This window comes from Manihot esculenta, chromosome 10, assembly GCF_001659605.2.
Source record: "Manihot esculenta cultivar AM560-2 chromosome 10, M.esculenta_v8, whole genome shotgun sequence".
NCBI lineage: Eukaryota > Viridiplantae > Streptophyta > Magnoliopsida > Malpighiales > Euphorbiaceae > Manihot > Manihot esculenta.
Genome location: NC_035170.2, coordinates 26,417,848 through 26,488,702, shown reverse-complemented (window position 1 = coordinate 26,488,702; position 70,855 = coordinate 26,417,848). Strand labels below are relative to the sequence as shown.

The following is a 70,855-nucleotide window of genomic DNA, read 5'->3' as shown; positions in this document are numbered from 1 at the left end:
TAACTATTTTGTTGATAGAGAGAAAAAGATAAGGACGTTTTAATAAGTTTTTGAAAATACAAGGACCGACTTATTAATAATGACAATATTCAGGGACTAAATTATAAATATTTTTAAATTTAAAAAGGATGGGGTTTTTATTTATAAATTGGGCTATACATTTTTGTGTACATAGGACTTATTCTTCACCAATTAAGTCACGAAGTTTTGTGGAAAATGTCGTAGGTTGGGTCTTTGAATATCTAATGTAAAATGTTAAAATTTGATGAATTCATAGTGCGAAACAGCCTTAAATTAGTCTTTTGAATATTTAATATAAAATCCAAATGGACCGGAGAACAATAAGTAACCCAATCTAATGCTATTCTAAAAATTATTTAAAATATAATATCCCACAAATAATTTAAAAGGATAATAAGTGAGGTTGTTATATTTTATGTGCAACTAATTTTAACGTTGCAACATAATATTTTAAGTGTTAAGAATAGTATATTTTGAATATTGATCTTTAGATTTTGATTGTTTTCATATTGTAAAAAAGGTTAATTGCTTTTTGCCCATTAAATTTAAGAGGGTTGTGGACTTTGAACGATTCACTCATTAGGTGAGAGTCACCCCATTAATTCAATCATCAACCAAGGATCGAGTTATAGCCATATAATTAAAGAGTGCTAATCAAACTTGGTCAAAAGAAGTCCATTGAACAGGCGAGGCATGAGTTATATATCTTTTTAAAATAAAATGTATATTTTATGCCGACCATTTCTTTCCTAATTTTCGGCTTCTTGCTAAATATTTAATTGGCAATGAAAGGCCAATACTTTATAAAAAAAGGATTAATTAGATTCTGTCAAAAATTTTAATCAATATCATTTGGTTAATAGAATAGATCGAATGACTCTTTTTGAAATTTTTTAAAAATTGAAAAGTGAGTTTTTAATAGTTAAATAAGGTTATTTATAATAGAAATAAAATATTAGTATGTAAAATTATAAAAATATTTAAAATATATAAAAAATTAATTAAAGTGTAAAACTAAAAATATTTAAAATATATAAAAAAAATAATTAAAATATAAAATTTACTCTATACGAAAAATTTTTATATCAAATTTTGTCAGAAAAGTTACTCGGATCTCTGTAGGATCAGAGGTATGCCGTGGAGTTTCCATGTCACTTTTATTTAAGTAGTTGGCAGCCAGCAGGTATCGACCAAACATTGTAATCAACATTAATTTTCATTTTGTTTCCCTCCATTGCGTTTGAGCTCTGCAACACTTACCTCTCGGCTCACCTGCTATAGAGTCTAAGAGAGGCTGCTTGCTTCTCCATTTATCCCTTAAATGCTACCTAACACCAAACCTGTTGCCAATTCCTCAAGTGAAAGAAGCCATAGAAGTCAGAAGATCTCTCATCCAGAGTCCATGGCGTGGCCGTTTGGTGAGGCTGAACCCATCCAATTATTCGTCAAAATGATGAATTCGGAAGCTCGACAAATAGAAATCAATGCGGATGCTAATGATACTATAAAGATTATCCACGAGAAAGTTTTAGTGAGCTGGCAAATTCCAGTTACGGAACAGAAATTATTTTATGAAACAAAGCAGCTAGAGCACAGGGTCACGCTTAAAGAGTGCTCAATTCAAAACAAAGCTTGCCTTGAGTTGATGGTTAGATGGGACGACAAGGACGACCCTTCGGCACTTCCCCAAATGATTCACCAAATGTGTTCAAACATTTGTCGCATGTGCCAAGGTGAATCTGATTCCAAGTACGAAGACTGCTGTAGTATCATTAGCCAAGCGTTGGATTGCATGACTGAAGAGAATTCGGAGATTCTCTCTTTGTATTCTGTCCCTGCGACTTTAGTTATGCTTTATGGCTCACCAATTGAAGGTAACAAATTCGATGGTAATAATTTGATAAGGCTTTCCATGGAACTCATATTGATGACCGAGAATCAGCTTTCTGATGATGAAATAGCTTCTTTGGGATTAGAATTTTGTAATTTGCTCAGGGAAGTATCTTCTGAAGATCCTCTGTATAATTCATGCCGGACTATGCTAGCTGAGTACTTAGAAGACAATTATGAGATCTATTACCATTGTTATCCAAGGACAGTGATCCAAATTCTACTATTTTCTGTCAAGTTATCACAAGATTTGTCCAATGGATTGGCTAATCTCTCCTATCGAAGAGAACACATTGAGCCACTGAGCATTCAAGTTCGTGATTTGGGGAAATTTTTATGCGTATCGCATGAAGCAATCAATGTTCTGATAAATGAGGATGAGGATGATGAGCAGAATAGGATGGTCAAATTTATAGTTGATGTGATTGGAGTTCTTTTTCATCTTCACTTGAAAGATATGGAGCAGAATCTTACTCGCCTTGCGGATATGAAACAAATATTTGAAAAACTTGATACGGTGCGTCCTGTTTCACTTCTGTATTTGGCCATTCTGAAGGAATTGAATAGAATGTCTCAACTTGTGGAGGGTGCTGTAGATGAGTTTCGGCGTGTATTAGAGGGCCAGAAGAATTCACTGCATATAATGATTGAAAAAATTATTCGGAGTGATGATTATGATTGGCTTCTTGAGCACAGTGCTGTGCTTCATTCTGAATCAAGGATGCATTTACTCATGATGAAGATGATCCCTGAGAAAAAACTACACGACCCAGTGCTCTATAAGCCTCTTATTCGCTGGTCTAAAAATCTGGACGAAAAGCTGTATGAGAAGTTCGGAAAGAAGGATCTTACAGATTCTCAAGTATTGCAGGATTGGTTATGCAAGTTGTGCCAAATTCTATTCAAACCACACAATCTTCTTTTCCTGGCTTGCCCAAATGATCCCACAAAATTCTATCCTAATCCTGGTAAGATCTCAACTCTTTTTTAATATTTTCCCTGAATTACCATCCATAATTAAATTACAAAGAAGTGTTAGAGTATAATTTTTTTTTTTCATTTAACATATGTGCAGAATTGAAACGACAACCGTTACACTTGGATAGTTTTGAAATTTGTGGTATGGTGATTGCACTGGCATTGATGCATGAAATACACATAGGCATTGCCTTTCATAATTTGTTTCTTTTGCAACTGGCTGGAAATGATATTTCTATAGAAGAAATAAGGGAAGCATGTCCATCTTTTTACAATAAGAAGGCCAAGGATCCTTCTCATGGTGATGATCGAATTCAGAATGAATTCATGGAGTCGGTCTCTGAAAAGATACACTTTTTCAGACAAGGCTTTCATAGAGTATTTGGAAAATCAGTCCAGCAACTGCTATCCCATAGGGGAATAGAGCTTGAAGATCTTAACCAGGTGCTAAAAGGAAACTTAAACCTTGAATTTAATTTTGGGAAAAAGAGAAAATATGAAGACGATGAAAGTGATCCCCCGACGTCCCAGAATAATGAAAGTGATCCTCTGATGTACCAGTTCTTAAAGGTATGTGCTTCTAGGATTTCCTTTGTGTTACTTAGCATAATTATGGTTTACATTTTCTATTAGCATAATTATGGTTTACATTTCCTTTGTGTTACTTAACAATTTAGAGCAATTTATGGACATTCACAGATCTCTTCAAATAAGTTTTCTACGATTTAAAGACATGTCAGTCTTTGATTTCTTTAGTTTTCTATAGTTTAGGGATTTGCTTGTCTAAAACATTAATTTAGTTTGTAGACATGATGGTTTAAAATATGAGTTTCATGAAGGTATTCTTTAACAAATGCTATTTTGTATATATCAGTTCCCTCATATAAATTTTTGAGAAAACCTCTAATAAAGAAGATAAAAACTTAATCTTTCACAACTTCTCAATTTAGAAAGTGGATGAAAATGGAAGAAAACAATAAGTTTGATAAACATACTTCACTTGAATAAAAAAAAATATAAATGTTTTGAAATAATTCTCTCAAAGATCATTTGGGCTCTGACGTCATTATTAGATTTAAAATGGAAAAATAGCTTTGTAAAAGCTGAAAATAGCTAACTAAAAGCAAAAAATAGATACATGAAAATAGAACAGGAATAGAGATTTAAGAACGGCAAAAAGATGCGAAAAATTCTCCAGAAAAATACGAAATATATGCAACAACAAAAACAAAAAAAGAAAAGCTGGATTTTTAGCTTTTACAAACATATCCTAAAACATAAAATTTAACATGTTTAAAAAAAAAAAAAAAAGAGAACAGAGAGAAGAACAACTCAAATTTCACTGGTAAAAACAGAGGATGTACAAATACTTCTTTTTCTTCTTTATCTTTTGAGGTCTCCAACTCTCTTTAAGCTAAGCAGCAATTCCACCTTTTTATAGGAAAAGAAAAGTCTTTTACAGGTTACCTATTGACACTTTCATTTAATGTTACTAGACTAGGTGTTGAAAATGTTTTAGAAAAAATCCTACTGTGATCTGGTTTCATTAGCATAATCATGATTTGTATTGCTATTCCTATTAGATCATAAGATGAAATTAACTATGTTGAGTACTTGGCAGGTTAATAGACGAGGAGTTAGTTTTACAGGATGGCAAAAGGGTATGCGTTTGGGAAAGGGGGGTTTTGGAGAAGTGTACGAAGGATATGCTCCCAGTGGTTTCTTTTTTGCCTTCAAGGAAATAGAAATTAAAAATGAGGGGATGATTGAGGAAATTAATCATGAGATTGATTTATTATGTCAATTGAGACATCCAAACATAGTAAGTTATTATGGCATGGAGAGGCGTGAATCAAAGATTTATATTTTTCTTGAAATTGTGAGACCAGGTTCCCTCAAAGAAATATGCAAAAATTTCAAACTGAAAGATTCCCAAGTGTTCCACTACACGAAACAAATACTTGAAGGTCTGAATTATCTCCATGGGCGAAGTGTGGCCCACAGAGATATCAAATGCTCAAATATATTGGTGAATGATAAAGGATGTGTCAAAATTGCAGATTTTGGATTGGCAAAAGTGCCCGAATTAAATGCTCTTATGAAGTCTTGTTGCGGCACAACACCCTGGATGGCTCCTGAGGTTATTAAAGGGGACAATAAATATGGATTTGAAGCTGATATTTGGAGTCTTGGTTGCACAGTCTTGCAGATGTTAACCGGGAAGAGTCCATACTCAGATTTGGACTGTGGGACTAGAACTCTAGAAAACGAGATTGTTAGAGGAAAATTGCCAACTTTGCCTGATTTTCTGTCTGAGCTTTCACGAGATTTTATCCTGAAGTGTCTGCAAGATAATCCACATGATCGTCCAACTGCTGCTAAGCTTTTGCAGCATCCTTTTGTGAAAGGTTCTGGCTTTTAGCATTTTCAATTTTCAGTCAACTCTCTTACAATATTCCTTTAGCTTGAACTATATGAATATTTCAATGAGTGCTCATTAATTGGCATTTCTTCTTGTTGCGTCCTTTTTTTTTAAAAAAAATAAAAACCTCCAACAGCTTTTTCTGGACTATATTTGGACATTGATTTATCTTCTTTAGCAATTTTATAATGTCAGTTAAACTTTCACTTCCACTGATTGCTCTATCCACTATATTGGAGTGATTTATATTTAGCCAATATCGAATGACTGTCACATATTTTGAATTTTGTAAATTTCTCTATAATTAAATTCATATTGTGTGGTAAAGAATTTCAATTTTTAGTATAATTTTTCTTAAATAAGTGATTTTTTTTTAAGAGAAAATAGGTGAAGTTATTAAAAATTTCAATCTCCAACCTTGTTATTATTTGAAAATTAAATATTGCACACGATCTATACATTGAGATAATATCATACTTATCTTATCAAAATAGAATTAGAATTTTAAATGTAATCTTATCAGCATAGAGTTTATCTCGTAAACGTTGTATTTGTATATATTATTGTATTCTAATCAATAAAAATCACATAAAATACTTTTTCATATACGTTCTCATGGTATTAAAGCCTTTAAGGTTTCAATAGGTTAAGTTCTGAGATTTTTTTTTTCCGTTTCACTTTTTTTCCGTTTTGCTATTCTTTTTCGTTTTCTACTCAAAATGTCAACCACTTTTGCTTCTTGATAGCAGTTGTCGAAACCGTCAAAAATAAATATATTATCAATCAATAAAATAACTTATAGACAGTGGCAATAGAGTTGAACCACTGGGATTTGACACCAAGGATCTTCCTAATAATGATTTGGGCAAATAAATAACAAAAGTAAAATAAAAAGAGGGGGTTTTGATTTGATGATAGTGAACTAAAATTAAAACTAAGTAGTAAGAGAAAGCAGTAATTAAAAAAATGAGTAAATCAATGGGAGAAGGAATCTAGTTGAAGCATGGATCTATTTCAGTTTTAGAATTGATCATTGATTCTTTTATATTCCTATTTATTTCAATAAATTAGTTTAGGGTGTGGAAAACGCTTCTCACAATCAAATTCCTCCTTAGTTTTAATTCTATTAAGAAACATTCGCTAATCAAACACTAGTTAACAAGTTGCCAAGGAATGTCCTTGGGGTTTTTTACTTTTTAACGGTTAACTGCATTAAGACTTAGAGAAATCTAATTCTAACCTTGCCAACAGCGTGGTCAAGTTTAGATCATGCAACCAATTGTACTTGTGTTCAAATAATCTAAGCAATTACGGACCCAAATGATTCAAACTAACAATATATTATTTATACAATTAAAAGCAACATGCCTTAATTGATTCTAATAGCAAAGCAATAATAGCATGAAAAACAAGTTGCATAAATATTGAAAAATAGAAGTTTAACAATGGAGTTTTAAATCTCCCAATTCATCACAAACTGAAAATTCTCCAATTTCAACTAGATAAAAAGATATTTAGTTACTCATGGTGGAAAAAAGAACAGAAAAAGAAAGAAGAAAAGTAGAGAGAAGTTGCTGCCGAAAATCTGAATAAAATCTGATGATATTTTGCTGGTTGGTTGCTGTCCCTTTTTATAGATGAGGAGTCCTAATCCTTCTCGGAATTGGAATCCTATTTTGACTTGGTCTCTTGATGGTCTTTTAATTCCTTATTTGTCTTTGTATTTTATCATGAATAAAACTCCTTTGGTGAATGATTTTCTTTGGTGTGGCTTTTGGAGTTGTCATAGGATTGGTCTTGTGGTGTTTGAAGTAGGGTAGGACTCCAACACTTTTAAAATTTTGAATTTCCTTCTTTTCCCGCACTGCTGTAATTTGCTGGAGACAGTCGATTGGATCAGTTGATTTGGGCAAATCGCTTGCCCAAATAATTTCTGGAAGTCAATTCCAGTTTTCAACTTCAGCTTTCTGCAAGTGATTTGGCCAAATCACTTCAGCCAAATCGATTTTCCATCTTTTTTTGTAATTTTTCTCCAAGTTTCCATTTTCTTTCTTTTCTGCAAAAATATCATAAAAATATAAATTAAACTAGAAAAATGCGTATTTAAACAGTAATAAAAATAATAAAAATGTGGCTAAATTATGCTCAATCACTTCTTCTGTGTTTGATATCCAAAACTCATCTAACCAAGTTTTTCATCCTTCCTTTAGTGTCTCCAACATTCGCAACTATGTTAGCGAAACTCTATTATTCACTAATTTTCTGCTTTGGCATTCTCTCATTGTCCCTGTTCTTCAAGGCTATGATGTTTATAGCCATGTTGATGGTTCCGTAGATCCTCCAGCCGAGACTATAACTATAATCTAAGGAGCATCTATCCCAAATCCTGATTTTCTTGTTTGGAAACAAGTTGATTCTCTTGTTTTGTCATGGATCCAAGCCACTGTCAATTCTGATGTTCTTTGTAGTCTTATCAAACCAAATGTCTCTCTTACTGCTAAATAAGCTTGGGAAGCCATACAAACTCTTTTCACAGATCAAGCCCATGCTAAAGTTCTCTAACTCAAAGCTGAATTTTACAGTATCACAAAAGATACCCTTTTTATTGATGAGTATCTTCAAAAACTCAAAACTATCTATGACTCCCTTTGTACCGTTGGTCATGAGATTAGTGAAGATAATCTTGTTATGCAAATTCTAGAGGGTTTGCCATTTGAGTGTGAGAATGTTGTTATAAACTTGAGTAGCCACAAACCCCTCCCTTTCTTTGTCGAAACTCGTACTACCCTTTATTTACAAGAATTTCGAATGCAAAATCATTCAAAACGGTAGCCTTCTTCATCTGTTCCTAACTCTAGTTCTCAGATTGTCCTTGTTGCTTTTGAACGTCCTAATATTGGTTCCTATCGTGGTCGAGGGGGTCCTGGCCAAAACCACAATTCCACTCCTGAGTATTATTTTCATAATAATAACTCTTCCTATCGTGGTCATGGTCAGCGTGGATGTAGTGGTGGTGGTTATTACCAATCTCGACAACAATACAATTCTTCATTTAATCTTGGACTTCTTAGTCCACGACTAGCCATTGCTTCTGCTTATCAACCTCAGCAATCTGTTCAACGTCAAGTCTGTTTTGATTTTACTCACTCCACTCATCATTGTCCTCTATTCCTGCGTCAAAATCCATCACCCACACTAGATGCTTTGAATAGGTCTTTTGTTGCACTGCATCTTTAAAAACCAGGACCGTTGTCTTGGCTTCTAGACACTGAAGCCTCTTCTCATATGACTAATAATCCAGGTATTCTTTCAAAAAGTGATCCCTATCATGATTCTAATTCTGTTATATTTGGTAATGGATTGTCTCTTCCCATTTCTCATATAGGTCAGTCTAGTTTGCTTCTTTCAAATGAATGGTTTTTGTTGCGTAATGTTCTTGTTGTTCCGTTTTTAACAAATAATCTTATTTCCGTAAAAAAATTTACTTGTGAAAATTCTTGTTCTATTGAATTTGATCCTTATGGTTTTTCTGTGAAGGACCTTCAGACACGGAAGCCACTTCTCAGTTGTAATAGTCCAGGAGACCTTTATGAGTTCCCTTCTGCATTTTTATCCTCTCTAATTGGTTCTAGAAGTCTCAAAGCCATGGATAGTTCGCCTCTGCTATGGCATCATCGTTTGGGTCATTCAAATTCCGCTATTCTTTCAAAAGTTTTTCGTTTAAGTCCTATTTCTGTTAATTTCAATAAATTGTCTTGTATTGCTTGTCCTTTAGTTAAGCATTCTTATTTGTCTTTTTCGGCAAGTCATGTACAAGCTACTGCCCCTTTTAATTTAAAACATTTTGATATTTGGGCTTCACCTGTTGCTTTCTTTAGTGGCTTCAAATACTATATGATTTTTATGGAGGACTATTCTCGTTTTGTGTGGTTGTTTCCACTTAAATAAAAGAATGAGGTTTATTATAATTTTAAGAGATTTTATAATTTTGTTACCAATCAGTTTAATTGCTCAATTAAAACTTTGTAATGTGATGGTGGTGGTGAGTATACAAGTAAAGATTTTCAAAATTTTACTTACAAGAAAGGTATTAAGTTACAGTACTCTTATCCCTATACTCCGCAACGAAACAGAGCTACTGGAAGATTGCACAATACCCTTATTAATATGGTTCACACTTTATTGGTTCAATCAAAGTTGTCTTATGAGTTTTGGATTGAGGCCATTCATACTTTTGTGCATATCTACAACATTTTGTACGCTCCAACATTATCTTCAGTTTGCCTTCATGAAATATTGACAAAACAGCCTCTTTTGTACTCTCACCTCTGTGTTTTTTGTTGTTCATATTTTCTAAATTTATCGGCTCAAACCTCACACAAACTTGCTCCTCGTTCAATTCACTACATTTTCTTAAGTTATCTAACGAATTACAAGAGTTATCGTTACTATGATCCTATTATAAAAAAGGTTTACAAAAAAGGTTTATATTTCCAGACATGTTGTGTTAATGAATTTGAGTTCCCTTATACTTCTTTATTTGTTTCACAAGACTTCAACTCTAAGCTAAATTCGTTCACTACACTCCCTCATTTTCCTCAACACGTTACTAATCTTCAAAACCGAAGCCCACTCCCTAATTCTTCCGCTTTTAATTCTCCCCTAAACGTTATTGCCTTATCTCCTACAACCGTATCTCCTCTAACTCTCTCTCCTATAATCGATTCTTAGTCCAATACTTTAGACCCTATTCATCTTCAAATCATTTCAGATCCTCAAAATGTCGATAATACTTCTTCTCATCCTATTCCTAATACCCATCCTATGCTTACTCGTTCTAAAACATGTCATAGTAAACCCAAATACCTTCTTTTCTTGTCTGCGATTCATACCTCTGCTTCTTCAATATTATTCGAACCATGTTCTTTTAAGGAAGCTAAAAAACATATTGAATGGCACCAAGCCATGTCTTAGGGGTATGATACACTTATAGCCAATGAAACTTGGAAATTGGTACCAAGTCCAGTTGACAAAAATGTAATTGGTTCGAGATGGATTTACAAAGTGAAATTAAGGTCTGATGGTACTTTAGAGCGGTATAAGGCTCGTCTAGTTGCCCAAGGCTTTGCTCAAGCTGTTGGAATTGACTATGATGATACATACAGTCCGGTTGTCAAGCCAACTATAGTTCGAACTGTGCTCTCTTTGGCTACTTCAAATGATTGGCACATTTGTAACATCCTCAAACCCATAGCTAGAGTAGTGCCATCATTAGGTATGAGTTAGACTATTTTATTACTAGAGTAAGTGGCATTAGGGGAGGTGCTAGCTTAACTCTAGGCTGCTAATAATTGAATGATAGAAAACTTAAATAAAGAAACAGACATATCCAGAAATGAAGTAGACAATGTGATTAGCAAGTCGAGAACAAGTCACTTTCGGAAGGTGCTTAGGGTTTCCCGACGTGCTTGCTTGAGGTGCTTGTTTAAATTCGTCATGCTTACCTAAGTAAAAAGGACTTCTAAAGGCTAAATGTATAGTTTAGTAGGTCAATCTATGAATATTGAAAGTTTGAAAATTAAATTGAAACATGGTAAAGAGTTTAGTAGGTTAAAGTGTGAATATGGAAAGTTAAAACACAAAATTCAGATTTACTTTCCATGTGTCACCTATCTAAGGAAAGAAGAAATGACCAAGCAAATTGAAAAAGGGATTGTCATCTTCTCCATCACACAATTGTCGTAGCTCACACCATAGAAGACCAAAGATTTGTTTTGTCTTCCTCCCACCAAAGCCAAGCCAAAACCTCACCAAATCAATTTCTTCCTTTAACCAAAATTCATCCTAAGATCAAGACCTAAAGGAAAAGCCATATATTGAAGGGATTGAAGAAGAAAAGTTTAGGGTTCCATATACATCAAGTTTGAAAAGCAAAGGTAAGCTTAGAAATGTGTAGGAAATAACATCTTCTCATTTCTTCATGCATGGATTTGAATTATAAAGCTTTAATTTATAGTTTATTCAATCCTTTCCTAAGACATAAATTGACCTAGGTGAAGGAACATCAAAGGGAAAGGAGATAGCTAGAGAATAGAAGAGGAAAAGAAAGAGGAATTCAAGAAAGGTTTGGTGTTTGAATGATTTTCTGTTTTCCTTTGATTCTACCATGAATAAGTGAAATTAGGGGTTGATTTTACTTGCTGGAAATGTTGCTTTGATTGTATAAATATGTTATATGAATGTTAAAATGATGTTTGAAAGGCTTAGAGTAAAGAAATTTATCATGAGAGCTAAAAGTGCAAACCTGGCAGAATAGGTTGTAACAGGGCAGTTTGTGTTGACATCCTTATAACTTATTTTGTGTTTATTGAAATTAGGCCTAAGATATATCAAATGAAAGCTGAGACAAAGATCTAAATTTTTTATGAATTGACCAAATTCTGAATCTATAGGGAAAATGATGAAAATTTCAAGTGAACCTAAACTGGACACAGAGTTAGTGCATCCGGAACAGTGTATATTGATTATATCATAACTAATTATGTATGCAGTGAAATTTGTTAAGACCAGTGCCAAATGAATCTTAAGAAGTGTACCTAAAACTTTGTAGAAGACACTTAAGCTTGAATATGTATGAAAATGCATGAATTTGATATGTTTTATGATACTATAAACAAGTACCAATACTGGACTGATTAAGATCTTATTGAGCAGCTTGTAAAGAAAAATTCATAACTTAAGATAGGGTGATCAGAATTGCATGAATTATACCTTGTTGGAAAGATAAGACAAGATGTACAATTGTTATGAAGAAACTGAAGTCAAATTATAACTCTAAATAGCTTGAAAAGTGTATGCAATATATGGCAGAATGCATTTTACTCATATTGGAATGCTAAGTCAATAAAGTTTTGCACTATTTGCCATGAGTTTTCCATATTGTAAACCTTGACATATGATATATGTACTTTGGAAAATGAATTCAAATAGTTTCAAATGACATGCATTTACACTGAATTAATGATACTTGGCCCTGGTAAACGTAATAGGAGTCGAGGTTAGCTTAAGGGTATGACATGCCATATGAACATACAGAGTTCGCAGTACTGCTACCGATACATGATTTTTATTTGAGGTTACATATCAGGTACCTCATAAGCACGGTCATAGAGCCCTGCTATCACAGTTTTGGCCTCTGAGCCTACCGTTCGGCACTCTGTGCCTACCGTTATAACTCCTTATCTACCTAGTCGATCCTACTATGTGTTTATAAGGGCTAAGATCTTAATTAAGATTGATACTTGATTTTGTGAACTTATTGGTGAATGTTAACATGTTTGCATCTAGTAGCTTATAATTGTTTACTTAATTATCTATATATGTGAACTTGTTTGTTTTATTATGTTATTTGTTGCTATCACCCACTGAGCATTAGCTCAGCGTGTTGATTTTTACCTCATGCAGGTTGTAGATAAAGTAGGCACGTGAAGTTCATCAAAGGTCTACATCAGATATCAAGGTCATTATCATAGCTAGTTGTTTTGAGTCTCTGAGTCATAGTGCAGTTATATTTTGGCATGTACATATTTAATAAAGTGAGTTGTAAAGGTTATGTAATCAAAGAATAGTAAGATATCAAATAACAGTTGTTAGTGTAATTATAAGTGTGATTTTTATATGTATTATAGGTTAAAGTGCTAATGAAACAGAGGAAACTCTGCCGAAAATTTTGGTTTAAAAATCTCACATTTATTTTAATTGCTTGATAAAATTTACATGCATTACCTAAAAGCTTGGTAATTACAGATAAAGGAAATTGTTTAGTCTTGATATATCTGAATAGGTATAGTTTGTGACATTCCTTGCTCTGTCTACTCTTTGATAGGGTAAGGGGTGTTACAACATTCATCAATTACACGTTAATAATGCATTTTTGTATGGTTCTTAAAGTAAGATGTTTGCATGACTCAATGATAGCAGTTGTCGAAGCCATAAAAAATAAACCTATTATCAATCAACAAAATAATTTGTAGATAGTGGCAATAGGGTCAAACCACAGGGATTTGACACTACGGATTTTTCTAATAATGACTTGGACAAGTAAATAACAAATAAATAAAAGAGAAGGTTTGATTTGATGATAATAAATTAAAACTAAATAGCAAGAGAAAACAATAATTTAAATAGTTGAGAATTTCAATGGGAGAAGAATTCTAGTTGAAGTATGGAACTAATTCAGTTGTTTAGAATTGATCATTGATTTTTTTTTTATACCCCTATTTAATTCAATAAATTAGTTTAGGTTGTGGAAGACGCTTCTCACAACCAAATTCCTCCTTAGTTTTAGTTTGATTAGGAGACGTTCACTAATCAAACACTAGTTAATAAGTTGCCAAGGAACGTCTTTGGGATTTTTTACTTTTCAACTGTTAACTGCATTAAGACTTAGAGAAACCTAATTCTAACCTTGCCAACCGCGTGGTCAAGTTTAGATTATGCAATCAAGTATGCTTGTGTTCAAACAATCTAAGTAATTACGGACCTAAATCATTTAAACTAACAATTTATTACTTATGCAATTAAAAGTAACAGGCCTTAATTGATTCTAATAACAGAGTAATAAAAGCATGAAGATCAAGTTGCATAAATATTGAAAAATAGGAGTTTAACAATTGAGTTTTAAATCTTCCAATTCATCACAATTGAATTTTTCCAACTTCAACTAGAAAAGAAGATATTTAGCCACTCATGGTGGACAAAAATACACAAAAAGAAAGAAGAAAAGAAGAAGGAGAAGGCTGTCGAAAATCTGGAGATATTCTGCAGTGAATTCTGATGCCCCCCTACTGGTTTTGGTGATGTCCCTTTTATAGGTGAAGAATCCTAATCCAATTAGGATTTGTAATCCTAATTTGAATTGGTTTTTTTGTAGTCTTTTATTCCTTCTTTGCTTTTGTATTTAATCATGAATGAATCTTCTCTTTAAGAAAGTATTTCTTGGGAGTGACTCTTGGAGATGTCATAGGATTGATCTTGAAGTGTTTGAAGTAGGATAGGACTTTGATGCTTTTGAAATTTGAAATTTGCCTTTTTCCCGCGCTGCTATCCTTGCCTGTGTCAGTTTGATTTGGACAGTTGATTTGCCCAAATCACTTCGACCCAATCACTTTTCCAGCTTTTTCTGCACTTTTTCTCCAACTTTCCATTTTCTTCCTTTTCTGCAAAAACATGATGAAAACATAAGTTAAGCTGAAAAAATGTATAATTAAACAGTAATAAAGTGATATGGAGCAGTTAGCCTTGGACTTTACGGCAGACTTGGACCGGACCTAACTTTTGCTGCCGACATCCGATAGAGACCCACGATAGCTTTTCGGAAAGGGAATTTCGAGACGCACGACTTTCAAAAGTGTGACGAGGGCCATAGGCTTGGTCACAAAGTTCGACATGGAAATTCCATCGTTTAGGGGGTCAATTTTGCAGTTTAATTATTTTTTTAGATATTTTAGGTATTTTCATAATTTTGCATATTAGGGTTTTATTTCTATTATAAATAGCCTCCCTTGGCTATTAGAAACCTACTTTCAATCTTTGAGGAATTTCAATAAGACTTTTAGTCTCTTATCCTATTTTTTCTCTTATTTCGTCTTAGCCAAACGATATTGGTTGAAACTCCTGACGGAGTCTAACTAGTCCTTTATCATAAAGATAACAAAAATGTGGCTAAATTATGTTTGATCACTCAACCAAAGGGCTTTGTTCATCCAAGTTACTCGAATTACGTTTGTAAATTGACCAATGCACTATATGGTTTAAAACAGGCTCCAAGGGCTTGGTTCATGAGGTTTATTGCTTTTTTAAAGGTAATGGGTTTCGGTGTGGTAGAGCTAATTCATCAATGTTTGTTTTGCACCAAGATTCTAATATTGCTATCTTGTTATTGTACGTTGATGACATAATTTTGACCGCTTCTTTTGTTTGTTTTCAAAAATTATGTCTCAACTGAAGTCTGAATTTGCAATGAGTGATTTGAGTTGCCTACACTAGTTTCTTAGAATTTACGTGGTAAAGAACAAGAGTGGATTATTTTTGCATCAAGCAAAATATGCTGCGGATTTGCTTGTGCGTGCAGGTTTGGAATTTACAAAACCTATGCTTACTCCATTATTATGAACCTTTAGCTGCATCTAAGGATAATCCATTGATTGATGATCCAAAGCTTTATCGGAGTTTAATTGATGCTCTTTAATACTTAACCTTCACACGGCTAAACAATGCTTTCGCAGTAAATCAAAATTTTCAATTTGTGCATTCTCCTCGCAAGATTCATCTTAAGGCAGTTAAGCAGATACTCCGCTATATAAAAACTATTGTTTCTTATGGGTTACAGTTATTTAAATTGTCTACGCCATCTCTCCTAGCTTATTCAGATGTTGATTGGACTGGTTGTCGTTGCTCAGCAACTGGTATTTGTGTGTTTTTGGGAAATAATTTAATTTCATAGTCTGCAAAGAAATAAGCTACGGTTTCATGTTCAAGTCCCGAAGCGAAATACCAAGCAGCTGCAAGCGTTGTTATTGAGTTGTATTGGATTCAAAATTTACTTCAAGAATTGTCTGTGCTGTTGCAATCCTCCTTTGGTTTTATATGATAATGTCAGCATAACGTATATGGCAGCAAACCCAATTCAGCATGCTAGAACCAAGCATATTGAATTGGATATTCACTTTGTTAGAGAAAAAGTTATGGTAGGAGAACTTTTGATTAGTCATGTTTCAATTTGTGATCAAACTGCTGATATCTTTATTAAGGGATTTTGTGCATCACAATTTTAGTTGCATCGAAACAATCTCTATATTCACTCACACACAGATTGAGGAAGGATATTGAGATAATATCACACTTATCTTATCAAAATAGAATTACAATTTTAAATGTAATCTTATTAGTATAGAGCTTATCTCTTAAGTTTTATATTTATGTATATAATTGTATTCTAATCGATACAAATTCCAGAGAATATTTTTCCATAAACATTTTCACTATACAATTAAACTTTCACAACACTCACCTAATATCATACATATTGCCTTTTGGATATAAGAAGTACTTAATTAGGAAAAATTATTGAAATGTAAATCTGTAACCTTTTATATAATGGAAAATGGCTAAAAAAATTTAAACAAAAGCCAATTAATTTAAATAAATCAAACGTTTTGGTTTATATATTGAATTTTTAATTTTGAATAATTAAATCAAACCTTTAAGATTTATCAATTTTATTTATGAATCTAAATTAATTTTCACTAGAATCTGAGATTGTCATCTTGTCATTCTACTTGGAATTTTTATTATTTTTTTAATTTATATTTTTTACTTATTGGCTAAAATAATCTAAACATTTTTATGAATCTATATTTATATCCCAACCTTTTTAGTTTATTGTATAAAATAGTCCAAACTTTTTAAAAAACTCACATTTATATCTTAATTTTTTAATAATAAACAGTTACGAAAATAATTATCAAGATATCCAAGAGATCAATAGTTTCATCTTTAACTAAGGCACTGGTGGAAAAAAAAAAACCAAATTGGTAAGTGATTTTTTTTGTAATTTTGACGGTAATCAAGATGATAGAATTTAAACGAATGGTAATAAAAATATAAATAATAGATAAGGGAGGCTAGTTTGGAGAATAAGACCGTTAGAAAGAGATAAATAATTGTTTTATTCTCAAATTAATTTCTCTTATTATTTTTTTTATTACCACTCTATTTATTTAAATTATATTATCTCTCTTACAATTAGACCTGCAAAGAAAGTTATTGACTAATTTAATTTTTTTTCTATACCGATGCTTTGGTCAAGAACGCATGTCTTTAGTGATTTTTTGTGTATGTTGATAATTATAATTTCCACTCTTTAAGATTTAAATATTAAGATATAAATATAAATTTGTAAAAGGATTTAGTATATTTTTTTAATAGATAAAAATATTGAGATATAAATGTGAAAGGTAAAAAAAAAAAATTAGATTATTTTATTTAAAAAAATATAATTAATTAAAAAATAATAGAAAAAAAACCCATATAACAATATGTGTGTATTTTTAAATTTTGATCAAAACTAATTTAAATTCACAGATAAAATCATAAAAATTTATGGGCTTGCTTCTCTTTCGATGCCGCTTCATCCATTGGAGAATCAGAAAATGTAGAATGAGGTTAAGAAAATGCATTAACTTTTTAATTATTAGTTATGCATGAAAATGGATGAATATTTTTTTTATTTTAAATTCACCATCTCAATATATAATCAATTATTGAAAAATTATTGCTCATATAAATATATACTTTCATGAACTTCTCCCATATATAATAGTAGAAAATATTTTAATTATTATAAAGTTAGTATAAAAATGTGGGATTTAGCTCATTCAATGAATGTTAGTTTTGATTGTGATGTCTTCTGCTGGAGTATCAAAGTATTTTGTGGTAAATATTTTATTCTTTTGCTTTACATTGGTTCTTCCTTTCTTGTGCACGATTCTATTTGATTATATTCCGGGTAATTTACACCAAGTTTTTAGTTTTAGTAAAATTCACAAATTAATATTTATTTAAATTTTTTGTAATAATTAAGTTTTAAAGTTCAAATTCGTTAAATTTATAAATAAAAATAAAATAAAATAATAATTTTCTCGAGTAATTATTTGATCTTTTATTAAATCTAGGTCTCAAATCAAATATTCAGGATCAATATTAAGCCCAAAGTCTCAAAGTGTTTAGATATTTTATGTGTGGTTTTCTTCATGACAGTTTTATAGTATAAGATTTTTTAATAAATAAAATGGAAATTAAGGGCTCATCAATTCAATTGAGACTGATGTCAGATAACAGTACAATGATTATCAGCTAAACGTTGAAAACAAGAATTTCCTTGCGCTCTCCTCAATCTTCAGCTCTATAACCTAAATCAAACAAGAATCAGAAAATCACATTCTTTTCTGCACAATCAGAGCTTTGATTGTGATGCAAACTCGAGATCTCACAGTGGTCAAGCATTCATATTTTTCATGGAAGAAAATGCAAAATTGAGAAACGTAAGAAATAAGAAAAGAAAGATGAGTTCTAAATGGATCATGCCTTTAATGCAAACACCTGCTCAGTCCACTTGTGTTGAACCAGCTGCACAATTCCACCGTTTCCCTTTCCAACGACCTTAATGGTTTCTAAGTCGGCCAAAGCCAACTCGTGATCTGATGGCCTAATAAGGGGTGCCTGATACTGGGCATACACTTTAAGCATTGTATTTCAATCTAATAAACAGGAAATTTATAAAATCTTACAGCTTCGGTTTCGCTTTGCGAGACGATTCGAATTCCATCGCGATTCACTCTCAGATCCCCATCGAGAAATGTACCGCTAGGGGTTCTGCCACCGATCGGACACCAGAAATCAGTAAAATTATAACTGCGTTGTACAAAGAGAAAGAATGAGAAAAAGTGTTGCAGGCTTACAGGAACTCGGCGAATGAAACTCCATGAGGAGGAGGAGGAGGAGGAGGAGGAGGAGGAGGGAGAGCTAGAGCATAAGCTTGAGTTTAGGGTCCTTTAAGGCTCCATTTCCCTCAGTTTTCATTGTAATTGTTGTAGCCAGAAGAGCGTGGAACAGAATTTTGCAAATCCTTGGAGGATGAAGTCAGCAACTTTAGTATTCTTAAAGGCCTAAAGAAAAGAGCAACCACCATCGCTGAAACAGTCGAGATATCAGAAATTATATAATAATGAAGACTTTCCCGTTTACTTCGTCGTCATTTTATTCGCGCCATTTTCCTTTTTGAATTCCTGTTTTTAATCCGCTTTCCATTTGATAATTTAATTATCAAAAATTAATAGAAAAAATAAAAAAAATTAGAAAAATTTTATAATAAGAATTAAAGAGTAAATAAATTTTAAAATTATAATAATTTTGACTCACTATCTACGTCTAAGTGTATCCGAATAAATTTGAGAAATTTTATATTTTATTCTTTTAATTTTAAATTTTAATTTAAAAAAATAATTATAATAATTTTGTCTCAAGCGATTAATGAAACTGCAAGACAATACATCATGAAAATTTTAATTTTAAATAATAAAACTTTCAAATATCCGTGTACCATAAAACAATAAGACATTTTTATTTTACGACCTATTTAAAAACAATTACAAATTTTTATATTTATATTCTGAAAAATAACCTCAATTTTAATTATTAATTTCTATCGATTTTAAAAATTTTTTAACCTAAGTGCCATGCCATATAAATTATTATTTAAAAGACTCATTTAATAAAAAAAATTTTAAATATTTACATTAAATTCATATTTGTATACAAAATTTTAAAATTTGAATAATAAAAATAAATTTTCAATTCATTATAATTATATGTTAGAGAACTAAATTGAATTGGAAAAATTAATGATAAATTATAATACAATCCATAAAATTTTAGATTAATAAATCATAGTCTTTTAATTTAAATTTTTGTATTAAAAATTAATTTATTTTATATTTATTCTATATAATATTAATAAGTATTTAATTTTCATTAAATAAAATATTATATATTTAATATTATAAATTATATGTATATTTTAAATATAGGAAAAAACTATACTTTATATCAATACTACAAATGAAGTTCCCACTTTGTTGCAAGCTAATGTAATTATAAATTACATTTTTTTTATATTGAATTTGAGTAGATAAAAAATATTTTATTTAAAATAAATATGAAATTGCTGGAGTTTATTTTAATAAAATAAAGCTAAAGTGTTTAAAATAAAATCACTATTTAAGTTGTGGGACATTCATGGGAGATACGGAATGCATGCAACCGATTAGAGGTAGTGATATTCCTTCTATCTCAGCCCTATTAGGGTCTTTATTATCTGTTAAAAATAAAATTGAAGTTAAAAATAAAAATTCTAAATATATAATTAATAGCATAAATATTATAAATATATTTATATTTTAATTATATAAAAATAATATCACTAACATGATAGTTTAAAATTTTCGTATTTCTTATAAATTATAAAAACTTTAAATTTAGAATATAGAGCGAGTTGAATTATAAAATAATAGAGGTTGAGAAGTAAAATTGAGAGATTTATATTGGATTGGTAAACTTAAAATCCTTAAGTGTGAAGGAGTCTAAACATAAACATTAAAAGATCTAACTTAATGCAACAATTTCCTTCCAAAAATCTTTCACTCTTCCAAATGTGGCCATCAACAATCATGTTATTTGATAGAAACCCTAAATATTTTAAATACTATGGATAATGCACGACAAAACCTTCTTATATTTTCATACTTTATCTGCAAAGTGGTATAAAACATTTCTTACGAAGTTGGGTTCTTTACCAAAATCATTAAATCTAGCAGCTTGGACAAGCTCATGTGCTGCCAAATTAGCTGTGCGAGGTAGTCAACAATGCAGCAGCAGCCTTGCATTTAAGGCTTCAATACTTTGATATCTTCAAATGTCTTTAGTTGAATAATAGATGAGTTAATCAGAAAAAACAAAGTGAAAAATACCCTCTAATCAAACAGTTTACAGTATAATTCAACCAAATGGGAAATCAAGTGGTAAAATTCAAATCGATTATATTATGATGCAATGAATTCACCTGTTTGGAATGATTATTCAGAAAACAATATAATTCCAACTAAATTTTAGTATTTTAAATAATTATAAGACGAATTGTGATAATATGATATTCAGAAAATAAAATTTTATAATAGGTTCTGTAAGTTTAGTCTGAGAGAAGGGTGCTCCTCTCCTTTTGTTCTTTTCCTTTGTTTACCAATGACGTATAACGGCCTCACTGTCATTGGGCCACTTGTCTCTGCCATACGGATACGAACGTACGAGAATATCAGATTTCTGCTCCATGTGTAACGGCCATTTAATTCTCCCGACACGTTGCAGATAAACCCACTAGATGAATGGGCTGACTACCTTTTCTCCTCCGGACTGGACAGGTTGGTGAGATTAGGACTGAAGTCAGGGGAGGTCTGATCTTAGAGCCAAAAGGACGAGGCCGGCCCAATTGAGAGGCTTTAGGGGAGTCCGGTCTTAAGGCCAAGCGGGCTGAACCTGGTTCACTTGGGAGGCTTAAGAGCCTTCAAATAAAGGGTTTTGATCATGGACCAAGCCTCAAACCGGGGTAGTGAAATCATCAAATCGGGTTGGTGATGACAGCTAAAATCATCAAACCGGATTGGTGAAATCCAGCCGTCATCAAATTGGATTTATATAATTTAAAATATCTATTTGATTTTCAAGAATGGCCACACCATCATTAGTAAACACGTAAACACATGCATACTCAAGTTTGATTCTTCCAAAATGACTATCACTCTACAGAGTTTACAAACAAGAAAATTGCGCAAGTAGAAATGTAGAATTGAATTCTGTTAGGAATTTGATACTCACATAATGCACTCAAATAGGAAACCATGTGCAGTAACAGATTAACACCTTGTTAAAGACAAATCAAGTGGTTGAATTCTTTTAATTGTGAATTTCAACACGGGGAATATGAGAGATGACAGGCCAGTAGTCTCCCCCTTTATCTTTTAAGCAACGGTCTCGAAGCAGAGGGCAGTTGCCAATAGATAGGCATTCAAGTGTAGCAGGGAAGCCCTCAGCTGGGAAGGACTGGAGTTTTGGGCACGACCAAATTTCTAATTCTTTAAGAGAGGTGAGGTTTTGGATGCCCATGGATATGGATTTTAGATTCTTGAATCCAGCAATGAAGAGGTGGGTAAGATAAGCAGGAAGCAGAAAGCCGTCGTCATCTGGAAAGGAAACAATATCTTCAGTTGACTTCATGCTGCCAATGGTCAATTTTCTAAGAGAGGTGAGCCTGTGGAGTCCCCACTCTGGCATTGGCTGTTTCAGATTCAAGCATGCACCAATGGAAAGCATAGTGAGGTTTGGAGGTAAACATTCTATTGAGCACTCTATACCTCCTCCACAATCAGTCACAGAGATAGATTGAAGGGAAGTGAGGCTTTGCATCTGATTGGGTAGAGACCTCAAATTTTTGCACCGATGAATATGAAAATAGACAAGCTTGGGATTGGGCAATCCCATCTCTGGGAACAACTCTAATTGATGACAGCCCCCTATTTCTAAATTTTGGAGACTCTGGAAGTTTTGCATATGATTGGATAGAGACCTCAATCCTTGACAGTCGGCGATCTTTAAAGAGACAAGAGAAGGGATGGGCAATTCCTTACCAGGAAACGATTCTAATTGAGGACAGTTCCATATTTGTAAATCTGTAAGATGAGAAAGCCCATAATATAGCGAGTTTAATAATTGTGTCGTCCAGTTGCAAATGTTAAGAGTCTTGAGGGAATCAGGAAACTTTCCATTTGAAGAAGAATCGAGAGATCCGCATCCAAAGATACACAATTCCTCGAGATGAGACGTCTCACTACTGTAATTACTGTGACACACAATTCCCTCCGGCAGAGACTCCAAAGATTCACAGTTATTCATGCTAAGATATATCAAGTTGTGCGGCAAACCCCCTACTGGGAAGGAGACTAAACTCCTACATTGGCTTATTTTCAAATCTTCAAGAGATTTGAGGTCTTTCAGTCCACTTGGTAACTCCTTCAGATTTGGACACAAATCTATGTCCAAAACTTCAAGGTTGCAAGGCAAAAGCCCTTCCTCTCCATCTACCAATGACACAAGCTCATGACATCCTCCAATTTCCAAACGCTTTAGGCTAGTAAGACAGGTGGCATTAGTCACACTCTTGAGAAATGCTACTTGACATCTTCTAATATTGAGTGTTATAAGTGATGGGAGCACTTTTGGTAATTCAACCAAGAGCGGGCAATTAATAATGACAAGTTTTTCCAGGGAAGGAAGGAAGTTGGGCAATTTTTCAACCAACTTGGAACAATTTTGTATATGGAGTTCTTGCAGCTTAGGAAATTTTGCCACAGAATCTTCATCCAGCCCATTTGACCAAGCCCACTGCTCCCACTCACCCATATTAACAATCTCTAGCGTTTCCAAACAAGAAAAACATGATTCATCCCCATAAAACTCCACACCAACTTCCTTCACTCCACTTAAGCCTTTTATGCTCAACCTTTTTAATGACTTTAATCGTCCGAGTGGTGGCAGTGAAGTAATTTGATGACAGTTGCTCAGCTCCACCTGCACCGTGCCAGAGAATGAAGGCTCACCTAGCCACAATGGGAATTTCCTCCCACCAAATGATGTAATTGATAGGCTTGATAGACTTTGATGTGGCCGTATTGAGTTGAGAACTTGTTCTTCATGACTTGGGTTTCTCGAATCATAAGAAAATTCATCAGTCCATTTCAAGTATAACTCGGTGATACCAGGCTTATCCTTCAGAATGGCAAAAGCCGCATCTCCAATATCTTCCACTTCGACATTCTCCAAACTTGTAATATGAAGCTGCCCTCGAAGATCACAAAGTTTCTTCAGCTCTGTGATCCGTCCATTGCTTTTCCCCACGATAAATTTGGTCAACACGCAGAGACTAGTCAAATTACCAATATGTGGTGGCATCTCTTTCAATTTTGTTGTGCCAATAATATCAAGATGCAGCAAGTTGAGTAAATTGCAAATGCCTTTAGGTAACTCAATAAGCTCATAACAATCGAACAACTTTAATGTCTGCAAGTTGAAGAGTTTATCCACTGATTCAGGCAATCTTTTGATTAAAGTAACAGACAAGTTGAGGTAGCGCAAGTGTTTCAAGTCACCAATAGAATCCGGCAACTCCTCAATCACAAGGTGAGGTAGAGATAGTGACCTTAAGCATTTTAATTTTGGCACCAAGTCATGCACCACCTTACTAGTTAGGTAGCATCTCCCCACATCACGACCCCGGGATAACAATGTCCGCAAATTCTTCATTTCATAGAAGCTTTGAAATCTTTGTAAAGTGTTCATAAAATGAGGAATAAATGAAGAATGTCTAATCTTTGCATATGATTTTGCATTATCCAACTTATCAACCATATGCAAACATATTTCTCTGCTAACAAAGCAAGCTAAATCAATGATTAGGTCGTGCATTATATATTTTGATTCATTATCATTTGATTGTTGGAAAAACGATCTTGATAATAAATCATCGAAATATTTATGACCCAAACCTTCACTCTCCTTCATTTTCTTCTGGTCATACAAGAAACCCTCAGCCATCCACAGCAAAACCAATTCATTCCTATCAAACTCACGATCTTTTGGTAGTATTGCACAATAAGAGAAACATTGCTTCAAATGAGGTGGAAGATGAAGATAACTCAACCTTAAGGCTGGAAGAATATTGTTGTCGTTGTCTGGTAACTCCCATATCTGACTGCTCAATACTTCCTTCCACAAATTAGGATTTGGTTTACCCCTTAATATGCCTCCAAGAGCTTTTGCTGCCAAAGGTAATCCTCCACATCGTTTGACAATCCCTTCACCCATTTCTTTCAGCTTCAAGTGCTTGTCAAAATTATTTGCTCCCAAAGCATGCTGGGCAAACACAGACATGCTTTCATGGTGTGACAGCTTGTTAAGAGCATATGCTTGAGTAGCACCCACCTTTAATGAAACATCCTGACTTCGAGTCGTGACGATAACTCTGCTTTGAGGAGCCCCTGCTTCAAAAGGACCCCAAAACAGAGTCCATTGCTCATAGTTCTGAGTCCAAACATCATCTAGGACAACTAAAAACTTCTTCCCAGACAACTTTTGCTTCAATTTTACCTGAAGCAAATTTAAATCATTATCATCACCACCATCACCCAATTGAAAAAGAACTGTTTTTGTGACCCTAAAAACATCAAAACCTTCGCCAACAGAAACCCAGGCTTTCAAATCAAGCTCCAACGTGGGGTCATTGTAGACTAGCTGAGCTAGAGTTGTCTTGCCAAGGCCTCCCATCCCAACTATGGAAATCACAGACACCTGGGCATCACTTGTCTCAGCATTCAACAATTTCAACATCGCCTTCTTATCTTCCTCCCTACCATAAACCTTTGCTTCATTAACCAAAGAGGTCGAGGGTGGTCTTTCTGTCACATGGCTGACCCTCCTTCTGATAGACTCTACTAAACGGAGTTCATCTTTCTGCTTTATTATCTCATCTAATCGAGCACTAGTTTCCTCTATTTTGGCAACCATCTCAGCATTGAACTTAATAGCATTTAGAGTAAGATTCGCCCCACCACACATAACAGAGAAAAATTTGTGCACCTTATTTGGACGAACAGGTTTGTCTTCCAACTTGCGTCGCCGAAACTCCGTGGCAAGTTCATCAATGATATCCTCCAGGTCGTAAGCCAAGTCTCTGAGATCGCTTAACCAGATCTCCACCAATCGATTTGCCGTCTGCTTCTCCTCTGCATCTTCAAGCACCGCATAAATTCTCTTGAGAATCTTTTCCCACTTCTTGAGTTCAGCCAAGACTTGACCTTGGCCTACATATTTCATCAAGTCAATGGAATTCAACCTATCGAGAAGCCCCTGAAAGCAAACAGAGAGGATAGAGCCTCCAACAGCAGTGACAATATCCATGGAAAATAGTGAGTTGTGAGAGAAAAATTAAACTATAAAGTTTCGAGTTTGAAGGCAAGAGTTTGCAAAGACAGCTTGTCTGATGCTCTTTTGCTGCCTTTACCGAAGGGTCTCGGAGCTCTACAGTCATGGCGTCCCCGCCAAACTAGTGGTCGATTATTTAATAATCAGATGAGCTAATCAATGATCAGTTGCTTTAACTTTTGAGGACCTGAGAGGCAACAATGAAAAAGAAGGCATAATAATGGGTTTTTGGTGATCTCCCACTTCCACATTTTTTAATGCAAATATTCCATCGCACCATGATTTTTCGAAATTAAAAAAAAAAAAAAAGCAAAGTATAAAGATGAAAATCTTATTAATTAATCCAAAATTAAAATAATTAAATATAAATTAATCATTCTATTGATAAATTATAAAAAAAAATATTGAGGCAATCTCATCAACTATTAATTTATATTCTAAATTTATTAATTGTTGATACTATATTATAATTATTTAAAATAAGTTATAAATTATTACCCCAAAATAAATTTATATGGTAAAAATTTGAATAGTAATACGATTTCACTGAAGAAATAAAGATCCGTACATCTTTTAACACCTGAATCTCGACACAAAGAGATAGATTGGAGGTAAACATTCTATTGAGCACTCTATACCTCCTCCACAATCAGACACAGAGATAGATTGAAGGGAAGTGAGGCTTTGCATCTGATTGGGTAGAGACCTCAAATTTTTGCACGGATGAATTTGAAAATAGACAAGCTTGGGATTGGGCAATCCCATCTCTGGGAACAACTCTAATTGATGACAGCCCCTATTTCTAACTTTTGGAGACTCTGGAAGTTTTGCATATGATTGGATAGAGACCTCAATCCTTGACAATCGGCGATTTTTAAAGAGACAAGAGAAGAGATGGGCAATTCCTTACCAGAAAACAATTCTAATTGAGGACAGTTCCATATTTCTAAATCTGTAAGATGAGAAAGCCCATAATATAGCGAGTTTAATAATTGTGTCGTCCAGCAGTTGTGAATGTTAAGATGCTTAAGGGAATCAGGAAACTTTCCATTTGAAGAAGAATCGAGGGATCCACAATTCCTCGAGATGAGATGTCTCACTAATGTAATTACTGTGACACACAATTCCCTTCGGCAGAGACTCCAAAGACCCACAGTTTTCCATACTAAGATATATCAAATTGTGCGGCAAAGCCCCCACTGGGAAGGAGACTAAACTCCTACATTGGCTTATTTTCAAATCTTCGAGAGATTTGAGGTCTTTCAGTCCACTAGGTAACTCCTTCAGATTTGGACACAAATCTATGTCCAAAACTTCCAGGTTGCAAGGCAAAAGCCCTTCCTCTCCATCTACCAATGACACAAGCTCATGACATCCCCCAATTTCCAAACGCTTTAGGCTAGTAAGACAGGTGGCATTAGTCACACTCTTGAGAAATGCCTCTTGACATCTTCTAATATAGAGTGTTATAAATGATGGGAGCACTTTTGGTAATTCAACCAAGAGCGGGCAATTATCAATGACAATATTTTCCAGGGAAGAAAGGAAGTTGGGCAATTTTTCAACCAACCTGGAACAATTTTGTATTTGGAGTTCATACAGCTTAGGAAATTTTGCCACAGAATCTTCACCCAGACCATTAGACCAAGCCCACTGCTCCCACTCACCCATATCAACAATCTCTAGCGTTTCCAAACAGGAAAAACATGATTCATCCTCATAAAACTCCACACCCACTTCTTTCACTCCACTTAAGCCTTTTATGCTCAACTTTTTTAATGACTTTAATCGTCCGAGTGGTGGCAGTGAAGTAATTTGATGACAGTTGCTCAGCTCCACCTGCACCATGCCAGAGAATGAAATAATACTTCTGTTTTGCATGTCATTTTTGTCAAAAATATAATGTCATTGAATTGGTTTTATGAAATAATACTTCTGGAATTCTTTTGTTTTTTCAGTCTGCAGAAAGACCCAACAAAAAGATGGTCAGCATATGACCTTCTGGTAAGTGAAACTTTTTTTTTTCCCTCCTCCTTGACATCCAAATGTAATACCATCAATTTGTGTTGATCAGCTGACGTTTCTAATATTTGATTTTCTTTTTAATATTTTCAATTGCAATGGAAGAAACATCCATTCATGATCAAGTATGATGACCTGCAAGCAGAAGCTCTCAAATCTTACTTCACAAACACAGGCTCTCCAGAAACTACTAGTGAGTGATTGTGATCGAACAGCTCTTCTTCAAGAAACTGATTAAAGAATGTTTTTCACTACATCGAATTGCAAAGCATGATGCCATATCAACACAGCTAAAGCATCTCCTCGTGCGTGTTTTCTACCTTATATAGATGTGTGTATTCTATAAATTTGTTGCTCAAGAATGACAAGGCCACAAAAAATCTGTCGATCAGGCATCGAATCTATCTTTTTATTGAAATAGTTAAGTTTCTGTTTATCAACTGTTGAATATTATAGTGCCCTGATCCGCATTAATAAACAGGTGTCTTATTTGTGAAACAATATGTGTAGTTTTATTTTTTTGTTGAGATAATAAAATTTTTTATTTAAAGAATTCCTTATCATATGCATATTACTGTTACAGAAAAATATACATAGGAGAATAAGTGGAATTCTAAAGATAGAATAAAATAATTTTGATTTGATTTAATAGATATGGTAGTTAAGACTTGTATTCTGTTAAGATTTTTTGTTATATTTTTTTTTATATATAATCATGCTTCAATGAATAAAGATTTAGGACAATTAAGTCTCAAAATACATCACTTCTTCTCATTCTCCTCTTTCAAGACCTAACAATCCTTGTTCAAAGAAAAACCCAGTATATAGTAGTGAAAGATCTCACATGTCTCTCATTTACTTCTTTCAATAAACAGAAGCAAGATGTTGTGAGGGGAAAAAAAAAGGGAAAAACAGAAGCAAGATGTTGAATTCTGCTCCTTGTCTATCAGGAGTTCAATAAACAGCATTTATTCTATCAATTGCACACATATCCTCCAGATTTTTTATTTTTGAAAGCAAAATTTGATTTCATTAAGCAACACACTAACACAATTTCAGGAGGTGACAAAAACCAAATGCATGGAACATGAGAGAAAAAAAAAAAAAAAAAGAAGATAAAACAACAGAACATGTGTCATTCATCCATCTCAAAGCAATAGCTCTTAGCTTTTAGAGCAGAAAACCCAATCTGTTTCCTTCAATAAAGCCTTATGTCTCTGCTACATCTCCATCAAATATCTCTTTGCCAATTGTATTTGCTTGCCCAATTCATCCATCTCTAACTGAATGGAAGGAAATTCACAACGTTTGTGATGGACCTGTTAAGAGAAGACAAAACAATGTGTCTTGAGCCACATATACAAAGCAACTAAAACTTCCTTGTAGTGTTCTGAATTATCATCTTCTAATTTCATTGTAGTTTTCAATAATTAGTTTGGACATGCTACTCAATTCATTCAGAATGTACAGCGTCATTGAAATAGTTCTTACAAGAAACGCAGAAGCACAATTTATTGAGATGCAAACATGCTAAGAGCGGCGCCCCTTTACAAATGGATGCTCTAAAAGCTTAGCAGCAGTCGGACGATCATCTGGATTAACTTGCAAGCATTGCAGGATGAAATCTCGTGAATGCTCTGTGAGAGAATCAGGAAGAGGTGGTAGGTTACCCTCTCCAATGCTGTAATCTACAGCTCCAGGTTCCAAATGAGAGTAAGGAATTTGGCGGGTGGACATTTCTAGCACTGTGCAGCCAACGCTCCATATATCAGCTTTAAATCCATACCCTCCTCCCTTCCCATTGACAACCTCAGGAGGCATCCAACGAGGATTCCACCAGCAAGACTTCATGAGAGTTTTTAAGTTGGTCACCTTTGACAATCCAAAATCTGCAATTTTCACACATCCTTTCTCATCAATTAAAATGTTTGCACATTTAATGTCTCTGTGGACTACATTTCGATCATGAAGGTACTTTAAACCTTTCAGTATTTGCTTGGTGTACAGAGACACTTGAGAATTTTGAAGTTGAAACTTGTGATAAAGTTTTTCAAGGGAACCTGCTCGTACAAGCTCAAGAAAAATATAGAGATTCATTTCATCCTTATGCGTGCCAAAATATTTCACTACATTTGGATGACTGAACTGACGTAGCAAAGCAATCTCTTGCTCAATTTGGTCAACCTTTTTTCCTTCTAATAATGGAGCTACCTTTACTGCAAAAAAGAAACCATCAGCAGCATAACCTTCATACACTCGTCCAAATGACCCACTGCCTAGGAAAGCACCCCATTGCCAATCCGTAATATTAATTCTCCGTTTTCTAATCTGCAAAGTATTCAACAAAGTTTACATATTATACTTTGAGGAAGTAATTTTGTATTAAATATCATTGTTGGAGTTGATGAGCTTTTATGTTGAGTGAAGATAGAGAAAGTATTTGCATGCAACAAAAGTAATGTATCCATTGTCAGAATGGGTATGTGTTGACTTTCCAAAAGCTTACCTTTATCTATAAAATGGTTTTATTGGAGCTGGAAAACAGCGAGAGATGGAGAGTTTTCTGTAAATGGTTATTAGAAAATGAGAAAGAAAAAAAAAATCTCTGTATTGTATTTCTCTGTTTCTGTTTTTGATGAAGTTTGATGTTTGTTTTTTTCTCCATCTTTTCTCTCTTGTTATGATAACCTCATGTTTATCAGAGATGTATTTGTTAAATCTAAGTTCGAGTTATTTTCATTTTTGTTTTGCTGCCGTATATTCTATAGAAACTTTGATTTCTGATTTGTATTCGTGATGTTCTGTTTTCTTGGTTATTTTTGTCTAATTTTATATCTATTTTCTATTTTGGATATGCAATTTCAGTTTTAGACACCTATTTTCTGTTCTAAATCTAGCATGTTATCAGAGCTTTTTATGTTTTTATTTCAATAATGGCATCAAAGGTTCTTTTAATTTTTTTAACAATGGTTATATTAATGAATAGTTCCCAAAGTTAAGAAAATTTCATCTAAAATATTAGCTGAACTTGCTCCAGTATTATACAATTGTTGGAAGTTCTTGAATAGCAAAAGTTTTCAAGGAGCCCTTTTATTTCCAAAAGAATTCCAGCAATAAAGCAGCTCATGCAATAATATCTCCAAAGCAAGCTTCAGAGCTGTGATATGCAAGAAAAAGTAAAGGAAACTCTACAAGCACGTACCTTTTGCAACTGGGACATCAGAGGATCACTTTCATTGCATTCATGTTTCAGATATTTTCTCTTCTTATCAAAATTAGACCCAGCATTTACCTTTCCTTTTAGCACGTTGTTAATATCTTCAAGCTCTAGTCCTTCAAAATCTTCAAGCAGCTGGCTTATTGACGTTTTAAAAATCATCTCAAAGCCTTCACTGAAAAAGGACACCTGTTTTGAGATTGAGCGGACAAAGCAATGCCAAAGTAGAGATTCACTAACTTTAGGAGATTCCAAAGCTGACAAGTCATCCTTATTTATCAACTCCTTGCACCTATTGTAGAAGCATGGATCTGCATCCTTTACATCTTCCAACGAAATATTCTTTCCAGCCAATTGCATAAGAAACACACGGTCCAAGGCAACACCTACTTGCATTTCATGCATCAGTGCTAGTGCAATAACTTTACCAGCAAAGCTGATACAGTCAAGATGAAAGGGTTCTGGCTCCAATTCTGCATATGCAATCATGAACTTATGATTTGAGCAAATGACCACGATAAAATGTAATCCAAATCCAAATCCAGAAAATGAAATGTTTATTACTTGTGCAAAACTTTTGGAGAACCCCGTAGTCTAACTCTACCCATTGAACTAAACAAATGCATATCATGTTCTTCCGTTGAATTACCATAGTGCAGGTTGTGTTCTCTTCAATTGCTGTATGGTGGCATCTTCTGATATTCTTAATGGCTTCTATTTCGTTCACCTAAATTTTATATCAGTGCCCTAAGATCTCAACTAGTACTACTTTTGTTGAATTACTATTTTTCCAACTCTCTGACCTGATCATTGTTTTATCAAGTGATGGAAAATAATAATGAACTCAAAGATTTGAAAGCAAATAATGTTCAGATAACAATGTGTAATAATAAGAAAAATCTTCTGCCAGTTCAAATATTCAATGCCGTTAATGATATCTCAGAAAGTTAATATATGACAAAGTTGCAGCAAGAAGATAGGGATGAATCATTTCGATCTCAAGGAAAAAAAACACAAGCATGCCAATTCAAAGAAAGGCTCACTAAAATGACAAAAAAGGATCAGAAGGTGTGATCTTACCAGGATTAGGATAGAACTCCGGAGGATTATCTCGACATGCTCGGAAAAGGAGATTTTTTGGTTCGAATAAAACTTGGCATACCTTGCATAACCAATGATGTAGCACTTTAGGATCTGTAAGATCCTTGCCTTTGAATGCATTGAACAGCTTTTTGTCCACCTTTTCAGACCAGCAGAAGAGAGTGTTGAGGAGCCCTGCATTGTGTAACTTTTTCACAGGGAACATCGTCATCATTATTAAATGCATCCTGGATTCAGAATCAAGCACATCAATGTGCTCAAGGAGCCAATCATAGTCATCACTCCGCATAATGTTTTTAACCATTATTTGTAGTGAATTCTTCTGGCCTTCTAATAAACGCTTGAATTCATCCACAGCACCCTCCACAAGTGTAGACATGCCATTCAATTCATTCAGAATGGCCAAATACAGAAGGGAAACAGGACGCCCCGTGTCAAAATTTTCAAATATTGGTTTCATATGCGCAAGGCGAGTAAGATTCTGCTCCATATCTTCCAAGTGAAGATGAAAAAGATCTTTAATCACATCAACTATAAATTTGACCATCCTATTCTGCTCATCATCCTCATCCTCATATTTCAGAATATTGATTGCTTCATGCGATAAGATTAAAAAATCTCCCAAATCACGAACTTGAATTCTCAGTGGCTCAATGTGTTCGCTTCGATAGAAGAGATTAGCCAATCCATTGGACAAGTCTTGTGATAACTTGACAGTAAAGAGTAGAATTTGGATCATTGTCCATGGATAAGAATCATAATAGATCTCATAATTATACACTAAATACTCCGCTAGCATAGTCCGGCATGAATTATACAGAGGATCTTCAGAAGATACTTCCCTGAGCAAATTACAAAATTCTAATCCTAAAGAAGCTATTTCATCATGAGAAGGCTGATTCTCGGTCATCAATATGAGTTCCATGGAAAGCCTTATCAAATTATTACCATAGAATTTGTTACCTTCAATTGGTGAGCTATAAAGCATAACCAAAGTCGCAGGGACAGAATACAAAGAGAGAATGTCCGAATTCTCTTCACTCATGCGATCCAACACTTGTCTAATGATGCTACAGCAGTCTCCGTATTTGGAATCACATTCACCTTGGCACATGCGACAAATGTTTGAACTCATTTGGTGAATCATTTGGGGAAGTGCCGAAGGGTCGTCCTTGTCGTCCCATCTAACCATTAACTCAAGGCAAGCTTTGTTTTGAATTGAACACTCTTTAAGCGTGTCCCAGTGCTTTAGCTGCTTTGTTTCATAAAATAATTTCTGTTCCGTAACTGGAATTTTCCAGGTCACTAGAATTTTCTCGTGGATAATCTTTATAATATCATTAGCATCCACGTTGATTTCCATGGGTGGAGCTTGCGAATTCATCATTTTGACGAATAATTGGATGGGTTCAGCTCCACCGAACGGCCAGGCCATCGACTCTGGATGAGAGGTCTTCTGACTTCTATGTCTTGTTTCACTTGAGGAATTGGCGACAGGGTTTAGTGTTAGGTAGCATTTGAGGGATAAATCGAGAAGCAAGCAGCCTCCAGCCGAGACGTAAGTGTTGCAGAGCTCAAACGCAATGGAGGGAAACAAAATGAAAATTAATTTTGAATAATAGAACAAATTACAATGTTTGGTCAATACCTGCTGGCTGCCAACTACTTAAAGAAAAGAGAAAAAAAAAAAAAAAAGCTGTTCCCTGAAAAAGTTACTGGGCGTTCCATTGCCAATTAAAGCAAGAACCCGAAAATTAGGAAAGAAATGGTCGGCAAGTTCACAAGTAAAATATACATTTTATTTTAAAAAGATATATAACTCATGCCTCGCCTGTTCAATGGACTTCTTTTGACCAAGTTTGATTAGCACTCTTTAATTATATGGCTATAACTCGGTCCTTGGTTGATGATTGAATCAATTGGGTGACTCTCACCTAATGAGTGAATCGTTCAAAGCCCAAAACAGCCACAACCCTCTTGAATTTAATGTGCAAAAAGCAATTAACCTTTGCTACAATATGAAAACAATCAAAAACTAAAAATTAATATTTAAAATATATAATTTTTAACACTTAAAATATTATATTACACCATAAACTCATTTAATTATATAAATTATTAATATCTAAAATTAACGAAAAACTGATTAAAATTAAAAAATAAACTACTCTTTCTTTTTCAATTAAATGGACAAAATTATTATAATTTTAAAATTCATTTACTCTTTAATTTTTATTACAAAAATTTTCTTTTTTTTTTCTTTTAATTTTTAATAATTAAATTATTAAATCGAAAGAGAATTAAAAAAAGGGAAATCGAAAAGGAAAATGGCGCTAATAAAATGACGACGAAGTAAACGGGGAGGTCTTCATTATTATATAATTTCTTACATCTCGACTGGTTCAGCCATGGTGGCTGCTCTTTTCTTCAAGCCCTTAAGGATAGTAAAGTTGCTGATTTCATCTTCTGGCTACACCAATTACAATGAAAACTGAGGGAAAGGACTCTAAATCCTCCTCCTCATGGAGTTTCCTTCGCTGAGTTCCTGTAAAAAAGCACTGATGCATGAAATGTGTAATTGAGGACAGTTCCATATTTGTAAATCTGTAAGATGAGAAAGCCCATAATATAGCGAGTTCAATAATTGTGTCGTCCAGCAGTTGTGAATGTTAAGAGTCTTAAGGGAATCAGGAAACTTTCCATTTGAAGAAGAATCGAGGGATCCACATCCAAAGATACATAATTCCTCGAGGAATCAGGAAACTTCTTCTCATTCTCCTCTTTCAAGACCTAACAATCCTTGTTCAAAGAAAAACCCAGTATATAGTAGTGAAAGATCTCACATGTCTCTCATTTACTTCTTTCAATAAACAGAAGCAAGATGTTGTGAGGGAAAAAAAAAAGGGAAAAACAGAAGCAAGATGTTGAATTCTGCTCCTTATCTATCAGGAGTTCAATAAACAACACAAGGATTATTGTGCCGCCACTTATCATACCGTGCCTCACCTTCAGCATTTATTCTATCAATTGCACACATATCCTCCACATTTTTTATTTTTGAAAGCAAAATTTGATTTCATTAAGCAACACACTAACACAATTTCAGGAGGTGACAAAAACCAAATGCATGGAACATGAGAGAAAAAAATAAAAAAATAAAAAAGAAGATAAAACAACAGAACATGTGTCATTCATCCATCTCAAAGCAATAGCTCTTAGCTTTTAGAGCAGAAAACCCAATCTGTTTCCTTCAATAAAGCCTTATGTCTCTGCTACATCTCCATCAAATATCTCTTTGCCAATTGTATTTGCTTGCCCAATTCATCCATCTCTAACTGAATGGAAGGAAATTCACAACGTTTGTGATGGGCCTGTGAAGAGAAGTCAAAACAATGAGTCTTGAGCCACATATACAAAGCAACTAAAACTTCCTTGTAGTGTTCTGAATTATCATCTTCTAATTTCATTGTAGTTTTCAATAATTAGTTTCGACATGCTACTCAATTCATTCAGAATGTACAGCGTCATTGAAATAGTTCTTACAAGAAATACAGAAGCACATCTTATTGAGATGCGAACAAACTAAGGGCAGCGCCCTTTTACAAATGGATGCTCTAAAAGCTCAGCAGCAGTCGGACGATCATTTGGATTAACTTGCAAGCATTGCAGGATGAAATCTCGTGAATGCTCTGTCAGAGAATCAGGAAGAGGAGGTAGCTTACCCTCTCCAATGCTGTAATCTACAGCTCCAGGTTCCAAATGAGAATAAGGAATTTTGCGGGTGGACATTTCCAACACTGTGCAACCAACGCTCCATATATCAATTTTAAATCCATACCCTCCTCCCTTTCCATTAACAACCTCAGGAGGCATCCAACGAGGATTCCACCAGCAAAACTTGAAGAGAGTTTTTAAGTTGGTCACCCTTGACAATCCAAAATCTGCAATTTTCACGCATTTTTTCACATCAACTAAAATGTTTGCACATTTAATGTCTCCATGGACTACATTTCGATCATGAAGGTACTTTAAACCTTTCAGTATTTGCTTGGTGTACAAAGACACTTCAGAATCTTGAAGTTGAAACTTCTGATAATGTTTTTCAAGGGAACCTGCTCCTACAAGCTCAAGAAAAATATAGAGATTCATTTCATCCTTATCTGTGCCAAAATATTTCACTATATTTGGATGACTGAACTGACGTAGTAAAGCAATCTCTTGCTCAATTTGGTCAACTTTTTTTCTTTCTAACAATGGAGCTACCTTTACTGCCAAAAGGGGACAATCAGCAACATAACCTTCATACACTTTTCCAAATGACCCACTGCCTAGGAAGTCACCCAATTGACAATCCTTCATATTAATTCTTGGTCTTCTAATCTGCAAAGTATTCAACATAGTTTATGTATTATACTTTAAAAGGAAGTAATTGAGAATTAAGCACGGTATATTAATGAATAGTTCCCAAAACTAAGAATATTTCATCTAACACATTGGCTGAACTTGCTCCAGTATTATACAATTGTTGGAAGTTCTTGAATAGAAGTTCAAAAGTTTAGAAGGAACCCTTTTATTTCAAAAAGAATTCCAGTAAGGAAGCAGCTCATGCAATGATATTTCCAAAGCAAGATTCAGAGCTGTGATATGCATGAGAAAGTAAAGGAAAAAAATAGTTTTAAATGCTCGAGTAACACTAAACTCTACAAGCACATACCTTTTGCAGTTGGGACATCAGAGGATCACTTTCATTGCATTCATGATTAAGAGATTTTCCCTTCTTACCAAAATTAGATCCAGCATTTACATTTCCTTTTAGCACCCAGTTAAGATCTTTAAGCTCTAGTCCTTTAAAATCTTCAAGTAGCTGGCTTATTGATGTTCCAAAAATCATTTGAAAGCCTTCACTGAATATGGACACCTGTTTTGAGATTGAGCGGACAAAGCAATGCCGAACTAGAGATTCAAAATAACCCTTGCTTGGGTAAAGTTTCATGGTCTTGCCAGTCTTGAATCCAAACTTCACTTTAGGAGATTCCAAAGTTGACAAGTCATCCTTATTTATGAACTCCTTGCACCTATTGTAGAAGCATGGATCTGCATTCTTTACATCTTCTAACGAAATATTCTTTCCAGCCAATTGCATAAGAAACACACGATCTAAGGCAACACCTACTTGTATTTCATGCTTCAATGCTAGTGCAATCACTTTACCAGCAAAGTTGAAACAGTCAAGATGAAAGGGTTCTGGCTGCAATTCTGCATATACAATCATGAACTTATGATTTGAGCAAATGACCATGATAAAATGTAATCCAAATCCAAGGGTGATGTTGAATTATACCCAAAGCAAACTCGAAAATGAAATGTTTATTACTTGTGCAAAACTTTTGGAGAACCTGGTGGTCTAACTCAACCCATAGAACTAAACAAATGCATATCATGTTCTTTCATTGAATTACCATAGTGTTGTGTTATCTTCATTTGCTGTTTGGTGGCATCTTCCGATATTCTTAATCGCTTCTCTTTCCTTTGCCTAAATTTCCTATCAGTGCCCTAATGTCTCAACTAGTACTACTTTTGTTGAATTACTATTTTTACAACTCTCTGACCTTATCATTGTTTTATCAAGTGATGGAAAATAATGATGAACTCGAAGATTTGGAAAAAACAAAAAAAAGAGCACATGATAAAGTTTAATTGCAATCCAACAGTAACCGTAGTACATATATGCTATCAATGTTTAGATAACAATGTTAATAATATGAAATATCTTCTGCCAGTTCAATATTGTATGCCCAGATGACATCTCAAAAAGTAAGTATATGATAAAGTTGCAGCAAAAAGATATGGATCAATCAATTCTTAAGGAAAAAAAAGCATGCTAATTCATAGAAAGGCTCACTAAACAGGCCAAAAAAAGCATCAGAAGGTGTGTTGAAGCAAGTGATACTTTCGCTTCAAACTCCAAAATTTTACAAGTTCCAATAATTCTAGTTTATGTATTTTGTTTGTTTTATGTCCTGAACTCCAGCTGCAAAAGAGATGTGATAGATTAACTTGTAAGAGTAGTTCTTAAAGTAAGGTGTTTTGATGGTTAGGTAGAAAATATTTGACTTTTTGCTCTATATATTTAGCTATTTTGCTGCAAGCAAGTATGAAAACAAAAGAAGTATCTCTTTCTTAGTTTTCTTTTCTCCCTCCAAATCCAACGAATGGTATCAGAGCTTCTAGATCTTAAGGAACCTGTTTAGAGCATGTTATTATTGTTAAAGCATGCATAGCTACACAACTAAGGAAGTTATGATAGCCCACAAGAGGAGGATCACTCCAAGAAGAAAATTGCAGTCAAGAACGGTTGGAGACATGGCTGCTCCTCAACCAGAATGTTTGGAGACAAAGTTGCTCCAAGAAGATGAATTTTCAAAAAGGAACTTTTTTGCTAAAGATGAAGTGCGCCAAAAAAAGAAGAAAACAAGGTAAGCAAGTGCACCAAAAGGAAAACAATGGTGAGCAAGTGCACCAGAAAAAGAAGAAGAGCAATGGTGAGAAGTGCACCAGAAAAAGCAAACAAAAGGTGAGAAGTGCACCTAAAGTCAATGAAGATTATTGGAGAGAAGTGTTCCATGAAAGAGTCGGAGAGAAGTGCTCCACCAACAACAAATCAAAACAGAAAATTGGTGGGATGTGCTCCAATATAATTTAATTTGGAGTTTTCACCAAAAGCATCAAAGGAGGAGTGTTGAAGCAAGTGATACTTTAACTTCAAACTCCAAAATTTCTACAAGTTTCAAGAATTCTAATTTGTGTATTTTGTTTGTTTTACGTCCTGAACTCCAGCTGCAAAATAGATGTGATAGATTAACTTGTAAGAGTAGTTCACAAAGTAAGGTGTTTAGATGGTTAGGTAGAAAATATTTGACTTCTTGCTCTGTATATTTAGCTATTCTGCTGCAAGCATGTATGAAAACAAAAGAAGTAAAAAATCAGATCTTGTTCCCGCAACTCTTTATCTCTTTCTTAGTTTTCTCTTCTCCCTCCAAATCCAACAGAATTACAATAGTGCATGTTGTGTTCTCTTCATTTGCTGTTTGGTGGCATCTTTTGATATTCTTAATCGCTTCGCTTTCCTTCGCCTAAATTTCCTACCAGTGCCCTAATGTCTCAACTAGTACTACTTTTGTTGAATTACTAATTTTCCAACTCTCTGACCCTTATCATTGTTTTATCAGGTGATGGAAAATAATGATGAACTCGAAGATTTGGAAAAAAAAGAGAGCACATGATAAAGTTTAATTGCAATCCAACAGTAATCTAGTACATATTTGCTATCAATGTTTAGATAACAATGTTTAATAATATGAAATATCTTCTGCCAGTTCAATATTCTATGCCCAAATGACATCTCAGAAAGTAAGTATATGATAAAGTTGCAGCAAAAAGATATGGATCAATCAATTCTTAAGGAAAAAAAAGCATGCTAATTCATAGAAAGGCTCACTAAACAAGAAAAAAAAAGCATCAGGTGTGTGATCTTACCAGGATTAGGATAGAACTCTGTAGGATAATCTGGGCATACTCGGAAAAGGAGATTTTTTGGTTCGAATAAAACTTGGCATACCTTGCATAACCAATGATGCAGCACTTTAGGATCTGTAAGATCCTTGCCTTTGAATGCATTGAACAGCTTTTTGTCCACCTTTTCAGACCAGCAAAAGAGAGTGTTGAGGAGCCCTGCATTGTGTAACTTTTTCTCAGGGAACATCTTCATCATTATTAAATGCATCCTGGATTCAGAATCAAGCACATCAATGTGCTCAAGGAGCCAATCATAATCATCACTCCGCATAATGTTTTTAATCATTATTTGTAGTGAATTCTTCTGGCCTTCTAATACACGCTTGAATTCATCCGCAGCACTCTCCACAAGTTGAGGCATGCTATTCAATTCATTCAGAATGGCCAAATACAGAAGTGAAACAGGACGCGCCGTATCAAGTTTTTCAAATATTTGTTTCATATCCGCAAGGCGAGTAAGATTCTGCTCCATATCTTTCAAGTGAAGATGAAAAAGAACTTTAATCACATCAACTATAAATTTGACCATCCTATTCTGCTCATCATCCTCATCCTCATTTATCAGAACATTGATTGCTTTACGCAATACGCATAAAAATTTCCCCAAATCACGAACTTGAATTCTCAGTGGCTCAATGTGTTCGCTTCGATAGAAGAGATTAGCCAATCCATTGGACAAGTCTTGTGATAACTTGACAGCAAAGAGTAGAATTTGGATCACTGTCCTTAGATAACAACCGTAATAGATCTCATATTTATCTTCTAAATACTCCGCTAGCATAGTCCGGCATGAATTATACAGAGGATCTTCAGAAGATACTTCCCTGAGCAAATTACAAAATTCTAATCCTAAAGAAGCTATTTCATCATGAGAAAGCTGATTCTCGGTCATCAATATGAGATCCATGGAAAGCCTTATCAAATTATTACCATCGAATTTGTTACCTTCAATTGGTGAGCTATAAAGCATAACCAAAGTCGCAGGGACAGAACACAAAGAGAGAATCTCCGAATTCTCTTCAGTCATGCAATCCAACGCTTGGCTAATGATACTACAGCAGTCTTCGTATTTGGAATCAGATTCACCTTGGCACATGCGACAAATGCTTGAACTCATTTGGTGAACCATATGGAGAAGTGCCGACGTGCCGTCCATGTCATCCCATCGAACCGTCAACTCAAGGCAGGCTTTGTTTTGAATTGAGCACTGTTTAAGCGTGTCCCAGTATTGTAGCTGCTTTGTCCCATAAAATAACTTCTGTTCAGTAACTGGAATTTTCCAGGTCACTAGAATTTTCTCGTGGATAATCTTTATAATATCATTAGCATCCACGTTGATTTCCATGGGTGGAGCTTGCGAATTCATCATTTTGACGAATAATTGGATGGGTTCAGCTCCACCGAACGGCCACGCCATCGACTCTGGATGAGAGGTCATCTGACTTCTATGTCTTGTTTCACTTGAGGAATTGGCGACAGGGTTTAGTGTTAGGTAGCATTTGAGGGATAAATGGAGAAGCAAGCAGCCTCACTTAGACTCTATAGCAGGTGAGCCGAGAGGTAAGTGTTGCAGAGCTCAAACGCAATGGAGGGAAACAAAATGAAAATTAATGTTGAATAATAGAACAAATTACAATGTTTGGTCAATACCTGCTGGCTGCAAACTACTTAAACAAAAGAGGATAAAAAAAAACGCTGTTCCCTGAAAAAGTTACTGGGCCTTCCATGGCCAATTAAATATTTAGCAAGAAGCCGAAAATTAGGAAAGAAATGGTCGGCAAGTTCACAAGTAAAATATACATAGATATAACTCATGCCTCGCCTGTTCAATGGACTTCTTTTGACCAAGTTTGATTAGCACTCTTTAATTATGTGGCTATAACTCGATCTTTGGTTGAAGATTGAATCAATTGGGTGACTCTCACCTAATGAGTGAATCATTCAAAGCCCAAAACAGCCACAACCCTCTTGAATTTAATGGGCAAAAAGCAATTAAACTTTGCTACAATATGAAAACAATCAAAAACTAAAGATTAATATTTAAAATATATAATTTTTAACACTTAAAATATTATATTACACCATAAACTCATTTAATTATATAAATTATTAATATCTAAAATTAACGAAAAACTTATTAAAATTAAAAAATAATCTACTCTTTCTTTTTCAATTAAATGGACAAAATTATTATAATTTTAAAATTCATTTACTCTTTAATTTTTATTACAAAAATTTTCTTATTTTTTTATTTTTTTCCTTTTAATTTTTGATAAATAAATTATTAAATCGAAAGAGGATTAAAAAAGGGAAATCGAAAAGGAAAATGGCGCGAATAAAATGACGACCAAGTAAACGGGGAGGTCTTCATTATTATATAATTTCTGACATCTCGACTGGTTCAGCGATTGTGGCTGCTCTTTTCTTCAAGCCTTTAAGGATAGTAAAGTTGCTGATTTCATCTTCTGGCTACACCAATTACAATGAAAACTGAGGGAAAGGACTCTAAACTCAAGCTTAAGCTCTCTCTCCCTCCTCCTCCTCCTCAAGGAGTTTCCTTCGCTGAGTTCCTGTAAGCTGCAAACCCTTTTTCTCATTCTTTCTCTCTTTGTGCAATGTAGTTTTAATTTTACTGATTTCTGGTCTCGGATCGGTGGCAGAACCCCTAGCGGTACATTTCTCGATGGGGATCTGAGAGTGAATCGCGATGGAATTCGAATTGTCTCCCAAAGCGAAACCGAAGCTGTAAGATTTTATTAATTTCTAATAAATATAAGATTTTATATTCCTTTTTATTAGACTGAAATACAATACTTAAATTCCTCATTTGAAATTAAAGATTTTGCAAAAATTTAATTCAATTTATATTTTTTCTATCAAATTTTTTGTTTGTGTGGAAAGAATTCATTTATTAATTTTTAGAATTTATTTAGATATTTTTTTTTAAAATTAATACTGCTAAACAAAGGGAAAGTGTGTGCCCTGTATCAGGCGCCCCTTATTAGGCCATCAGATCAACAGTTGGCTTTGGCTGACTTAGAAACCATTAAGGTCCTTGGAAAGGGCAACGGTGGAATTGTGCAGCTGGTTCAACACAAGTGGACTCAGCAGTTGTTTGCATTAAAGGTATGATCCGTTCAGACTCATCTCTATATTTTGCATTTCAATCAAAGCTAATTGTACAGAAAAAGAATGTGATTTTGTGGTTCTTGTTTGATTTAGGTTATGGAGCTGAAGATTGAGGAGAGCGCAAGGAAATTAATTGCTAGGGAATTAAGAATCAATTTAACCTCACAATGTCCAAACGTGGTCATGTTTTACGAGTCTTTCTACGACAATGGCAAAATTTCGATTGTCTTGGAGTATATGGATGGTGGATCTTTGGCTGATCTTCTCAACAAAGTTAAAAAAATTGCAGAAGCATATCTTGCTGCCATCTGTAAACAGGTGAAATATCTGGAAAACCCACAAGACTACGAGCTTCAGCTATTTAATTATTGTAGATAAAGATTTATTTGTTGCCCAATTATTTTTGTTAATAGCTTTTACTTTTATTTTATTTTTATTGCTGCAGGTACTCCAGGGTTTATTGTATCTTCATCATGAAAAACATATCATTCATAGGGACCTGAAACCTTGTAACATACTGATAAATCATGAAGGAGAAGTCAAGATTGCTGACTTTGGTGTAAGTGCAATAATGGCAAGCACTTCTGGACATGCAAATACTTACGTTGGTACATACCACTATATGTCTGTGAGTATTTAATTGCATTATTTTTCTTAATTATGCTTGTGGCAATATGCAAGAATTTTTCCTCTTTCCTCTGGCAGCAAATTTCAGAGGTTGCCCATAATTCTGCTTATTTTTTGTAGCCTGAAAGGATTAGCAGTGAAGTTAGTGGAGGAGAGCACAACTACAGAAGTGACATTTGGAGCCTGGGTATAGTAATGCTGCAGTGTGCAACTGGTCAATTCCCATATTCTCCGCCAGACCGGAGTGAAGACTGGGCTAGCGTTTATCAACTTGTGGCAGCTATTGTTAAGCAACCAGAACCTTGTGCACCCTCTGATCAATTTTCCCCAGAGTTTTGCTCATTCATATCTTCATGGTAAAGATTAAACATGTGGTGCTTACAGAAGGAATGTTCCATCTCAATTTTGCTGTCCGTTGTTAAAAAAGTGATTTCAGGGTTTCAGTATGATATTGATGAGTCCTGAATAACCTTGCATGTCTTTATTTACTTGTTATGTTGATCGACTCTTGTGAGTATCAAGCAATTTAATAGAAATATTTAATCTTTATTTGGAATATTTCATATAATGTCATTGAATTGGTTTTATGAAATAATACTCTGGGCTTCTTTTGTCTTTTTCCAGTCTGCAGAAAGACCCAACAAAAAGATGGTCAGCACGTGACCTTCTGGTAACTGAAACTTTTATTTTTCTCCTCCTTGACATCCAAATGAAATACCATCAATTTTGTGCTGATCAGCAGACATTTCTAACATTTTATTTTCCTTTTAATATTTTCAATTGCAATGGCAGGAACATCCATTCATGATCAGGTATGGCGACCTGCAAGCAGAAGCCCTCAAATCTTACTTCACAAACGCAGGCTCTCCAGAAACTTCTAGTAAGTAAGTATGATCAGACAGCTCTACTTCAAGAACTGGCTAAAGAATGTTTACCACTACTTCGAATTGCAAAGCATCTGCCATATCAACACAGCTAAAGCATCTCCTCGTGGGTGTTTTCTACCTTATATATATGTGTGTATTCTATGAATTTGTTGCTCAAGAAAGACAGGGCCACAAAAAATCTATCAATCAGGCATCGAATCTATCTTTGTATTAAAATCGCTAGGTTTCTATTTATCAACTGTTGAATATTATAGTGCCCTGATCCGCATTGATAAACAGGTGTCTTATTTGTAAAACAATATGTGTAGCTTTATTTTTTGTCAAGATAATAAAAATTTTCATTTAGAGAATTCCTTATCATTTCATTTCAATTATGCTCCAACTCTACAACAAATCTCTTGTCGAAATATGCATACTTTCCTGTCGGAGAAAAATATACCTAAGAGAATAAGTTGAATTCTGAAGATAGGATAAAATAATTTTGATTGATTTTGTTTTAATTTGATTTGATAGATATAGTTGTTAAGGCTTTTTGTTTTGTTTTCTCTATGTATAATCATGCTTCAATGAATAAAGATTTAGGACAATTAAGTCTCAAGTTAAATCTCTTGTTCTCCTTTCAAAACCTAACAATCCTTGTTCAAAGAAAAAACCCAGCATATAGTAGTGATACGTCTATCATTTGCTTCTTTCAATAAATAGAAGCAAGATGTGCGAGAAAAAAAAAAACAAAAGGAAAAACAAAAGCAAGATGTCGAATTCTGCATTCATTCCATCAATTGCATGCAGATCCTCCACAATTTTTTTTTTTTAAAAGCAAAAATTTAATTTTCATCAATCAACAAACTTTATACACAATTTCAGGAAGTGAATTGACAAAAACCAAATGCATGGGACATGAGAAAAAAAAGAAGATAACACTACAGAACACGTGACATTCATCCATCTCACAACAATAGCTCTTAGCTTTTAGAGCAGAGTGCCCAATGCTCTTTCCTGCATTAAAACCTTATGTCTCTGCACATCTCCATCAAATGTCTCTTTGCCAATTGAATTTGCTTGCCCAATTCATCCATCTCTAACCGAATGGAAGGAAATTCACAATGTTGGTGATGGGCCTGTGAAGAGAAGTCAAAACAATGAGTCTTGAGCCTCATATATGAAGCAGCTAAAACTTCCTTATAGTGTTAATCATAATCTTCTAATTTCCTTGGTACTGTTTTTAATCATTAGTTGTAACGAAAAATGAACAGCATCATTTAATTCCATTGGTTGCAATACAATTGGCCGACTACTAACATGAGTAAATCTTATTTAAATTATAATTTCTGAATTAATTTAGAAAAAAAAATAAAAATAGGAAGAAAACCCAGAAGTTTCTTACAAGAAACGCAGAAGCAAGTTATTGAGATGCAAACATGCTAAGAGCAGCGCCCCTTTACAAATGGATGCCCTAAAAGCTTAGCAGCTGTCGGACGATCATCTGGATTAACTTGCAAGCATTGCAGGATGAAATCTCGTGAATGCTTCGAGAGAGAATCAGGAAGAGGAGGTAGGTTACCCTCTCCAATGCTGTAATCTACAGCTCCAGGTTCCAAATGAGAGTAAGGAATTTGGCGGGTGGACATTTCTAACACTGTGCAGCCAATGCTCCAAATATCAGCTTTAAATCCATACCCTCCTCCCTTCCCATTAACAACCTCAGGAGGCATCCAACGAGGATTCCACCAGCAAGACTTCATGAGAGTTTTTAAGTTGGTCACCTTTGACAATCCAAAATCTGCAATTTTCACACATCCTTTCTCATCAACTAAAATGTTTGCACATTTAATGTCTCTGTGGACTACATTTCGATCATGAAGGTACTTTAAACCTTTCAGTATTTGCATGGTGTACAAAGACACTTGAGAATCTCGAAGTTGAAACTTCTGATAAAGTTTTTCGAGGGAACCTGCTCTTACAAGCTCAAGAAAAATATAGAGATTTCATCCTTATGTGTGCCAAAGTATTTCACTATATTTGGATGACTGAACTGACATAGCAAAGCAATCTCTTGCTCAATTTGGTCAACTTTTTTCCCTTCTAATAACGGAGCTACCTTTACTGCGAAAAAGAAACCATCAGCAGCATAACCTATTAACCTTCATACACTCGTCCAAATGACCCACTGCCCAGGAAATCACCCCATTGCCAATCTGTAATATTAATTCTCTGTCTTCTAATCTGCAAATTATTCAACATAGTTTATGTATTATACTTTAAAAGGAATTAATTGAGTGTTAAGCATGGTTATATTAATGAAATAGTTCCCAAAACTTAGAATATTTCATCTAAAACATTAGCTGAACTTGCTCCAGTATTATACAATTGTTGGAAGTTCTTGAATAGAAGTTCAAAAGTTTACAAGGAAGCCTTTAATTCCCAAAAAGAATTCCAGTAAGGAAGCAGCTCATGCGATAATATTTCCAAAGCAAGCTTCAGAGCTGTGATATACATGAAAAGTAAAGGAAACAAAAGTTTTATATGCTAGAGTAACACACAGTAAACTCTACAAGCACATACCTTTTGCAGTTGGGACATCAGAGGATCACTTTCAAAATTATTTACTCTAGTAACAATAAGAAATTGATGAAAGAGCTAGATATTCAGCAACCTACAATTTCTTCAGAAAAATGAAAAAATACAAGCCATTTATTTCCAAAGAAGGTTCCAATGATAAAGCGGCTCATGCAATAATATTTTGAAATGAAGCTTCTGAGCCGTGATAAGCATGAAAAAGTGAAGGAAACAATAGCTCCGTTAAGAGTAAGAAAAATTTACAAGCACATACCTCTTGTAATTGGGACATCAGAGGATCACTTTCATCGAAGTCATGATTCACATATTTTTTCTTCTTACTAGAATTAGATGTAAGATTTATTTTTCCTTTTAGCACCTGGTTAAGATCTTCAAGCTCTAGTCCCTTAAAAGATAGCAGTTGTAAAATTGGTGTCCCAAAAATACTCTCAAAGCCTTTTGTGAAAAAGGATACCTGTTTAGAGATATCCTTGCCCGCATTGTGAAGGCATGAATCTACATTCCTTGCATCTTCTAACGAAATATTCTTTCCAGCCAGTTGCATAAGAAACAAAAGATCTAAGGCAATACCTACTTGTATTTCATGCATCAGTGCTACTGCAATCACTTTACCAGCAAAACTCAAACAATCAAGATGAAAGGGTTCTGGCTCCAACTCTGCATACACAATCTTTTTTTCTCAAACATATATATTTATCTAGTTCAGATAACAATATTTAATAGTAACATGAAAAATCTTCTGCCAGTTCAATATTCTATGCCCTAATGATATCTCAGAAAGTAATATATGACAAAGCTGCTGAAAAAAGATATGGATCAATCATTTCTCAAGGAAATAAAAGTACAAGCAGGAAAACTCAAAGAAAGGCATCAAAAGGTGCGATTTTACCAGGATTAGGATAGAACTTTGTAGGATCATTTGTGCATGCCCGGAACAGGAGATTTTTTGGTTCGAATAAAATTTGACATAACTTGCATAACCAAAGATGCAATACTTTAGGATCTCTAAGATCCGTATTTTTTACTGCATTGAACAGCTTTTTGTCCAAATTTTCGGACCACCAGATGAGAGGCTTGTAGAGCTCTGCGTCGCGTAATCTTTTCTCCGGGATCATCTTCATCATTACTAAATGCATCCTGGATTCAGAATCAAGCATAGCAATGTACTCAAGAAGCCAATCATAATCATCACCCCGCATGATGTTCTTAATCATTATTTGTAGTGAATTCTTCTGGCATTCTAATAAACGCTGAAATTCATCCGGAGCACCCTCCAGAAGTTGAGACATGCTATTCAATTCATTCAGAATGGCCAAATACAGAAGTGAAACAGAACGCAGCGTATCAATTTTTTCAAATACTTGTATCATATTGGCAAAACAAGCAAGATTCTGCTCCATATCTTTCAAGTGAACTTGAAAAATAATTCCAATTCCGGCAACTATTAATTCAACCATCGAATTCTGATCATCATTCTCATCGACTTTTATCTGAACATCAATAGCCTTACGTAATACGCATAAGAATTTTCCAAACTCACCAAATTGAATTCTCAGTAATTCAATGTGTTCCCATCGATAGAAGGACTTGGCCAATCCATTCGACAAGTCTTGTGATAACTTGAAAGCGAATAGTAGAATTTCGGTTATCATGCATTCATCATAATCGGAATGAATCTCATAATCTCCTAAAAGCTCTGCTAGAATAGTCCTGCAAGATTTGTACAGAGGATCTTCAGCAGATAATTCTCTGAGCAAATTACAAAATTCTAATCCCAAAGAAGCTTTTTCATCTGGAAAATCCTCATCATCGTTCATCAATATAAGTTCCATGTAAAGCATTATCAAATTATGACCATAGAATTTGTTACCTTCAATCGGCGAGCTATAAAGCATAACCAAAGTCGCAGGGACAGAATACAAAGAAAGACTGTCCAATTTCTCTTCTCTTAGGCGCTCCAACGCCGCCGTAATAATATTACGGCAGTCTTCATTTTTGGAATCGGATTCACCTTGGCACATGCGACAAATGCTTGAACTCATTTGATGAACCATTTGGAGAAGTGCCGACGTGCCGTCCATGTCATCCCATCGAACCATCAACTCAAGGCAGGCTTTGTTTTGAATTGAGCACTGTTTAACCGTGTCCCAGTATTGTAGCTGCTTTGTCCCATAAAAGAACTTCTGTTCAGTAACTGGAATTTTCCAGGTCACTAGAATTTTCTCGTGGATAATCTTTATAATATCATTAGCATCCACGTTGATTTCCATGGGTGGAGCTTGCGAATTCATCATTTTGACGAATAATTGGATGGGTTCAGCTCCAGCGAACGGCCACGCCATCGACTCTGGATGAGAGGTCTTCTGACTTCTATAATTCAAGGCTGTTTCTCACTGAAAACTCATCAAATTGCAAATTTACTACCCAACTCCATCTACGACCTTTTCCACAATACACTTAAATATATACACTCAATTCATAAACAAATGCATTTTAATTTTATTTAATAAATAATCTAATACTATAAAAATATTAGAAAGAGCATCAACATTTAACAAAACCCCAACAACGATGGTGGTTTTCTTAGAAGCGGCAGCGGTGATGGCTGTGTCTGCTTTATGGTTTCTAAGGAAAGGAATAGTTTTATTTGACGAGCGCTTTGATTTAATTTTGTATTTGATCGAATTTTCCTTGTGAGTAATAAAGCTACAATTGCCGTTAATATTACTCTTTATTAAATAGCTTGCTGGAAATATAATTCTAAATTGTTTGCCGAAGCATTAGTCAAAAAAGAGTTGACCTAATCACAAGTAAGGTCTTAAATTTGGGTATATTTGAAAAAAAAAAATTTAATCATATAAGAAGTCTTTGTATTTTACTTTAAAAATATCTTTGAATTTTTAATAAAAAACTAAAGATGTTGTCCAAATCAATTGAGTAGAATATAATCCACTTTCAGATTCTGATAAACATAGTTTTAATTAACTCTTTTAATCACAGTTTAGGGATATTTTTAGATAAAAAAATTAAATTTGATATTTTCGGCTTCTATTATATAATTGAGAGACAAATTTGGATTAACTTGTTTAATTTTAAAAATCAAGGGACCATTTCATTATTAATGCCGAAACCCCATGGATATAATTGTAATTTTCCAAGAATTTAATGTAACTAACTTCTTTTTTGAAGGGACCCAGACGAACGTCCACGACGGGGAGAATGGCGCCAGAAAGTAATGAAAAAAGATAAACGGGAAAGTTAGTATACAATTTATGTTTTCGCTGACCGGTTGACCTTTTAGTTTTTAGAGATAGTGAAGTTAACTATTTCCGTTATCTCCTTCCAAGGATTTGCAATTCTGTTCCACACTCTTCAGACTTGACCAATTGTAATGAAGACGAACGGCAAAGGTGCTGCCTTAAACGGCCGTAAAGCCGACCTCCAGCTCTCTCTCCCTTCCTCTCCTCATGGAGTTTCCATCGCCGACTTCCTGTAAGCCTGCAACTCTCTTCTCATTCGCTCTTTGTAAAAATATATCAATTTTTATTGCAGTTTTACTGATTTCTGGTGCCGGATCGGGGGCAGAACCGAAAGCGGTACGTTTGTCGATGGTGATCTGCGCGTGAATCGTGACGGAATTCGAATTGTCTCGCAAACCGAAACTAAAGCTGTAAGACTGTCAGATAATTTATATCTTTTTTTTTCTCTTATGAGGACTTCGCCACTGATTTGTTGACATACCGTTGTAAGTAAAGAAAGATATGATTTGTGACCATGAATTCGTTTTTTGTCTGGGGAGAGAGGTTCAACATTTCTTGAATATGTTGAACTAGTTTAATTAGTAACTTTACATTGTGCATCATAACAAACTGTTTAATTTAATTTGAAATATCTTATTCTATAATCTTAATGTATTTCTTTCATTGTTTATATACCAACTCTTGAAAGAGTTCTCTTAATTGCAAAAATAGGCCAATTCACAGTGTGTTTGGATGAAGTGAAAAAGGGAATTTTTTGTCTGGTGGACCATAAAATGAAAGTGGGATTCACATAGAATCCAGGTCCTTGTAGACCCATCTAGGTAATTTTTTCCAAAAAAAAAAAAAGTATCAAAACTTCTCCAACTCTCCAAATTGATGACTAAATAAGTGAGATTTTTGGTGGGTTTCGAACTTACCTTTCTTGAAAAATCCTCCTTCTATATATGAACACTATTTTGAAAAACCTTACTTTACCTCTAAAACTTCCTCCCAAAACAGTGTTACTAGAAAGCAAGAATTAATATTAAAAAAATGTAAGATTGTATCTCCTGTATTCAGGCAGCCCCTATAAAGCCATCAGACCACCAATTGTCTTTAGCTGATTTAGAAGCCATTAAGGTCATTGGGAAGGGAAGTAGTGGAATTGTGCAACTGGTGCGACATAAGTGGACTGAACAGTTTTTCGCATTAAAGGTATGATCTGTTCTGGACTTATTTTTCTTTTCTTGTGATACGTTTGGTATACCGTAATATAATATAATGCAATCAATCGATTAAATCTCAATAGAAATTATGAACACTTCCAGCCATTGATTGTGCATGAGATGGGTAATACTTGAACCAAAAAGAAAACTTTCAACTATCTCCATACATAACGAGCACGTATTTTTATTGGCTTCACTCCTTAGAAAAATGAGGAGGAAAGAAAAAACTCTGTTTCTGTTTGTATGTCCTCTGTTTTCAGGAATAATAATTTGAGTTTCTTTCCTCTCTGGCTTATCTCTTTTGTTATGTTAAATATTAAGCTTCTGCAATGTCATGGTGAAAGCTAAAATCCAGCTTTCCATTTACTCAATCTTCCAACGAGTTATACTGATGCTTTCTATCATGAATTTTGTGATTCTTGTTTGATTTAGGTCATACAGCTGAGGATTGAGGAAAAGGCAAGGAAAGCAATTGCCAGGGAATTAAGAATTAATCTAACCTCACAATGTCCATATGTGGTCAAGTTTTACGATTCATTCTATAACAATGGTGACATTTCAACTGTATTAGAGTATATGGATGGTGGATCTTTGGCAGAGTTTCTGAAAAGAAATACAAGAATTGCAGAACCATATCTTGCTGCCATCTGTAAGCAGGTGAAAAATTTGAAAACTCATAAGACCCATGAACTTCAGTTATTTATAGTAGATAAAGATTTATTGTGCCCTATCATTTTTCTTAATATTTAAAATGAAAAATATTGCTGCAGGTGCTCCAGGGTTTATCGTATCTTCATCATGAAAAACATATTATTCATAGGGACTTGAAACCTTCAAATATATTGATAAATCATAAAGGAGAAGTTAAGATTGCTGACTTTGGTGTGAGTGCAATAATGGCAAGCACCTCTGGACAGGCAAATACTTATGTTGGCACATACCACTACATGTCTGTGGGTATTTAATTGTATTATTTTCCTTAATTGTACCTGTGGCAATGTCTAATTTCTTTTTCTTCCTTGCAAGAATTTTTCCTCTTTCCCTGGCTGCAAAGTTCATAGGTTACCCATTATTCTGCTTGTATTTAAAACTTGATCATGTGCAATTGTGCTTTGTAGCCTGAGAGAATTAGCAGTGAAATTAGTGAAGGATCGCACGACTACAAAAGTGACATTTGGAGCATGGGAATAGTAATGCTGGAGTGTGCAACTGGTCAATTCCCATATTCCTCTCCGGACCAGGGTGAAGTCTGGGCTAACCTTTTTGAACTTATGGAAGCTATTGTTGAGCAACCTGAACCTTGTGCACCTTCTGATCAATTTTCCTCCGAGTTTTGCTCATTCATATCTTCATGGTAAGGTTTAATTGTGTGGTGCTAACGAAAGACATGTTCTATATCAGTTTTGCTGTCTTTAGTTATAAGAGTGATTCGTGGCTTTCAATATGACATTGACAAGTCCATACTTTAGGATATTGAAAAATTATACAGTGCATCTGGGTAACACGTGACATGTACCTTTACTCACAAAAATCAGTTTTTCTTAAATTATGAATATATAATCCAGTTCTTATGAGTAAGAGTACATGAATTGAGTGCACAGTATAATTTAGAAATATGTTCATGTTGATTAATTCTTATCAGTGTCAAGCAATCTAATGGAAAATATTTTATCTATATTTGGAATATTTGATATAATAAGGTTTTTTGCATCTCATTTCTGTCTTTGTTTTCTTTTGATGAAATAATATTTCTTGTACACTCGTCTACTCAAAACTACAATAACAAAGATTGGATTGGTAATTTTCTTTTGTCTTACAAAAAATATGAATTATGAGGTCACTAATCCTCCCATGGGATGCTAATGTCTTTTTCAGTTTGCAGAAGGATCCAAAAAAGAGACGGTCAACATCTGAACTTTTGGTATGTATGTGAAATTCTTAATTTTTTTTCTCCTCAACGTCGAACAGAAATCCCATAATTTCTTCTGATCACCAATTTCTATATTTGATTTTTTTCTTAATGCTTTCACTTGCAATGCCAGACACATGCATTCATGAACAAGTATGATTACCTGCAAGTAGATCTCTCATCTTACTTCACAAACGAAGTCTCTCAAGAAACTTCTGGTAAGTAAGTGTCAACAGCTCTCCTTTAAGTACTTTTTAAACAAGGTTTCCACTTCATCAAATTGCTACCCTTTTCCACTAGCATTCTGCCATAAAAACACAGCTGAACCATCTCCTCGTGTATATGATGTATGTTCTATGATTTGATTCTTCATGGTTGTTTAGCCTACAAACACTATTAAAATATTGTCATCTACTGGAACTTCTTGCTTACGAATAACAAAGGCCATGAGAAAAATCTATCAATTGTTTGCCTACAAGTGCATTTGCATTGGTTTTTTTTTTTTTATTTTTTTTATTTTTTTTGACAATGTATACGACAATGGTCCTGCAATTTCTGTCTCATATGATCAATTGCCTGTCTCAATGTAATAAGAACATCAAGATAATATTATTTAATTAATCTAATGTGATCAATTATTATCATCTCAAGACTTTTTTTTTAATATTTTCCTTTGTCCAATTTTTGTTTTTTTTTTTTTTTAATTTTCCCAATATCCATCTGAAAAAATTCCAACGTGTCATTGAATCCAATGTATTTTTTTTGAAAATGATGGTTTGAATACTATTTTGATATTGCATAATTTTATGTCATATTATGTAAAAAAAATGATATTTTTTATATAAAATTATTTATAATAAATAATTGTATTCAATGAATTATTTTAAAACAAAATATTTTAAATAAATAAAAAAAACCCTTTAAATTTATTTAAGATAAATTTAGTTCTAAAATGGGTAAGCCGAATATCTATTTTATATTTAGAGATAATAAATAAATTATTGAATAATAATTTCAAAAATAATAGTATTTAGTATTTTAACTCAATTAAATATTAACATTTAGAAATTTAGAGAATAAATTAAAAAAAAAATTACTAATAATTTTGACTAACTACTATCAAATTATAAGCTATTAAAACATATTAAGTTTTATAATAGTAAAACTAATATCATTATAAAATATTTGCTGTTAATTTTAATAGTTATTGCAACGATACTGACTTTTTTAAAAGATATCGATCCAATGTTTTATTAGCAATTTTTTTATTTCCCTTTTTAAAATTATCGGCTATATGCATTTTTCCTTTTTAACTACTCCTACAGAGACAACCAATACAATTTATTACTGATAAACTAAAAATATTAATAATAAATATCCTGCATAATAATTTTATTAACTTGTGATAGAAGAAGTATACAAGTTGTCTGAACATAAGCATTTATTTAACTTTATTTTCCAACCATTCATCTTTTCCTAAAAAATAAATACTTTTAAAAGCCATATAAATTCAAAAAGAATGCCTAAAAATTTAATACAAAAGGACAGAGCATTTCTTAATATGTAGAAGTTTATATTGTAGAAAATTATAAAGTAACTTTTAAAAATTCAAAATAAATTCATGGAAAATTGTAAAATAATACAATTGAAACATGTTTTTTCAGGTGCATTCAACCTGCAGATTCTGTAGGACTGCACATGTTCTCTCAAGGTGTGAATCTCCCCAAGCCTGCAGAAGCAGAAAGTAAAGGACCAAATATAAGAAGTGAATAAAATATATAAGTTTTGTAACTCACTATAACATTGAGTCACTATGTCTACCAAAATTCTTGATAGAATTAAACAGTGAACAGAGTTTTAAAGTACCTAGCTATTATTATATTCATTAATAAGATAAATTAAGATAAATCAATACCTTGGATAGTAAAATACAGTAAATGGCATAGTAGCAGCAGCAGCAGCAAGAATTCCAATAAGCATGTTGCCACTGGATATGACTGATGAAGAGAGTGCCGACTAATTATCTCCACATCAAATCAGAATATTACAGCTAAAAACAATAACAAGCTGACTATATTGTGTAAACCTTTTGAATAGAATATAAATATAATCACCAGCAAATAGTCTTTTTGTGCTAACAAAGAAGCTCCAAGCTGAAGTTCATATCAAAAGCTACCTGAAATTGCTTTAATTTAATGTTTATACATGTTTAAAAAAATATTGCTAAAAAATCATAAGATACAAGTATGCTGCCCACAAAATGCAAATATCATAACTAAGGAGTTGCAAAAGCATAAAAAAACAAGCTTCACTTGAAATAAAGACATGCACTTTTGCAAACCATCACAACTTAATCTTATAAATCCTTAGTTTTTCTTTTTTCCATTTCCTCAAGACAATCTGCGGGTTGCTTCATCCTTGTACATGTTATAAAGTATTCCACAATCTCTGTATAATGACTGCACCATGTATGAGAGAACAATATTGTGAATTTCATGTCTTTGATGGCCTCTAAAAAATATAACAAGGAGAGAAGAATCCATTTGTGATAAAATGATGAGCCTTCCTTGAGATGCATAAAGCTTCTCCTGCTTCATCATGTCCACAATATTCTCCGTGAATCACTGCATTTCAGCATGAAATTACAAGAATCAACCAAACAATAGTAAGTAAAACCTTGAATCAGTTTGAAACTCCACTCAATGAATAAAATGTAACCCAAGAGGAAAGCCACTCGGAAAAGAGAAAAAAATCAATTAGAACACGATTATGCATCAATTTCAAGTAGTTATCAAGATTAAAAAGAGAAGGGAATAAATTATAGCATGACTTCTGCTAGCTTTATAAGAAAATCAATACGCAATGTAGAGAATGGAACCACTGGATGTGTGTTGCGTGACTGGACCAGGGGGAGGCGAGCTATGCGATTGGACCAGCGGGGCTGCAGGATGTGTGTTGTCGTCAACTAACCTAAACTGACTGAAGCCTATGTTTAGCAAACTTGCCCATAACAGATGGACTTTCTCCTTGAGATCTTCCCTCCTAGCACGTAATGGCTGATATTGAATGTTTGAATAATTTTTCTTGTGTTTTTAAGTATTTGTTATAGTTCATTGAATTTTTTCTATTCCAAAAAATAACTCAGTTTTCTGAAAATTCTTCAATATGCAATACCAATACGAGCAGATTGCAAAGATTGTGTTTATGGGCCTACTATGTGTCGCAGTCACTGTTCAGAATGTGAATAAAACCAGTCAAGCCAACCCAATTCAATTAGATCGGATTGGTTGATTTACATTAACAACTCTCTTCATTTGATTGGTTGATCAAATATCCACACCTGAAAATCCCAATTTTTTATTTTTTGATTTGCTTGTATTGAAGCTGGTCTGGTACGGACTGTGAATTGGTTTTTGTAAAGTGTTGATTTGATTTATTGTGCTTTGGCAATAGTAAAACCTATTATTGACTAAAAAATAAGATGAGAAAAAAAAATCTGCATATTGCAGAGTTGCAAAGAGAGTTATCAAAGGAAAATAAGCAAAGCCACCTGATCTACAGGCTGATTTTTCAAAAAGCAAAATGAAATTGAAATTTAAGATTTTGTTACATGGGTAGTGCTGATTTCATAGTCTTTAGGCAGCCATCACCGTGGGACGTCTCTTGGGTATCAAATTCAAAGTTACAAGTTTTCTCACAACTATCCCAACAAGTTCTCTCATATCTAAGGTCTCAGGAGTTGTGTCCTTGTCAAATTCCCAATCAAAACAATGAATCAAAGCTGCCAGACTAAGAACAACTACTCGTTGAGCCAGCAACACACCTACGCAAATCCTCCTCCCTGATCCAAACGGAATTAGTTCATAATTCTGCCCCTTGTAGTCAATGTTTGAACCTAAAAATCTCTCAGGCTTAAAGCTCAAGGGATCTTCCCAAGAATCTGGGTCTCTTCCCATTGCCCATGCACTCACCAAAACTTGTGTATCTTTTGGAATGTGATATCCCATGAAATCTGTATCTTGCATTGTGTTTCTTGGAACAAGCAAAGGAACTGGAGGATGTAACCGAAATGCTTCCTTTACTGCAGCTTGCAAATACGGTAGTTTCTCTATGTCACTCTCTTCAACGATTCTTCTTTCTCCAACAACTTCATTAAGTTCTTCTTTGACCTTTCTCATTGCTTCAGGGTGGCGAAGCAACTCTGCCATGGCCCATTCGATTCCTGCACTTGTAGTCTCTGACCCACCAAAAAACATTTCCTTCAACATCGAACACAACCAACAATAATTAGTTAGTTAAGCTCGTTGATACTACAGTAATCTGTAAGATTAAGAGTTTAAACTCTAGTCGAATTCAATTATACCCAAAAAAAAAAAAAAAAAAACTATGTAATGTAATTATGTACTTACCAATATGAGTATAATGATGTTTTCATATGGGATCTTGCCATTCCAATTTTTACCATCACCTTCATATTCCAATAACGTGTCTAGGAAATCCTTCTTGTGCTTCTCCTCATTCCCTAGTTTTTCTTGAATCCTTTCTTTGACAAACCCTTCAACAATCTCCAAAGCTCGTCCCATATCTTTTGAAGTTTTCTTCTTCAACCCCTGTGGATCTAACCATTTCAAAAATGGTAAATAATCTGCAATGTTTGGCTTTCCTGCCCACACTATAAGCTTGTCCATGACATGGAAAAATTCACGTCCTACTTTGCACTGAGAATCGAAAAGGTCTCTTGAGAGCATGATATTAGCAACTATGTTTATTGACATTAGGAAGAGATAGTGAGTTAAATTCACCATCCCTGACTCTCCTCTTGCTTTTGCTGCTGCTGAATCATTTTCAATGCTCCTGCATATATATGAATTCTTACAACATAAATTAATTGAACAAGAACTAAAACATTAACGAATGATGGAATTCACGTCCTACTTTGCACTTAGATCTAAGTTCAAGTTTGATTAAAAACCCTTCATGATTGAGCTACCCAAATCAGCACTTAATGGATAAAAACGAGTTTATAAAAAGTTTATATTTAAAGTAAACAGAAGGGCTAACAAGCTCTGGCAAATCCAAATCTGTAAGACTATAGCTGACATAAAAAATATAATATAATATATGTGTATGTGTGAAATAAGGTAACCTTATCATCTGGAGGATGCATTTTTGGCGAATTGTAGCTTTTTCACTGATTCGCTTATTGGTCATCATTTCTGTCGTGCAAATCCGCCTAACCATAAGCCAGTAGGGACTGAACCGACCGACAGCAAGTGACCCATCACTAAAGTTATGAGATGTTAACACCTCAAGAGGCTTGCGGTCACAGAAGTTGGCGTCGTGATTCTTGAATAGCTCTGCTGCAGCCTTGGCTGACTGTATCACCATCGTGTCCCTAAAACCTAGTCTCAGCCAAAGAACAGGTCCATACTTCAACTTAAGCTCATATAGAACTCGGTGTGGCTCAGTTCCAAGATCGAAAATATTGCCAAAAATTGGCCAACCAGGAGGTCCTGGAGGGAGGTTCTTGGTTCTATTTCCCAAAATTTTCCACTTTAGGCATAGAATGACTGCAAGGGATAAGAAGCTTGAGGAAACAAGGAAACTGAAGATGGACTCCATTAATGATATATCTAGTTGTGAGAGAAACTGGTGCTGTAAAGCTGCCAACCCCAGCTCAACTTATATAGGAAAACAAAACCCTAATATAAAAAAACGCTTTGATCTCACAAATGGATATAATATTGGATATAATAAATATGGATGTCATCGGATAGGGTATTTTCGGATACTCGATCCGACCGAACCTTAATAAAATAGATTTAGATAGTTATAATTGGATTTGAAACGGGTTCGAGTTTTAAAAATAATACTCATTGCGGATTCGGATTGAATTCAGATTTTATGTACAGGTACCCATTATCCGAACCCGTTTATATAAATAATTAATTTAATATAAAAAATATATTTTATAATAATATTTATAAATTATTTTATATATTTTTATTTAAAAATTTAAATTTAAATATTCTTTAAAAATATTAAACTTTTTAAATGAAAATTATTAATGAAAAATATTTTTTATATAAATTATTAATTAAAATATATAAGATTAAACGGGTTGGAATTTTATCCAAATAATAATAATCGAGTTTGGGACGGATTCGGATAGTTTAAATTAATTTTTAATCAGATTCAGAACGAATTGAGATATTACTAATATAAATTGAATTTGAATTCGGGTAGTTTAATTTTTACGGATATACTATCCGTTTACATCCCTAATTGCAAGTGATCAGCCGTTGCGCCTTTTCTACAGCAAGGAGAACTACCGGTCGACCGAATAGAAATATAATATTAGTAATTAAAAAAGGAAAATTACTGTAAAATACTTCAATTTTGTGAAAATTCATTAATTTGTACATATTTCAAAATTACTCGATTAAAAATATATTTTATTTTAATCAATTAAATTTTTTTAATTCCTCTATTAAAAATTTATTATTCACTTTAAATATTTGTATTGTTTAACTTTTCATGGGAATATTAAACGGTTTAATTTTATAAAATATAAAAAAAAATTAAATTGAACAATTTTAAAATAAATGTGAAGTAATGAATTTTTAAAAAATTTAAAAATTTGATAGTAATTTTTTTTTAAAAAAATTATTTCAAAAATTAAATTTACAGAATTAATTTTGACAAATATATCGGCCCCAGTAACAGCCTATTTTGTATTTAGTTTTAAATTAATTTACTTTAGTTCTTCAATTAATATTTTTGGGAATTTACTTCCTTATACAAATGTGTGATCTTAACTTTCCAATCCTTCAATGGCGAGATCAAGGATGGGACAGATGGCGGCACATCCCCTTCGCCATTATTCAGTGCCACAACTAGGGGGTGAGCATTCGGTCGGTTCGGTTCAAAATCGAACCGAATTGAATAAATCAAAAACCAAAATTTTAGTGTTTATGAAAATTGAATCGAACTGATTTTGATCAGAAATCGAATCGAATCAAACCGATCTGATTCGGTTCGATTCGGTTTGGTTTGATCGGTTTCAATTTTTAATAATTTTTTTATTTTTTACATTTTATTTTTAATATTTTAAAATTTAATTAAAATATTTTAATATTAATATGATTTAATTTCTCTATTGAAAAAATATATTATTATCACTAATCGGTTCGGTTCGGTTATTTCGATTTTTTTCTTATCAAAACCGAACCGAACCGAAATAACCGAAAATTCTAAAATTAAAAACCGAACTAAATTTTCAAATCGATTCGGTTCGATCGATTTTTTCGATTTGAACGGAATACTGCTCACCCCTAGCCACAACTGATGTTATCATATCCAACTCTTATCTTAATAAAAATAATAATAATTAATTAATTAAATATATTAATCATTTTAGTTTGATTAAGCTTATTTATTAATTTGATTTTTTTAATTATTTTAATTTTGTTTAGTTTGAAATCAAATCGACAACTTTTTGCAATAGATATTCTATGAGAAATTTTTTATTTTTTGAATTATCAACTCAATACTATATTCTTCAATGTTGCAATTGGCTAATATGAATCTAAAATTTCAATTTTCCTATAAAGTTATATAGATGAGCTTATATATATATATCCGCAAGATATAAATTATCGCTTAATTTCATTAATAATAATTGATAATTTAATAATAAGAATAATTATAAAAAAAAGTTTAATTTAAATTTATATTAGTATAGAAGTGTTATAAAATATTTATACCAGCTGCTGATTGAGATTGTGAGTTCATTTTAATTTTATTTTTAAATAATTTAGATGTTTATCAAATATTTTTAAAATTAAAAATCTTATAAAATTTCATAAACTTAACGTACAAATTAAATATTATTTTTTTGATAAATAATTTAATTCAATTATATATATATATATGATAACGTATAAAAAATAATTTTCATTAAAATTATAGTACGTATATATAAAATTCAGAAGGATAATACAAATCTTTTTATTTTATCCGATTGAACAGTAAAAAAATCTGATTTATTAAGAAGGAGAATCAAATTATCAATATCCTTCACTCTTCCAAAATTTGAAGCGGACCAATAAATCTCTTTAAAATGATACTATTAAGGAGACATTAAATGTGGGTACTACCGATCTCAGTTATCAAAATAAACTCAACTTTATATAAATTGAGTGAGCCGGACATGACTTGATGACATCAGGGTAAAGTACAGACCTCCAATATGTTAGTCATCTCTTCGGTATACCATCAGAATCATAAATGCGCATGCAGTAAAATAGACTGCTATATGATAAATAGGATATGGATTAACTTACTCTGTATTTATTAGTTAACTTCTCACCTTTAATGAACTGTCTGATATTTCTGCACTGCAATAGAATATTCAATTTAATTCGATGAACACAATATAAGGAATGTCAAAATATCAACCAATATATATATATATATCATTAATCTAATTCAAAAGGTATTTCTTCCGCACTTCTCCATTAATCGAACCAATCATAATTAATTCATCACTCGATAAATTAAATCACAATTCAAATTTCCATATCTAATGACCTATAAAATCTCAGTATACATATATTGCTCTAATTTTCAAAATTGATATTGCATAAACCACATCCAAAATTTATGTCCCATTTAATTATTTAAGCTAAAAATAATTTTTTAACCTTAGTCATGCAATCGTGCAGTACTGTCCAATTTATCTTGTATAATATGGCCAAATCCCAACAATCTCAACTACTCAATAATTTATAACACCATTGTCTTTGTAACTTCATGTCTTGACAAATTATTTTCTCATATCTTATACTTTATCCATTGGTAATTAAAAAACAATTTAAAAAAAAAAAACTCAAGCTATATATGCATAAAATTAATGTCAACGAGAAGCTCATACTTGTATTAAAAAATAAAATCAAAGGCAAAGTAAGAGTCAAAAAATAAAACCAATAATAAATTAAGGGCGATATTGATGAACACAAATTTAAGAAAATATACCCCTTCTTATGACAAAATTGAACTAAATAATTTAATTCAAGTAAATATATATTATTTTTCTTTGTAATTTTCAAAATTAATATTGCAGCATTCACATTCAGAATTGAAATAACCTTATCATAAAAAACTAATGACAATCCGTCAAAAATTTTAATCAATATCGTTTGAATAAAATGATATAAAAGAAAAAATAGATCGAGAGATAAACAATTTTATTGAAATTCCATTAAAAAGTGAGTTTATAATATGTAAGAAAGGATATTTATAATAAAAATAACACCTTATATGTAAAATTACTATTTAAAAAATAATTAAAATATAAAATTAACTCTAAAATATAAAATTTTCATATCGAATTTTACGGTAGATCTACGTCTCTTTTCAAAATTTTAAAAATCATGGGTTATAAAATTTTTTTTTCAAAAAATTATTATGAGTTTTTATTGTATATCGATATTAAAAATTAAATCCGGTCTAAATTTATTATATACTTTAAAATTATTCACTCCATGTCATATTAATATAAATTTTAAAATTTATATAATATCATAATTTTATGAAGTATCATTATGATATAAAATTAAATTATAAATTTTAAAATAAATAATAATAAAATTACTTTATATTTTTTATATATTTTTTTAAAATTTATGTTTAGTTGATTATTTAAAATTAAAAATATTTTTTTTTCAACTTTAGTCATGCAGTCGTGTCATACTGTCCATAAAGAGCGGGTATATCACTTGTAAAAATTAGAGTTTTGCATGTGCCATGGCAATCTGGGATTTGACTTGATGATAAAAACTTTTTTCAAAATTTTAATTACATATCATTCTAGCTAGTTTCCTTATTTGGTCTGAACCATCCAACCTCCTTCTTAATATTATTATTTTTTTATGTTTTTTCTTTTTTTAATATTTTAGACTTTAGATTAGGCTTTTATTATTTTCTGATTGGATTTAATGGAGCCTAATTTATGAATTGTGCAGATGTTTTCATAATACAATAAATTATTATGCAAGTATCCTAAAAATTCATTAATTTGTTTGTATTCGATTAAAATATTTTTATATTTTATAAAATTTATTTTTTTTTTAATTTTTTTATTAAAAAATTATTAACTATTTTAAATATATTTATTATTTAATTACTTAAATATATTATTTAATTTTTAGAATTTTAAATATTTATGATATTTATTTTATTTTATTAAAACTGAAATAAAATGAATAATGAAAACACATGGATAATATTTTAAATAAATATAAATTAATAAATTTTTAAAAATTTTATAGATTTCATAGTAATTTTCCATAATAATATTATGAATTAAAAAAATTTATTTTTTTTTTCGAAATACAGGATAATTAACATATTTATTTTTCTATTTTTAAAATTTAATACTTTAATACTCGATAAATTTATTTCTCTATTTTAAAAATTTAATACACGTTTGATCGATTTCATCTAAATTTAAAATCTTTTTTCTATTTTAAAATTTTAATACACGTTTGATTTCATCTAAATTCAAAATCTTTCTATTAAAAAATTTCTATTGAATCAATAATATAAATCTAGTCAAAGAAAAAAAATATATAATCTGAAAAATAACCGTTATCATCTTTTTCCCTTTTGTTCTTTCTCTTCTCTCTATTCTTTTTCATCCATCCCTCAAATCACCTCCTCCCTTCTCCCATAATCATCGCCAGCTCATTGCCACTATTGAAGAAGAAGTACCAGTTGTTGTTTTCATTGCCTTCATCATAGCCACAATAAGAATTCCTCATTATCGTTGCTGCTTTTGTCATTGCCGCTCGAAAAAGCACTCATCTTGCTACCTTAGTTAAAGCCGCAAAGCCTCGTCCTCTTGCTACCTTCATCGAAGCTGTGAAGCCTCGTCATCGCCGCTTATTGCCTTCATTAAAACCTTGAAAAAGCTCTCATCACCATCACGAGTGGAAGCAGCAACTTGAGTGGAAGACGGAGTTAATAGCAATGATGTAAACAACGAGCAATGAACGACAAAGCAATAATGGTGGATGGTATAGGGACATCATCGAGTAACAATAGTGTGAAGGGGGAGAATCAAGCGACTACAAATAAGTTAATTATTGAAAAAGACACATTTAAATTTGATAAAATTAAATTTTAAAAATTAAAATATTGAATTTTAAAAAATATAATTTCATCATTTTTATGCTATTAATAGTTTTTTTTATAGAAGTATATTTAATTTTGATAAAATTAAATTTTAGAAAATGAATTATTAGATTTTAAAAGTAAAAGGTTAAATTTATTAATTAAATTATATTTTAAAAATAAAAAAAATTAATTTTTTTTGTAAAAAATAGTCCACTCGGTCATTGATTTATGCAGAAGAAATGTGAAGACATTTATAGAGTCGGGATAAAATGAAAGAGTTTATACAGCCTGGGAAGTGATGGCTTATCACGTAAACCTAGGCATGCATCCTTTGCCAGCAAATCAAGGAGTTGCATTAATGGGAACCGTAATTACTTGGAGGTCAACTTTTTCAAATCATATATACTCGAGTTTTTATTTTTTCTATTTTTTTACATATTAAAAAAATAATTTTTTAATTATATTCATCTTAAAAATATTAAAATTTATTAATTATTAAAAAAACTAAAAAATTTATTAAAAATAAAATAAAATTAAATAGAATTATAATAATTAAATTATATATTATTATAGTATAAAAAAATTAATAATAATTTTAAAATAATAATAATAAATAGATAAAAATATAATTTTTTATCATTACACTTTTTTAAAAATAAAATTTTGCTCTCGTTAGTTTATTAAATTATCAATTATTATAGTTTAATATTAATATTTATTTGTTAAATTTGACAAATTAATAAATATTTTAACCCTTAATTTCGAATAAATTATTTACCTGCTCTAAAATTAAATAATGGATACGCCCATGCACTGAGGTGTGGGTAGACATTCTCAATGTGAATACTGAATGCTCTCATTCATTCATCTTCTGTACATGTTTAGTTTTGCTTTTAATAAGACAACGCTTCTGTTAGGAAAAATCATAAAGTATAGCCATAGCATTCATGACTGTCGATAAGAAAATACGGGCAAAATGTAGCGTTTTAAAATATTTTGACCGGTCAACGTAGCAAACACCGACTTTGTCCCGTCCACACGCGTTTTGATAAAAAAAGAAAAAATAGTAATAGGGTATGCTCCATTCATTGATTTTTTTTAAATTTAATTTATATGGACTATTTTGCCTATTTTATAATTTTTATTTATTTATTATTTTAAAATTATTATTATTTTTAAAATTATAGTAATATATAAATTTATTATTATAAATTTATTTTATTTTTAATATATTTTTTTAATTTTTATTTTTATTTTATTTTATTTTATTTATAAAAATTGTCTCAAAATATTTTTTAATTTTTTAATAAAAATTTAATATTTTTTAAGATGAATATAATTAAAAATTAAAAAAATATTTTTTTAATATATATAAAAAAATAAAAATTATAAAATCAAAGAAGTATAAAATAGAGTTGGAGCATTAATGCATGTAGAGTAAAAAATATGGGCAAAAATGCAGCATTTTAAAATATTAATTTTTCAGTCAACATAACCGACATTGACTTTATCACGTCCACACGCCTTTTGAAGAAAAATTAATAGTGCATGCATGCTCCATTCAACGATTTATACTTAATTTAAACTACTATCTATAATGTTTAGGTAAAGTCAAAATTTTATATTTAATTATTATTATTATTTTTTTAATCATAATTATTATTATATTTAAAATGTTCAATTTACATCATAAAATTAAAATTTTTAAATTTATTGTCATGATAAGCGATCTATTAAATAATTTGTCTAATTAAAAGTTTAAAATTATTTAATTACAATTATAATTAAAAATTTTAATTTTATTAAAATTGCAACCAACTTTTAAATTAATTTTAAATCATAAAGCTAAAACTTTAAATTTGTTATAATTATAATCAATTTTCAATGTAATTAATCTAATAAAATAATTTAAAATTTAGATTTAATTATTTTTAAATCAAAATTTTTAATATTATATACAAATATTTTAATTTTTTATAATTATAATTCTTAAAATAATTTTAAATTAATATATATATCATAGTCTGTGTCATTTATTTATTCTTTTTAAATATTAATTAAATTTATGTAAATAATCAGTTTACCTAATTAATTATATATCCTAAAAATATTAACATTTATTATTCTAATTTCTTAATTAAAATTTGAAATCTCCATTTTAAATATTTTAACTATAATTATATATATATGAAAAGAGGGGAAATATTGACATCTCTATATATACTCTTAAAGATATTCAATAATTAGAAAATTATTTTATTTTATTTTTGTTTTAAAATCTTTAATTTTATGGATTAATTATATTTATATTATATTTAAATTCAATTAGTTGAAGAAATATTTTAATATTTAAATTCTATATAAATATATTTTATTAAAAATCTAAAACAAAATTTTCAAAAAAAATAACTAAAAATAAAATTTAAAATTTGTATTTAAAAATGACAAAAAGTAATATTTTAGTGACAAACATTTGAATTCGTTTGAAAATAAAACCATCACTAAGCTAATAAGTAACTATAATATTTTAATGGTAAAATTAGTATTTAATTTTTATAATATAAAAAATTCATTAGTTAATTTTTTAAACTTTTTAAAATTATATTAATTAGTCCTTTTATATTAGGATATTTTAAATTTTTTTATAAAATTTAACAATTAAAATTAATAAATTGACTAATTAATATATTTTTAAATATTAAAAATAATTTAATATATTTTTAAAATAAAAAAATCAACCATTAAATTTTCTAAAAATATAAAAATTTAATGGTAAATTTCTCCATTTTAAAGTGCTGAATGTATTCTGTTTCACTTAGATTTTCATTGTTGTATTAAAAACCTTTTGCTTTGATGTGTTTTCTGCTATATCGTTTTATATGTTTTGAAATTTAAAAATTAGAATTATGAAATTATTTTAATTTAAATATAATATTTTTTAGTTTAAATATCAAAAATAATATATTATTATCACTAATCGATTTAATTTTTTTAATTTTTTTATCAAAATTAAACCGAAACAAAATAATTAAAATTTTTAAAATTAAAAATCGAACCGAATTAAAATACATAAAAAATCAAACTGAATTTTTAAATTAATTCAGTTCGATTAGTTTTTTCAATTTGAACTAAATACTACTCACTCTAAGTATTGCAGTAAATAAACAAGCTACATGAAAAATTAAATTAGAAATAAATCAATTTAAAGAAACTAATATATTTAAAATAAGAAGTAAGGTAGACTAAAGTCCAGTATCATCCAAACAAGCAAACTATCCTAAAAGAATTAATATATCAAATAGTCACTAATACTTGGTAAACATGCCATCCAAAGGAACTAATATATCAAATGTTAAACTACCTAAGCAAGCCACTCCAAAGAACTAATATATCAAATGGTCAATACCATCCAAGTAAGTAACCATGTCTAATGAACTAATATATCAAAATGGTCAATAGCACCAACAAGCAAGCACGTAGTTTCAAAGGAATTTGATAAAAGACTATTTAAATTTCGTTATAAGTTTTAATCAATATCGTTTGATTAAAACAATATAAGAGAAAAGATAGGTTAATGGTCGAAAAATCTTATTGAAACTCTTTATAGATTGAAAAATGTCTCTGTAATAGTTAAGGAAGACTATTTATAATAAAAAAAAATTCTAATATATAAAATTATAAAAATATCCAAAAAAATTAATTAAAATGCAAAATTAACTCCTAAACTATAGAATTTTCATATCGAATTTTATAACAAGGCCTACAATCCTTGTCATACTTTTGAAAATCGTGCGTCTCAAAATTTGCTTTTCGAAAAAATTATTGTAGGTCTCCATTAAACGCAGACACTAAAAATTAAATCCGATTTAAATCTGCTGTAAAATCTAATATTAATAGCTTAGATTAAATGGTCAATATTACCCAAGCAAGTAATATATCAAATGGTAAATATTACCTAAGCAAATAGCCCATCCTAACGGAATTAATATATCACTTAGTAACTAACACTAAGTAAGCATGCCATCTTAAAGGAACTAAAATATCAAATAGTCAATATCACTCAAGAAAATAAGTCATCCCAAAAGATCTAATATATCAAATGGTCAATAGCAATGGAACTTCCATTGAAACAAAAAATTATCGATAATATATATTTCTCTTTCTCTCCCCGATCTGTGCAGCGCATTTCTCGAGAATGACCCAATGGAGAAATCAATGTTGAGGAGAAGCTTCTCCATAGCAATGGAACTTCCATTGTTGCTGGTGTCAACTTCAACGACAGCCGTGGTGGTGGGCGTGACTCTATGGGTGGCAAACTGGGATCGAGCACGCTTAAAAACTCTAGATCACAGCAAAATTGAAACAACCAATGGAAACTTCCCTGAGTTGTCCTGGTTTGCTATTAGAATAAGAGCCTTGTTCCTGAATTTTTCTTCTTCACACTTGAAATGATGTCACTCAGCTAATCAAAAAGTAGTCCCTCACACACCTAAACTCATGAAAATTTATCTTAATTTATATTTTCTAGATTTTTAAAAAAAATTTCATGTCATTATTTTCTAAATTTTCACTTTCTGTTTTATACGTAAATTCACGCTCTTTGCGGACTAGAATAATAAAATTCACTTAATTTCACTTTTTATAAATGTAAGTATGAAATGGTACGATCGTAAAGGAGAATGTCACAAAATATTTTTGATAAAATTTAAGAGTGAATTTACGTATTTAGCCATAAATAATTATCAACCATCAGTAAAATATATTTTACACCTTTAAATATAAAAGTTAATATACCAACATTTTTAAAAAATTTATAGTACATATCAAAGGGTTAATATCACCCAAGAAGCAAAGCAAGGCAAAACAAAGTCTCCCTCAATAGTTTACTAAGGTTATAAATTTATAAATAAATGTTTAATATGTAATATTATTTAATTTTAATTAAAAATACAAATATTATTTCAAACCTATTATGAGACTAAATATTTAATATTTTATACTATTTATGAGACTAAATGTGCAATGTTTTAAAAATTATTATGAGGTTAAATATAAGATTAAACTTATTATCAAGCCCTAATTAACTTGTAATAGACTAAATATGTAATATTATTTAATCAACTAAAATTTTGTCATATTATATAATCTCTAAATATTATGTCTTTTCTAATCAAAATCCTTTTTAAATATATTAAATATATACTTTCTCTATTTTATAATTTTTATTCACTTTATTGTTTAACATATATTAAAAAATAATTTTTTATTAACTTTTTAATTATAATCATTTTAAAAATAATAATTTTTATTAAATATTAAAAGATATTTTGAAATTTTTTTTAAAAATAAGATAAAATTAAATAAAATTATAATCATCAATTTATATTTTACTATAGTATAAAAAAAGAAAATAGATAATAATTTTGAGGTAACTAAAAAAATAGATAAAAATTATTGAACGAAAAAGTAATATTATTTGACAAATCAAAACCTTATTACATTATATCACTCCCTAACCAAAATCTAGTTATATTACATAAATTTTAACCAAAACTATGTTAGCACTACTATATCTTAGGGTTTATTCAGCAATATCGTAGTAATAGTTATAAAATTGTTATCTTAATATTACTAAGTCAATAATTTAATAAAAATTTAAAATTATTGCAAATGAAAATTTATTTTTTTTATTATATAATGTAATATATTTTAATAAATGATTTAGTTATATTTAATAAAATTATAATTTTAATGATACTTTTTATTAATTACAAAAAAATAAATAAACCATTATTTTTGTATAAAAATAAAGTAAATGCAGTGAATTTCAAACTATTACTGTGGGCTTATGGTTATAATTTAAGTATATGAAATAATAATTTTTAGCTGTTAATTTAGATATATTTTTGTAGCAATTTAAATAAAGTAAGTTTGAAGAAAGCAAAGAAAAAATTAAAATTCAAAAAAGAGAAAAAGTTAAAAAAGGAAAAAAAAGTGAGGAGCTTTTAATCTTCAAAACATTGTTAGGTTATGTAATCTTAATCAAAATCTACTTATATTTTATATCTTTAACTAAAATCATCTTTAAGTAAAGAAAACTTATGGCAACCATGAATGGCAAGCGGGAGGATGGATGGTGGTCAGCCGATGGTCTCCAAGGCGATGGTGGTGAGATTTGGTCTCCACAAGGGGGCCTCCTACTATTCCTATT

The 70,855-nt window shown here is 32.1% G+C and overlaps 8 protein-coding genes across 12 annotated transcripts; 3 read left to right on the top strand and 5 right to left on the bottom strand.

Moving 5' to 3' along the window:
• The first annotated feature begins 1,227 nt into the window (after positions 1–1,227).
• LOC110624656 (E3 ubiquitin-protein ligase UPL5) lies at positions 1,228–5,461 on the top strand. The gene is made up of 3 exons (XM_021769877.2): positions 1,228–2,879; positions 2,987–3,459; positions 4,511–5,461. The coding sequence occupies exons 1-3, from the start codon at positions 1,343–1,345 to the stop codon at positions 5,309–5,311; spliced, it is 2,811 nt and encodes a 936-aa protein (XP_021625569.1). The 5' UTR covers positions 1,228–1,342; the 3' UTR covers positions 5,312–5,461.
• A 16,204-nt stretch (positions 5,462–21,665) lies between these two features.
• Positions 21,666–26,191, bottom strand: LOC110623933 (putative disease resistance RPP13-like protein 1). Its single transcript, XM_021768955.2, has one exon. It carries the CDS (start codon positions 25,931–25,933, stop codon positions 21,878–21,880), a length of 4,056 nt encoding a protein of 1,351 aa, XP_021624647.1. The 5' UTR covers positions 25,934–26,191; the 3' UTR covers positions 21,666–21,877.
• Positions 26,192–29,020: 2,829 nt separating this feature from the next.
• Positions 29,021–41,966, bottom strand: LOC110624704 (E3 ubiquitin-protein ligase UPL5). Of its 4 annotated transcripts, XM_021769969.2 has the most exons (5): positions 40,420–41,966; positions 32,277–32,868; positions 31,182–31,669; positions 29,471–30,307; positions 29,021–29,298 (listed from the first exon to the last, which is right to left on the bottom strand). In XM_021769969.2, the coding sequence occupies exons 1-4, from the start codon at positions 41,308–41,310 to the stop codon at positions 29,510–29,512; spliced, it is 2,769 nt and encodes a 922-aa protein (XP_021625661.1). In that variant the 5' UTR covers positions 41,311–41,966; the 3' UTR covers positions 29,021–29,298; positions 29,471–29,509. The 4 variants fall into 4 exon arrangements, with proteins under 4 accessions (XP_021625661.1, XP_021625659.1, XP_021625658.1 ...); XM_021769967.2 differs by lacking the exon at positions 29,021–29,298 and having other exon boundaries at positions 29,340–30,307; XM_021769966.2 differs by lacking the exons at positions 29,021–29,298; positions 29,471–30,307; positions 31,182–31,669; positions 32,277–32,868 and adding exons at positions 35,447–35,668; positions 35,841–36,677; positions 37,012–37,553 and having other exon boundaries at positions 39,834–41,966.
• A 201-nt stretch (positions 41,967–42,167) lies between these two features.
• On the top strand, positions 42,168–44,872 carry LOC110624706 (mitogen-activated protein kinase kinase 2). The gene is made up of 9 exons (XM_021769970.2): positions 42,168–42,444; positions 42,533–42,617; positions 42,864–42,998; positions 43,095–43,319; positions 43,447–43,629; positions 43,749–43,984; positions 44,253–44,298; positions 44,421–44,533; positions 44,607–44,872. Exons 1-8 carry the CDS (start codon positions 42,356–42,358, stop codon positions 44,514–44,516), a joined length of 1,095 nt encoding a protein of 364 aa, XP_021625662.1. The 5' UTR covers positions 42,168–42,355; the 3' UTR covers positions 44,517–44,533; positions 44,607–44,872.
• A 451-nt stretch (positions 44,873–45,323) lies between these two features.
• LOC122721241 (mitogen-activated protein kinase kinase kinase 1-like) lies at positions 45,324–46,756 on the bottom strand. The gene is given in 4 exon segments (XM_043960941.1): positions 45,324–45,633; positions 45,900–46,502; positions 46,505–46,655; positions 46,658–46,756. Coding segments are annotated over 3 exon segments (816 nt in total). The 3' UTR covers positions 45,324–45,633; positions 45,900–45,936.
• Positions 46,757–47,224: 468 nt separating this feature from the next.
• LOC110624705 (E3 ubiquitin-protein ligase UPL5-like) lies at positions 47,225–49,737 on the bottom strand. The gene is made up of 2 exons (XM_043960940.1): positions 47,982–49,737; positions 47,225–47,749 (listed from the first exon to the last, which is right to left on the bottom strand). Exons 1-2 carry the CDS (start codon positions 49,432–49,434, stop codon positions 47,241–47,243), a joined length of 1,962 nt encoding a protein of 653 aa, XP_043816875.1. The 5' UTR covers positions 49,435–49,737; the 3' UTR covers positions 47,225–47,240.
• A 621-nt stretch (positions 49,738–50,358) lies between these two features.
• LOC110624467 (mitogen-activated protein kinase kinase 2) lies at positions 50,359–54,109 on the top strand. Of its 2 annotated transcripts, XM_021769632.2 has the most exons (8): positions 50,361–50,584; positions 50,678–50,762; positions 51,412–51,546; positions 51,990–52,214; positions 52,328–52,510; positions 52,676–52,911; positions 53,433–53,478; positions 53,600–54,109. In XM_021769632.2, the coding sequence occupies exons 1-8, from the start codon at positions 50,484–50,486 to the stop codon at positions 53,690–53,692; spliced, it is 1,104 nt and encodes a 367-aa protein (XP_021625324.1). In that variant the 5' UTR covers positions 50,361–50,483; the 3' UTR covers positions 53,693–54,109. The 2 variants fall into 2 exon arrangements, with proteins under 2 accessions (XP_021625326.1, XP_021625324.1); XM_021769634.2 differs by lacking the exon at positions 51,412–51,546 and having other exon boundaries at positions 50,359–50,584.
• A 2,921-nt stretch (positions 54,110–57,030) lies between these two features.
• Positions 57,031–59,123, bottom strand: LOC110625344 (iridoid oxidase). Its single transcript, XM_021770963.2, has 3 exons — positions 58,613–59,123; positions 57,876–58,320; positions 57,031–57,725 (listed from the first exon to the last, which is right to left on the bottom strand). The coding sequence occupies exons 1-3, from the start codon at positions 59,086–59,088 to the stop codon at positions 57,102–57,104; spliced, it is 1,545 nt and encodes a 514-aa protein (XP_021626655.1). The 5' UTR covers positions 59,089–59,123; the 3' UTR covers positions 57,031–57,101.
• Positions 59,124–70,855: the final 11,732 nt, after the last annotated feature.

Coding starts and splice junctions, on each gene's coding strand:
- LOC110624706 (XM_021769970.2), top strand. CDS start 42,356: ATGAAAACTGAGGGAAAGGACTCTAAACTCAAGCTTAAGCTCTCTCTC. Junction 42,618..42,863: donor CCCAAAGCGAAACCGAAGCT/GTAAGATTTTAT, acceptor GCCCTGTATCAG/GCGCCCCTTATTAGGCCATC. Junction 43,985..44,252: donor TGCTCATTCATATCTTCATG/GTAAAGATTAAA, acceptor GTCTTTTTCCAG/TCTGCAGAAAGACCCAACAA.
- LOC110624705 (XM_043960940.1), bottom strand. CDS start 49,434: ATGGCGTGGCCGTTCGCTGGAGCTGAACCCATCCAATTATTCGTCAAA. Junction 47,750..47,981: donor AAAGTTCTATCCTAATCCTG/GTAAAATCGCAC, acceptor TTGTGTATGCAG/AGTTGGAGCCAGAACCCTTT.
- LOC110624656 (XM_021769877.2), top strand. CDS start 1,343: ATGCTACCTAACACCAAACCTGTTGCCAATTCCTCAAGTGAAAGAAGC. Junction 2,880..2,986: donor AAAATTCTATCCTAATCCTG/GTAAGATCTCAA, acceptor ACATATGTGCAG/AATTGAAACGACAACCGTTA. Junction 3,460..4,510: donor TGATGTACCAGTTCTTAAAG/GTATGTGCTTCT, acceptor AGTACTTGGCAG/GTTAATAGACGAGGAGTTAG.
- LOC110625344 (XM_021770963.2), bottom strand. CDS start 59,088: ATGGAGTCCATCTTCAGTTTCCTTGTTTCCTCAAGCTTCTTATCCCTT. Junction 58,321..58,612: donor TGCATCCTCCAGATGATAAG/GTTACCTTATTT, acceptor ATATATATGCAG/GAGCATTGAAAATGATTCAG. Junction 57,726..57,875: donor ACATCATTATACTCATATTG/GTAAGTACATAA, acceptor TCGATGTTGAAG/GAAATGTTTTTTGGTGGGTC.
- LOC110623933 (XM_021768955.2), bottom strand. CDS start 25,933: ATGGATATTGTCACTGCTGTTGGAGGCTCTATCCTCTCTGTTTGCTTT.
- LOC110624467 (XM_021769632.2), top strand. CDS start 50,484: ATGAAGACGAACGGCAAAGGTGCTGCCTTAAACGGCCGTAAAGCCGAC. Junction 50,585..50,677: donor GTTTCCATCGCCGACTTCCT/GTAAGCCTGCAA, acceptor GATCGGGGGCAG/AACCGAAAGCGGTACGTTTG. Junction 52,215..52,327: donor TTGCTGCCATCTGTAAGCAG/GTGAAAAATTTG, acceptor ATATTGCTGCAG/GTGCTCCAGGGTTTATCGTA.
- LOC110624704 (XM_021769966.2), bottom strand. CDS start 41,310: ATGACCTCTCATCCAGAGTCGATGGCGTGGCCGTTCGGTGGAGCTGAA. Junction 37,554..39,833: donor AGAGTTCTATCCTAATCCTG/GTAAGATCACAC, acceptor TTGTATATGCAG/AATTGCAGCCAGAACCCTTT. Junction 36,678..37,011: donor TGATGTCCCAACTGCAAAAG/GTATGTGCTTGT, acceptor AATACTTTGCAG/ATTAGAAGACCAAGAATTAA.